General features: G+C 45.1%; 1 protein-coding gene across 1 annotated transcript; it reads right to left on the reverse strand.

Annotated features, from left to right (window-relative positions):
• Positions 1 to 31,689: 31,689 nt before the first annotated feature.
• On the reverse strand, positions 31,690 to 43,523 carry LOC123132471 (squamosa promoter-binding-like protein 9). The gene is made up of 10 exons (XM_044552266.1): positions 42,695 to 43,523; positions 40,796 to 40,968; positions 38,142 to 38,395; positions 37,927 to 38,001; positions 37,722 to 37,829; positions 36,439 to 36,556; positions 35,615 to 35,750; positions 34,727 to 34,901; positions 32,833 to 33,393; positions 31,690 to 32,199 (listed from the first exon to the last, which is right to left on the reverse strand). The coding sequence occupies exons 1-10, from the start codon at positions 43,345 to 43,347 to the stop codon at positions 31,867 to 31,869; spliced, it is 2,586 nt and encodes an 861-aa protein (XP_044408201.1). The 5' UTR covers positions 43,348 to 43,523; the 3' UTR covers positions 31,690 to 31,866.
• Between the last annotated feature and the right edge of the window lie 28,566 nt (positions 43,524 to 72,089).

The raw sequence follows: 72,089 nt of genomic DNA on the forward strand, positions 1-72,089 counted from the left end.
GTGGCGGCAGAGGGGAAACGAGATGAGGGAACGAGGGGAGATGCTCGCTAGGGTTAAGAGGGGTTAGCTGGGCCTCCAGGGGCAAATGGGCCGGTCTGGTCTAGCTTGTTAGGTAGTGGGTTGCGGCTGGTCTTCCCCTCCCTTCTTCAAATCTCTTCCAAAAACAGAAAATCAAAGAAAGAAAGGGAGAGAAAAGAAATGAGTGGACAAGAATTTGGGCATGGGGGGTAATTTTCCCGGACTCGCAAAAATGCACTTGTTCCAAGAAAAATGGTGTGGGCAAGATTGAAGAATTAAATTCAAAGTCATTTGAATTTAATTCAAATGGTTTGAACAAGGACTAGGATTTAGAAGTGTCCAAAAATGTTGAGAATTTAGGAGGAGGCTCGATAAAAAGAGATAAGAATTGTTGGCAAAGTTTGGAGGTGAAACTTGAAGCGGAAGAGGCATGGAATTAAATTGCAAGTGTGTTATCGTGATTCCAAAGAATGGAATGCTTTGTTATAGCTCCCTAATAATATTGGGAGGATATGTTATAAAGAGAAAACACCATGTGAATTCCCTCGATTTAAATAGATCAAAAGATCTATGCAATTTATTTAGTTGAGGTTTTAAAAAATTAAATGACATGCTGGCATGATGACATGATGCAATGCAAAAATAAATAGAGCAAACACAAATAAAAACACACGGAGGTCACAAAAATATGGAAGTCTTCTGGAGCGTCGGTCTCAAGGCATTACACGGCTCCGGATGGGCCAATCACTGCGATCGTCCTCTTCTTTGGCGCCATGTCGATGAAGAAACTACCGCGCTAGCTAGTAGACCAGATTCTCACAACTAAATCCCCCTACCTGGCATGCCAAAGATGTCGGGGAAAACGAACACATATGGGGTCACAAGGATCCCTTCTATGTTCGGTGGGGGATTAGCTGCATGAAGAGCAGGTCTATCATTTAGCACACAGAGGATTTTTACCCAGGTTCAAGCCGCAAAGATGCGTAATACCCTAGTCCTGCTTTTCTGGATATATGGGTTCTTGAGCTTTTGAACTAGCTATGGTGCGTTCCTTGTCCAAAAGTCTAAATCCTCTCTCTGGATGCCTTGGGCCTCCTTTTATACACAAAGGGGTTGCCACAATGGCACACAGGAGATGGCAAGCTATAGTGATCGAGCTTATCGCTCGGTCAACATATGACAAACACATTTAATGCGCTGCCTACGTGTCCTCCTACTTTATCGGGGATGGTGGCAGGAGGCATCTCATCCATTGCTGCCTCCCCTCGCTTCGACATGCTTCCATGTTGACGAGGCATGCCGTGCCATGTTGGCTAACTAGCTGTTGTGTTGGCGCGATCGTAGAGCCTCCACGAAGATCTGCATGCCACCACATGGGCATCTGCTTAGTTGGCATGCCGATCGTCACAGTGGAGTGGTGGTGAGGTGGTGAAACCTTGCCCGGCGCGGGTCTGGCTGTGGCCCAGTGATCGTCCCCGGAAAGGCTTGCCGAGGGCCTTGGAGTCGTCCCCGGCAAGGGTCTTTCCGGGGGTCTTCGTCTTCTGGTCCCACATGGATCTGTGGGCTATCAATCTTTATGAGGATCTGCATGCTACCATGCATGTGCTCTCCAGATCTTGGTCTTAACGTTGTTGATGGTGTTAGAGCTCTCAGTCCCAAGGCTGATGGGCTTGCTGGTGCTGCATAGGTCACCCTGGCAAAGGTGTTGCCAGGGGAGGCCAGGCTCGCCCTCTGCTCCTTGTGCTTTGAGTAGTAGTCTTCGGGTTTTGTCTTCCTCTATCTCGCCAAGCCTTGCTGCTGGTGTGGCTGCGACCGTCCATGCACCAGTAAGGGGGACAGAAGTACCCATACTTCTGTACACCGACATCCTCGATGATATATGGTCCTTCCCATTTAGAGAGAAGTTTTCCTACAAAGAATCTGAAACGAGAGTTGTAAAAAAGAACATATTCTCCCACTTCGAATTCCCGCTTTTGGATTCTTTTGTCATGCCATCTTTCACTTTTTCTTTAAATAATTTTGCATTTTCATAAGCTTTGATTCTCCATTCATCTAATGAGCTAATATCAAATAACCTCTTCTCACCGGCAAGTTTGAAATCATAGTTGAGTTCTTTAATTGCCGAATACGCTTTATGTTCTAACTCGAGAGGCAAATGACAAGCTTTTACATAAACCATTTTGTAGGGAGACATACCCATAGGATTTTTTATATGTTGGTCTGTAGGCCCAAAGTGCATCATCCAATTTCTTAGACCAATTCTTTCGGGACCTATTAACAGTTTTTGTAGTATTAGTTTTATTTCACTATTGCTAAGTTCAACTTGACCACTAGATTGAGGGCGATAGTGTGATGCAATTCTATGGTTAACATCATATTTAGCAAGCATTTTATGGAAAACACCATGAATAAAGTGTGAACCACCATCAATCATTAAATATCTAAGGACTCCGAACCTTGGTAATATAAATTCTTTGAGCATTTTAATGGAAGTGTTGTGATCAGCACTACTAGTTGGAATAGCTTCCACCCACTTAGTAACATAATCAACAGCAACCAAAATATGAGTATGCCCATTAGAGGAAGGTAATGGTCCCATGTAATCAAAACCCCAAACATCAAATGGTTCAACAACAAGTGAATAATTCATAGGAATTTCTTGACTCTTACCAATATTACCAATTCTTTGACATTCATCACAAGATAAAACAAACTTATGGGCATCCTTGAAGAGAGTAGGCCAATATAAACCAGATTGCAATACCTTGTGAGAAGTTCTATCTCCTGCATGATGCCCTCCATAAGCTTCGGAGTGACATTTTCGTAGGATTTGTTCTTGTTCACGCTCAGGTACACAACATCTAATAATACCATCTACTCCTTCTTTATAAAGATGTGGGTCATACCAAAAGTAATGTCTTAAATCATAGAAGAATTTTTTCTTTTGTTGGTATGTAAAACTAGGTGGTATGTATTTAGCAACAATGTAATTAGCATAGTCAGCATACCAAGGAGTATTATGAGAAACATTTATTGCAGCTAGTTGTTCATCATGAAAGCTATCATCAATAGGTAGTGGGTCATCAAGAATATTCTCTAACCTAGACAAGTTATCAGCTACAGGGTTCTCAGCTCCTTTCGTATCAGTGATATGCAAATAAAATTCTTGTAGCAAGAGAACCCACCTAATGATTCTAGGTTTAGCATCTTTATTTTCCATAAGATATTTTATAGCAGCATGATAAGTGTGAACAATTACTTTGGAATCAACAATGTAAGATCTGAATTTATCATAGGCAAACACAATAGCTGTCGGATTTTGGGTTCCACAAACCCTTGAGAGGTTCGAACTCTGGGGTGCGTGCAGAGATCTCAACCTACCCAGTCTACCGCCTCGCTAACCTCACAGCCTAACGCGCCGAGCTCGAAGGGAAAGAAAGACACAATATTTTACCCAGGTTCATGCCACCTTGCGGTGTAAAACCCTACTCCTGCTTTGTGGTGGATTTGCCTCGAGGGGCTGAGGAAGAACTAGTACAATGGAGAACAGCCTTAGGAGGCGTGTTCTTGGGCTCAAGTGAGCTGGTGAGCTGGAGAGGGTGGAATGGATCCGATCGCCCCCCTCTCCATGGTGGTGGCTAGGTCCTACTTATAGTGGCATTGGTCCTCTTCCCGAATGGAGGCGGGAAGGGATCCCACAACATCCAAATTTGAAGGAGGGCAGCTAGTACATCTAATCCTGACTAAAGTGGTCTTCGCCTGCAAAAGCTTCTCGTTGTGACGCTGCAGTGGGCTCGATGATGACCTACGTCTTGTCGTCCTGGCGATCTTAGTCTTGTTGCACAAGAATGGAAACCTTTGGTTGATTCCTCGGGACTCCGCGCCTGCTACTTGCCTCCCTTGCACCAAAGAGGAAATAGGTACACTGCGCCTGCTAGCGCCCGCCTGGCGCCCTCCTGGCCTCGTCAAGGCTCACGTCATCCGAACCTCGTGAGGTAAGCCTTGCATAGAAATCTCCGCTCCTCGAGAGCCAGCCTGAGGAGGCCGATCCCTTTGGAGGTCTTGGTGTCGTTCGCCTCACGAGGCTTCGCCCCTCGCGAGGGTCTTGAGTTGTTGATGTTGAAGCTGGGCCATACCAGGCCATCGATGGAGCCACGCCATGGGCCACAGGCAGGCAAGTCTAGGTACCCCCGTATCCAGAACGCCGACAGTAGCCCCCGGGCCCAAGGCACGCTCTGACTTGGCTTCCGGGCAAAGCCAAAGGGCAAGTGCGGAGCACCGTGTGCCCTAACCACCTGTGACCTTGGACGACGCGTGGCGATTGATGGGACGTTGGCGTCTCCGCTTCCCCATGCTGCCTTGGCAACTGCCCGACTTGACGAGTCGATGCTGCATGTAGAAGGAACATCACTGCGCAAGATCATGGAGGCCGGCGGTTGGCCTTCCTGTGGCTATAAATTAGGGGAGGGGCAGAGCCTCCTTTGCTCATCTCTATCTTCATCTTCTTGCTGCCCGTCCCTTCTTCTCTTCCACCTTGCCACAGTTGTGAGGCTCATGGCGCCGGCGAGGAGGTTCATGGTTGCTGAGAAAGGGAAGGCCCCTAAGGAGGGGCCAGCTTCGCCACCACCCAAGAGGGGTCGCGGCCGTCCCTGCAAGCATGTCGCGAACCCGGCGCCGGCCCCAGGGGGTGCAGGCATGCTTCTCCAGGAGCCGGCGTCTCCCTTGGCGTTCGCGGTGGTGCTTCTTCTCACGACGGGGGCCACCGGCCACGGGGCAGCCCCTGCGACGAGGGGACGCGTGTCATGGTCACCCGTCCTCCTCGACCGCGCTTCCCCTTGATGGATGCGCTCCCGAAGTTTGTGGTGTGGTCAGAGAGGCCCGCCGACACCTTGCTCCGGCTTCCACACTTCTTCACTGGCAAGCTGCCGACCTCGGGGCTCGGTGGCCTCTGGCTGCAGGCTAACGGCTGCTGCAGCAGGGCCTCGTGGGTTGGGATCGAGGTCACCGCTGCAGGCAGTGTGTTCCTGACCCGCGACTGGCAGGTGTTTTCCCGCGCACGAGGCCTGAGCGGGAGGTGCACTCTCCACTTCAAGTACGATGGCCTTGCGACCCTCTTCGCGAGGGTATTCAGGGAAGATGGCCGCCACGTGGGGTGCTGCCCAGAAGACGGCAGCGGCGACAATAAGCTTGGCCTTGACATCGGCCGCACCAGCAATGAGGGTGAGCTTGGCCTTGACGATGTCCACACTTCCTCCCGCAGCAGCAGCTCTTCTTCGGGCAAGAGCTCCAGCAATGGCGACTAGGACCAACCTCCGCATCGCCGAGCTCACATCGAGGAAAGCGGCGGATCATCTCGCCACGCACCCCGGTGAAGTAGGAGGAAGGCCCGACCTAAGCTTGGGCTGCCGAGCGTAGCTTCAGGACCCGTTGCGGCCTTGCGGGCCGCTTTTGTTTAACCTTTCCTTTCTCCTACGATTTGAAAAAAGTAGGGTGCCCCGCTAGGGTGTGTAATGAACTATTGCAGGTATGCCCTTTATGCTATGCTTATTATCTTAATGTTGTGCCGTGATGTTTGTATCCTAGGTAGGCACGGGTAGGGTAACTTAACTTGACATGTTTGTGGTAGCTTCCCACCTCGCGGGGGCACTACCCTTGATGCCTGGCGGAGCACCCTTTCCTGATGACTCGGGGGGCCACTGATCTCGGGAGGTGTTGTAGGCCTCGGGAGACGCCATAGAGCTGATGCAGAGCTGTTTAAAGGAAAAGAAACCTTAACGGGCACCTCATTCTTCCTTGCACGAGCCCCCTACCATAGGTTTAGATGTGGCTTAGTGCACCACGTCATGCTGCCCGAGGGGCACAGACATGAGAGGGCGCTGATGCCCACGAGCTCGATCGAGGGTGTCTCATGAGGATTACAAAGCTGAAGCACTGGGGCAATGGGGTTCGGTGAGGTGTGCTTGTGCGATGGTGGACCCGTGCGCACACACCTTCCTAGCCCCAACGCGCGGGCTGCATGAGGAAGAGAGACGAGCAACTGTCGCCCTTTACCGGCCCAGGCTAAGAAGGAGCAAAACGAGAGGAGAGAAAATCCAACTTGGTGAACCAAAACGCAAAAACTCTGAATTCCATTAAAAGATTTCGAAACAACTACAGAAAGCAAGCAAATGAACAGTCGCGTCCGGCACCTAGTCTAGTCTTCTCACCGGCGCGGAGCTAAGTGCTGCCACTAGGACATGAGAGTGAGCCCCCGTGAGGCCCCAGGGTAACACTCAGGAGACTTCGGGGCATGTACAGCCCCACTCATTATTACGTGAGAGTGTCACGAGCGTTGACCTTCATAGGCCAGAGCCTTGCTTCATGGGTAGAACTTCCGGAGGTGTTTGATATTCCAGGCGTTTTGGATGGGGATCCCGTCCTGTGTCTCTAGGCGCGCAGCACTAGGCCTGGGGACATGGGCAATCCTAAACGGGCCCTCCCACATGGGAGAGAGCTTGTGCAGCCCTTCCCTGGAGAGCACCCGCCTTAGGACAAGATCACCCACCTCGAGCATCCTGGGGCGGATGCTGCGGCAGTGGTACCGCCGCAGCGCCTGCTGGTACCTTGCCGCTCGGAGCGAGGCTTGACGGCGACATTCCTCCCCCAGCACGAGATCCATCCCCTGCGTGGCGTCCTGGCTGCCTCGTTAAACGCCAGGACCCACGTGGAGCGATGCTTTACCTCGTGTGGGAGAACTGCTTCAGCTCCGTAGATGAGGAAGAACGGTGCCTCGTCCGTCAGCTTGGTTGCGGTGGTGCGGATGGACCACAACACGGACTGGAGCTTGTCGAGCCATCCCCTACCGTAGGCCTCGAGCTTCTTCTTGAAGGTCCTTTCCTTGAGGCCTCTCAAGACCTCTGCATTGGCATGCTCGGCCTGGTCGTTGCTCCTGGGGTGTGCCACCAAGGCATAGCATATCTACGTTCCAAGGTTAGCACAATATGTTTTGAAAAGGTTGCTAGTGAACTGCGAGCCATTGTCGGTGATGATGCGGTTAGGAACCCCAAACTGGCTCATGGGGCCCTTGATGAATGATAACCCACAAGTATAGGGGATCAATTGTAGCCTCTTTCGATAAGTAAGAGTGTCGAACCCAACGAGGAGCTAAAGGTAGAACAAATATTCCCTTAAGTTCTATCGACCACCGATACAACTCTACACACACTTGACGTTCGCTTTACCTAGAACAAGTATGAAACTAGAAGGACTTTGTAGGTGTTGTTGGATAGAATTGCAAGATAATAAAGAGCAAGTAAATAAATAGTAGGGGTTGTTTAGATAAATAAGCAATAAAGTGAATATAGCGGGTGTGGAAAAGTGGTGGTAGGAGTTGTGAAATTGTCCCTAAGAAATTGACTACTTTACTAGACCGATAGCAAGTTTTATGTGGGAGAGGCATAAGCTAACATACTTTCTCTTCTTGGATCATATGCACTTATGATTGGAACTCTAGCAAGCATCCGCAACTACTAAAGATCATTAAGGTAAAACCCAACCATAGCATTAAAGTATCAAGTCTCCTTTATCCCATACGCCACAACCCCCTTACTCGGGTTTATGCTTCTGTCACTCAAGCAACCCACTATAAGCGAATCATGAACATATTGCAACACCCTACAGCGGGAATCCCTCATGCTTGCGCGACACGGAGGGCACAATAGGACAGCAACATAACCACAAGCAAATTAAACCAATCATAGCAATTCATCAATCACCGATTGGACAACGAAAATCTACTCAGACATCATAGGATGGCAACACATCATTGGATAATTATATGAAGCATAAAGCACCATGTTCAAATAGAGGGTACAGCGGGTTTCAGGAGAGTGGACCGCTGAATATAGAGGGGGGAAGGTGATGGAGATGTTGGTGAAGATGACGGAGGTGTTGGTGTAGATCACGGTGATGATGATGGCCCCCAGCGGTGTTCCGGCGCCACCAGAAGTGAGGGGGAGAGAGCCCCCCTTCTTCTTATTCTTCCTTGACCTTCTCCCTAGATGGGACAAGGGTTTCCCCTATGGTCCTTGGTCTCCATGGCATGGGAGGGGCGAGAGCCCCTTCGAGATTGGATCTGTCTCTCTGTCTCTCTCTGTTTCTGCATTCCCGATTCTGCCATTTCACCGTTTTTTTGTATTCCCGGAGATCCGTAACTCTGATTGGGTTACCCTTTGGACACGATTTCTATCCGGATATTGGCTTTCTTGTGGCGAAAGAAGGGCACCAACCGCCTTATAGGGTGGCCACGAGGGTCAGGGGTGCGCCCCCTGCCTCGTGGGCCACTCGAGCATTGTCTCGCGTTGATTCTTCTTCCCAAAATTCATAAATATTCCAATAAAAATCTCCGCCCGTTTTTATTCCGTTCGGACTCCGTTTGATATGGGTTTTCTATGAAACATAAAACATGCAATAAACAGGAACTAGCACTCGGCAGTGGATCAATATGTTAGTCCCAAAAATAGTATAAAAAGTTGCCAAAAGTATATGAAAGTTGAGTAATATTGGCATGGAACAATCAAAAATTATAGATACGATGGAGACGTATCAGCATCCCCAAGCTTAATTCCTCCTCGTCCTCAAGTAGGTAAATGATAAAAAAGATAATTTTTGATGTGGAATACTACCTAGCATAATCTTGATCATGTAATCTAATCATGGCATGAATATTAAGACACGAGTGATTCAAAGCAATAGTCTATCATTTGGCATAAAAACAATAATACTTCAAGCATGCCAACCAAGAAATTATGTCTTATCAAATAACATGGCCAAAGAAAGCTTATCCCTACAAAATCATATAGTTTGTTCATGCTTCATTTTCGTCACACAAAATGCTCCCATCATGCACAACCCCGATGACAAGCCGAGCAATTGGTTCATACTTTTTAATGCACTTCAGCCTTTTCAACCCTCACACAATACATGAGCGCAAGCCATGGATATAACACTATGGGTGGAACAGAGTATGATGGTGGAGGTGTGGAGAAGACAAAAGGGAGAAAGTCTCACATTGACGCGACTAATCAACGGGCTATGGAGATGCCCATCAATTGATGTCAATGCGAGGAGTAGGGATTGCCATGAAACGGATGCACTAGAGCTATAAGTGTATGAAAGCTCAAACTGAAAACTAAGTGGGTGTGCATCCAACTTGCTTGCTCATGAAGACCTCGGGCATTTGAGGAAGCCCATCATCAGAATATACAAGCCAAGTTCTATAATGAAAATTCCCACTAGTATATGAAAGTGATAACTCAAGAGACTCTCTATATGAAGAACATGGTGCTATTTGAAGCACAAGTGTGGGAAAAGGATAGTAACATTGCCCCTCTTTTTTCTTTTTCTTCTTGCAGGCTTCTTTGGCCCCCTTTTCTTATTTAGGCTTCTTTGGACTCTTTTTTGATGGGGCAATGCTCTATAATGATGATCATCACACTTTTAATTACTTACAACTCAATATTACAACTTGATACTAGAACAAAGATATGACTCTATATGAATGCATCCGTTGGTGTACCGGGATGCGCCGAGCTCGAAGGGAAAGAAAGACACAATATTTTACCCAGGTTCATGCCACCTTGCGGTGTAAAACCCTACTCCTGCTTTGTGGTGGATTTGCCTCGAGGGGCTGAGGAAGAACTAGTACAATGGAGAACAGCCTTAGGAGGCGTGTTCTTGGGCTCAAGTGAGCTGGTGAGCTGGAGAGGGTGGAATGGATCCGATCGCCCCCCTCTCCATGGTGGTGGCTAGGTCCTACTTATAGTGGCATTGGTCCTCTTCCCGAATGGAGGCGGGAAGGGATCCCACAACATCCAAATTTGAAGGAGGGCAGCTAGTACATCTAATCCTGACTAAAGTGGTCTTCGCCTGCAAAAGCTTCTCGTTGTGACGCTGCAGTGGGCTCGATGATGACCTACGTCTTGTCGTCCTGGCGATCTTAGTCTTGTTGCACAAGAATGGAAACCTTTGGTTGATTCCTCGGGACTCCGCGCCTGCTACTTGCCTCCCTTGCACCAAAGAGGAAATAGGTACACTGCGCCTGCTAGCGCCCGCCTGGCGCCCTCCTGGCCTCGTCAAGGCTCACGTCATCCGAACCTCGTGAGGTAAGCCTTGCATAGAAATCTCCGCTCCTCGAGAGCCAGCCTGAGGAGGCCGATCCCTTTGGAGGTCTTGGTGTCGTTCGCCTCACGAGGCTTCGCCCCTCGCGAGGGTCTTGAGTTGTTGATGTTGAAGCTGGGCCATACCAGGCCATCGATGGAGCCACGCCATGGGCCACAGGCAGGCAAGTCTAGGTACCCCCGTATCCAGAACGCCGACAGTAGCCCCCGGGCCCAAGGCACGCTCTGACTTGGCTTCCGGGCAAAGCCAAAGGGCAAGTGCGGAGCACCGTGTGCCCTAACCGCCTGTGACCTTGGACGACGCGTGGCGATTGATGGGACGTTGGCATCTCCGCTTCCCCATGCTGCCTTGGCAACTGCCCGACTTGACGAGTCGATGCTGCATGTAGAAGGAACATCACTGCGCAAGATCATGGAGGCCGGCGGTTGGCCTTCCTGTGGCTATAAATTAGGGGAGGGGCAGAGCCTCCTTTGCTCATCTCTATCTTCATCTTCTTGCTGCCCGTCCCTTCTTCTCTTCCACCTTGCCGCAGTTGTGAGGCTCATGGCGCCGGCGAGGAGGTTCATGGTTGCTGAGAAAGGGAAGGCCCCTAAGGAGGGGCCAGCTTCGCCACCACCCAAGAGGGGTCGCGGCCGTCCCTGCAAGCATGTCGCGAACCCGATGCCGGCCCCAGGGGGTGCAGGCATGCTTCTCCAGGAGCCGGTGTCTCCCTTGGCGTTCGCGGTGGTGCTTCTTCTCACGACGGGGGCCACCGGCCACGGGGCAGCCCCTGTGACGAGGGGACGCGTGTCATGGTCACCCGTCCTCCTCGACCGCGCTTCCCCTTGATGGATGCGCTCCCGAAGTTTGTGGTGTGGTCAGAGAGGCCCGCCGACACCTTGCTCCGGCTTCCACACTTCTTCACTGGCAAGCTGCCGACCTCGGGGCTCGGTGGCCTCTGGCTGCAGGCTAACGGCTGCTGCAGCAGGGCCTCGTGGGTTGGGATCGAGGTCACCGCTGCAGGCACTGTGTTCCTGACCCGCGACTGGCAGGTGTTTTCCCGCGCACGAGGCCTGAGCGGGAGGTGCACTCTCCACTTCAAGTACGATGGCCTTGCGACCCCCTTCGCGAGGGTATTCAGGGAAGATGGCCGCCACGTGGGGTGCTGCCCAGAAGACGGCAGCGGCGACAATAAGCTTGGCCTTGACATCGGCCGCACCAGCAATGAGGGTGAGCTTGGCCTTGACGATGTCCACACTTCCTCCCGCAGCAGCAGCTCTTCTTCGGGCAAGAGCTCCAGCAATGGCGACTAGGACCAACCTCCGCATCACCGAGCTCACATCGAGGAAAGCGGCGGATCATCTCGCCACGCACCCCGGTGAAGTAGGAGGAAGGCCCGACCTGAGCTTGGGCTGCCGAGCGTAGCTTCAGGACCCGTTGCGGCCTTGCGGGCCGCTTTTGTTTAACCTTTCCTTTCTCCTACGATTTGAAAAAAGTAGGGTGCCCCGCTAGGGTGTGTAATGAACTATTGCAGGTATGCCCTTTATGCTATGCTTATTATCTTAATGTTGTGCCGTGATGTTTGTATCCTAGGTAGGCACGGGTAGGGTAACTTAACTTGACATGTTTGTGGTAGCTTCCCACCTCGCGGGGGCACTGCCCTTGATGCCTGGCGGAGCACCCTTTCCTGATGACTCGGGGGGCCACTGATCTCGGGAGGTGTTGTAGGCCTCGGGAGACGCCATAGAGCTGATGCAGAGCTGTTTAAAGGAAAAGAAACCTTAACGGGCACCTCATTCTTCCTTGCACGAGCCCCCTACCATAGGTTTAGATGTGGCTTAGTGCACCACGTCATGCTGCCCGAGGGGCACAGACATGAGAGGGCGCTGATGCCCACGAGCTCGATCGAGGGTGTCTCATGAGGATTACAAAGCTGAAGCACTGGGGCAATGGGGTTCGGTGAGGTGTGCTTGTGCGATGGTGGACCCATGCGCACACACCTTCCTAGCCCCAACGCGCGGGCTGCGTGAGGAAGAGAGACGAGCAACTGTCGCCCTTTACCGGCCCAGGCTAAGAAGGAGCAAAACGAGAGGAGAGAAAATCCAACTTGGTGAACCAAAACGCAAAAACTCTGAATTCCATTAAAAGATTTCGAAACAACTACAGAAAGCAAGCAAATGAACAGTCGCGTCCGGCACCTAGTCTAGTCTTCTCACCGGCGCGGAGCTAAGTGCTGCCACTAGGACATGAGAGTGAGCCCCCGTGAGGCCCCAGGGTAACACTCAGGAGACTTCGGGGCATGTACAGCCCCACTCATTATTACGTGAGAGTGTCACGAGCGTTGACCTTCATAGGCCAGAGCCTTGCTTCATGGGTAGAACTTCCGGAGGTGTTTGATATTCCAGGCGTTTTGGATGGGGATCCCGTCCTGTGTCTCTAGGCGCGCAGCACTAGGCCTGGAGACATGGGCAATCCTAAACGGGCCCTCCCACATGGGAGAGAGCTTGTGCAGCCCTTCCCTGGAGAGCACCCGCCTTAGGACAAGATCACCCACCTCGAGCATCCTGGGGCGGATGCTGCGGCAGTGGTACCGCCGCAGCGCCTGCTGGTACCTTGCCGCTCGGAGCGAGGCTTGACGGCGACATTCCTCCCCCGGCACGAGATCCATCCCCCGCGTGGCGTCCTGGCTGCCTCGTTAAACGCCAGGACCCACGTGGAGCGATGCTTTACCTCGTGTGGGAGAACTGCTTCAGCTCCGTAGATGAGGAAGAACGGTGCCTCGTCCGTCAGCTTGGTTGCGGTGGTGCGGATGGACCACAACACGGACTGGAGCTCGTCGAGCCATCCCCTACCGTAGGCCTCGAGCTTCTTCTTGAAGGTCCTTTCCTTGAGGCCTCTCAAGACCTCTGCATTGGCATGCTCGGCCTGGTCGTTGCTCCTGGGGTGTGCCACCAAGGCATAGCATATCTACGTTCCAAGGTTAGCACAATATGTTTTGAAAAGGTTGCTAGTGAACTGCGAGCCATTGTCGGTGATGATGCGGTTAGGAACCCCAAACTGGCTCATGGGGCCCTTGATGAATGATAACCCACAAGTATAGGGGATCAATTGTAGCCTCTTTCGATAAGTAAGAGTGTCGAACCCAACGAGGAGCTAAAGGTAGAACAAATATTCCCTTAAGTTCTATCGACCACCGATACAACTCTACACACACTTGACGTTCGCTTTACCTAGAACAAGTATGAAACTAGAAGGACTTTGTAGGTGTTGTTGGATAGAATTGCAAGATAATAAAGAGCAAGTAAATAAATAGTAGGGGTTGTTTAGATAAATAAGCAATAAAGTGAATATAGCGGGTGTGGAAAAGTGGTGGTAGGAGTTGTGAAATTGTCCCTAAGAAATTGACTACTTTACTAGACCGATAGCAAGTTTTATGTGGGAGAGGCATAAGCTAACATACTTTCTCTTCTTGGATCATATGCACTTATGATTGGAACTCTAGCAAGCATCCGCAACTACTAAAGATCATTAAGGTAAAACCCAACCATAGCATTAAAGTATCAAGTCTCCTTTATCCCATACGCCACAACCCCCTTACTCGGGTTTATGCTTCTGTCACTCAAGCAACCCACTATAAGCGAATCATGAACATATTGCAACACCCTACAGCGGGAATCCCTCATGCTTGCGCGACACGGAGGGCACAATAGGACAGCAACATAACCACAAGCAAATTAAACCAATCATAGCAATTCATCAATCACCGATTGGACAACGAAAATCTACTCAGACATCATAGGATGGCAACACATCATTGGATAATTATATGAAGCATAAAGCACCATGTTCAAATAGAGGGTACAGCGGGTTTCAGGAGAGTGGACCGCTGAATATAGAGGGGGGAAGGTGATGGAGATGTTGGTGAAGATGACGGAGGTGTTGGTGTAGATCACGGTGATGATGATGGCCCCTGGCGGTGTTCCGGCGCCACCAGAAGTGAGGGGGAGAGAGCCCCCCTTCTTCTTATTCTTCCTTGACCTTCTCCCTAGATGGGACAAGGGTTTCCCCTATGGTCCTTGGTCTCCATGGCATGGGAGGGGCGAGAGCCCCTTCGAGATTGGATCTGTCTCTCTCTGTTTCTGCATTCCCGATTCTGCCATTTCACCATTTTTTTGTATTCACGGAGATCCATAACTCTGATTGGGTTGCCCTTTGGACACGATTTCTATCCGGATATTGGCTTTCTTGTGGCGAAAGAAGGGCACCAACCGCCTTATAGGGTGGCCACGAGGGTCAGGGGTGCGCCCCCTGCCTCGTGGGCCACTCGAGCATTGTCTCGCGTTGATTCTTCTTCCCAAAATTCATAAATATTCCAATAAAAATCTCCGCCCGTTTTTATTCCGTTCGGACTCCGTTTGATATTGGTTTTCTACGAAACATAAAACATGCAATAAGCAGGAACTAGCCTCGGCAGTGGATCAATATGTTAGTCCCAAAAATAGTATAAAAAGTTGCCAAAAGTATATGAAAGTTGAGTAATATTGGCATGGAACAATCAAAAATTATAGATACGATGGAGACGTATCAGCATCCCCAAGCTTAATTCCTCCTCGTCCTCAAGTAGGTAAATGATAAAAAAGATAATTTTTGATGTGGAATACTACCTAGCATAATCTTGATCATGTAATCTAATCATGGCATGAATATTAAGACACGAGTGATTCAAAGCAATAGTCTATCATTTGGCATAAAAACAATAATACTTCAAGCATGCCAACCAAGAAATTATGTCTTATCAAATAACATGGCCAAAGAAAGCTTATCCCTACAAAATCATATAGTTTGTTCATGCTTCATTTTCGTCACACAAAATGCTCCCATCATGCACAACCCCGATGACAAGCCGAGCAATTGGTTCATACTTTTTAATGCACTTCAGCCTTTTCAACCCTCACACAATACATGAGCGCAAGCCATGGATATAACACTATGGGTGGAACAGAGTATGATGGTGGAGGTGTGGAGAAGACAAAAGGGAGAAAGTCTCACATTGACTTGACTAATCAACGGGCTATGGAGATGCCCATCAATTGATGTCAATGCGAGGAGTAGGGATTGCCATGAAACGGATGCACTAGAGCTATAAGTGTATGAAAGCTCAAACTGAAAACTAAGTGGGTGTGCATCCAACTTGCTTGCTCATGAAGACCTCGGGCATTTGAGGAAGCCCATCATCAGAATATACAAGCCAAGTTCTATAATGAAAATTCCCACTAGTATATGAAAGTGATAACTCAAGAGACTCTCTATATGAAGAACATGGTGCTATTTGAAGCACAAGTGTGGGAAAAGGATAGTAACATTGCCCCTCTTTTTTTCTTTTTCTTCTTGCGGGCTTCTTTGGCCCCCTTTTCTTATTTAGGCTTCTTTGGACTCTTTTTTGATGGGGCAATGCTCTATAATGATGATCATCACACTTTTAATTACTTACAACTCAATATTACAACTTGATACTAGAACAAAGATATGACTCTATATGAATGCATCCGTTGGTGTACTGGGATGTGCAATGATCTAGCATAGCAAAGATATCAAAAAATGGACAAGCCATGAAAGCATCATGCTATCTATCTTACGATCATGCAAAGCAATATGACAATGAATGCTCAAGTCATGAATATGATGATGATGGAAGTTGCATGGAAATATATCTCGGAATGGCTATGGAAATTCCATGATAGGTAGGTATGGTGGCTGTTTTGAGGACGGTATAAGGAGGCTTATGTGTGATAGAGTGTATCATATCACGGGGTTTGGATGCACGGGCGAAGTTTGCACCAACTCTCGACGTGAGAAAGGGAAATGCACGCTACCGAAGAGGCTAGCAAATTGTGAAAAGGTAAGAGTGCGTATAATCCATGGACTCACATTAGTCATAAAGAACTCATATACTTATTGCAAAAGTTTATTAGCCCTGGAAGCAAAGTACTACTACGCATGCCCCTAGGGGGATAGATTGGTAGGAAAAGACCATCGCTCATCTCCGACCACCACTCATAAGGAAGACAATCAAAGAAACACCCCCTGCTTCAAAATTGTCACACAACGGTTACCATACGTGCATGCTACCGGACTTGCAAACCTCAACACAAGTATTTCTCAATTCCACAATTACTCAACTAGCACGACTCTAATATCACCACCTTTATATCGCAAAACTATTGCAAGGAATCAAACATATCATATTTAGTGATCTACAAGTTTTATGCAGGATTGTATGACTAACCATGTGAATGACGAATTCCTGTCATCTCTCCAAATAGATATAAGTGAAGCAAGAGATTTAATTCTTTCTACAAAAGATATGCCCATGCTCTAACAAATATAAGTGAAGCAAAAGAGCATTCTACAAATAGCGGTTTTCTATGTGAAGAGAAACAGGCAATCCAAACTTTAAATGATATAAGTGAAGCACATGAAGCATTCTATAAAGCCATACTCAAAAGATTTAAGTGAAGTGCAATGAGCATTCTATAAATCAACCAAGCACTATCTCATACCAGCATGGTGCATAAAAGAAAATGAAAACTAAATGCAAAAGACGCTCCAAGATTTGCACATATCACATGAATGAAACGAATCCGAAAACATACCGATACTTGTTGAAGAAAGAGGGGATGCCTTCCGGGGCATCCCCAAGCTTAGACGCTTGAGTCTCCTTGAATATTTACTTGGGGTGCCTTGGGCATCCCCAAGCTTGAGCTCTTTCCTCTCCTCCTTTTCCTCATATCGAGACCTCCTCGATCTTCGAACCTTCATCCACACAAAACTTCAACAGCAAACTCGGTAAGATCCGTTAGTATAATAAAGCAAATCACTACTCTAAGTACTGTTGCAAACCAATTCATATTTTATTTTTGCATTGTATATACTATAATATAACTTTTCCATGGCTTAATCCACTGATAGGAATTGATAGTTTCATCAAAACAAGCAAACTATGCATCAAAAACAGAATCTGTCAAAAACAGAACAGTATGTAGCAATCTGAACATTCACCATACTTCTGTTACCCCACAAATTCTGCCAAAATTAGGACAAATAAAAAAATAAAGACATTGCAAAAAGAATCAGAACCGTTTGACATTCCAGTAAAAAATGTAAAATCGTGTACTACAGCCAAAGTTTCTGTCCTGCACCGCACAAACCAACAAGCATTGTAAACATCCTAAAGGCAAACCTTGGCACAATATTTTTATAATACAATGGAATTTTACAAGGGGATAATTATTTTTGATGAAAAGTTTTTGTAATCAAGATTCACAAAGTTTCGTGAGCATGAACAGAGTTCAAGGAGCTCTCCCACTTCAACAATGCTTGTCTTTCTCACTTTCACTTTCCTTTTTGAAAAGTTTTGGGTTCCCCTCTTTATTTTTTTGTTTTTAAACTATATAAAAGCACTCAAAAGGAATAAATGACTCTCTAAAACTTCCGGGTTGTCTCCCTGGCAGCGCTTTCTTTAAAGCCATTAAGCTAGGCATATAGTGCTCAAGTAATAGATCCACCCGGATCCCAAGGTATATCAAAGCCAATTTTAATTAACAATGATTTGTAATTTAGTAGTGAGCACAAAGTAACATATATCATGCAACAACAAAGTCTAACTCTATTCCTATGCATCGGCATGTCATAAAAGAACAATTCATGCACACCAAGTAAAGGCCAATGCATAGTATAAACAGTTTCTTGCAATTTTTTCATATTGGAAACATAGAGAGGTGGAGATATAGCTCCTCTCTCATAATAATTGCAAGTAGGAGCAGCAAGCACATGCATATTATATCTATCAAAATCATCATGTGTAGTAAAACGCAACCCATCAATATAATCCTTAATAAGGGCAAACTTCTCCGATATAGTGTAGTAGGGAGAATTCAAAAAGATAATAGGACTATCATGCGTGGGTGCAATAGCAACAATTTCATGTTTAACATAAGGAACTATAGCAAGTTCATCTCCATAGGCATAAGTCATATTGGCATCTTGGCCACAAGCATAGCAAGCATCATCAAAAAGGGGTATTTCAAGATAATCAACGGGATCATAACAATCATCATAGCAATCATCCTTCGGTAAGCACGAAGGGGAGTTAAACAATGTTTGAGTTGAAGAGTTACTCTCATTAGAAGGTGGGCACGGGTAGCTAATCCGCTCTTCCTCCTTTTGTTCTTCGCTCTCCTCATCATCTTTTTCATCTAATGGGTTCACAGTTTCATCAATTTCTTCTTCCATAGACTCCTGCAAAATATTAGTCTCTTCTTAGACAACGAAGACTTTCTCAATAAATGCATCAATATCGGCATTGTATTCATAACTCTCATAGCAATATTTAAGTATAGCAAAATTTTCAGGCCTATAAACCGAATCATCAAAATCTTCAAACTCTTTAAACAAAGATTCAATTTCATAAGCACCCATAAAAGCAACAAATTCTTCTATTTGTTCCACATCATAGTAATCATATATACCATTAGCATAATAAGCAAAGGTTTTATCATCATTAAATTTGCATGAAAAGGGAAGGTGTGGAGCCTTCATCCTAGAGCAACAAGTATAATCATATCTCAAGCATAATTGATGAGCATACCAATGTAACATATGAATTTGATCCCATAATAGTTTCCCTTTTTGTGTCACGCGATAATCCCTAAAGTATTCACATTGATCCAACGTGTCTCCCATAACATAATTGAATGGGGTTTTCTCAGGATTATCAAAGTAGTACATAATATTTTTCACATAACCAGCATAGAGGGTTTTAGGAGGTTCCCCATCTCCATGAGTAGCAAGTACACCTAATTTTTGGGGTATTTTGTGTTCCATATCCATAACTAAAGATAGAGAACAACTAAGAATAGAAAATAAAAATTACTTGGGAAATATTGGCATGGAATGGCTCTCCTCTCCCACCTCTCCTCTCCCGCCACCCACCAAACTCCATGGCGATTTCTAAGGTAATACACCATGGAAGGCCTCTTGCATTGGGATTTTGCACCTGGCCTTGCCCTGACCGATCAGGTGAGATGAAGGTTTGGATCCACGGTCCATTTTTCTACTTCTCCAGGCTCTAAGGAATTCTTTCTGGTGGTCTCTTTCTCATCTGCTTCCTTCACTCTTTTCGTGGATTCAGTTGGTATTGCGCTCCAATGCTGCATTGGGGGTATTAGCTCTGCTTTCAACGTGCTACAAATCAATTCTCGTTCTTTCCGGTTCTCAGTGGCTAGTAACAAAGTGGGACATTTCATCCACCATCTGAGGGATCATGTCTGGCCAGATTTTGTTTGTCACTTTCATCTCTTTAATGGCCGTTTTGCAAATGCTCCAATTGATGAATCGTGTTGGCATGCTGATGAAGAGCTCAAGGATCTATCCTCTCTCCGTTCGGTGGCTGTCAAATCCTCTCTCAAGTTCTTAAACATGGATTCCAGTTTAAGCTCAAGCTCTAAGAAGGTGTTGTATAAGTTTGGCTTGATTCCGATTTCATCCATGCGATTTTCTAACTCTAATGCTCATGAAGCGTCCACTTCTCATTTGGCTCAAGTTCATCATGATCATACGCTTTCTCATGATACTGTGGTGGATCATTCTCACATGGATTATTCCCTGGCAAATTCTTCTCAAGCAGTTTGCATGGTTACCGCTCCCAAGGATCGCACAACATTAATTGCTCATTTTTTGAACCAGGCTCATTTTGAGGAAATGCAGCAGGGTAATTACATTTATTTGGGTGCTTTTAAATGTCCACTGTCTGTACCGTATCCTCCGCTGCCTCAATGTTTCCTGCAGTCGGCATTCAAATATGCGCACTACCATGTGTCCTGGCCCGCTACTCTCTCGGCCCATCATAAAGCTGACTTATCCCAAGCCCAATATTCGGAAGCTGACATTTTGGAATTATCCTCTAATTGGGCGGTTCTTTGCTCTCGTTGCCTCCAATGGCGACACCACGGGAATTTTTGCCAAGCCAGACTGATTTGTATTAATTGCTCATCTCCTGGTCATAAGGCTGTTGATTGCCCCATTTTGGTTAAGTCCCAATCGTTCCAAATTATGCAACCCGCGTTTGGTAACAAGCATCCTTTACCAGAACAAATTGCTCCTTCTGTTAACTTGCATGACCAGCATGAACGCAAGTCTACCGTCCGATGCTCTGTGTGTGATTTTTCTGGACACGTGGAATGATCTTGCCGCAGACGTCGTTTCAATGAGAAGTGCCAGTGGAGGCCCAAGATTTCTCATCCTTCCCACTTTGCCCCTCGCGGTCCGCCTTCCGCCTCGGTTTCTACCACACCGCAGCTCTGCCCAGTCATGTCACTTTGCCAGACACCACCATCACTGCCCTCTGCCGCACCATCGTCCATGGCGAACTACCCACTCAACCCGGTGCCTTTCCTCCCACCGGGGTTCGCCGTTGAGCCGGGCCCGGCAGATCGCCTCATCCGCAGTGGCATGGTCATCGGACCCATCCCACCGCTCAGCCACAAGTTCCTCGCCATCACCGAAGCTAGTGCTTATGTCCCCTTGCATCGTCGTGCTGCCATCCGAAACATGGTCCAAGGTCTGCTCCATGAATCTCAGCTTTTTACCACTGAAGCCAGTGACCACCCTCTTGGCATTGGCATTTTTGGATTCGTGGACTCTTTCATGCGCGATACTGCGGTCAATACTCCCCTTGAACTTGAAGAAGAAGATCTGTTGATTACTTTCGTGCCGCACAATGAAGCTCTCAATCGCCGCACCACTTCTTTTGGCCCAGAGGTATGGCTCATGTTCTTCGGATTCCCATACGACTATCAGACTGATTACTACATCACAAAAGCCCTGGGTGGTTATGGTTCTCTCGTTAGTTGGTACAACCCAAGGCAGGACAGGAGGTATATGTTGATCAAAGCCCGTGTTCTGCGCCTCCATCTGATCCCAAAAAGCTTTGTTGTCTGGCAATTTGGGTGGTGCTCGGGACTGCTGGACTGTTCAAATCACAATCCTCAGAAGCAACAACTGGAATGTCCTGTTACCTGAAGTGCTTCCTCCTGGCGAAGAGGACCCCCCTACTGTCGGCAATCCGCATCCGCAATTTGGTCCTGAGTTAACTGCAGAGCAGTTGTACCAGTAGTAGGTACACAACTAGTTGGTGCAAATGGAGCCCCCAATGCCGACAATGCCAACCAGGGAAATGGGCCACCTCAAGACAATGATGGCTGGGGGTCAATGGGCAGCTCCTCCGGTTCACTAGTTGCCACCACTTCCTCCTCACCTGGTGAATTACCAAGCTTGGCTGGTAGCTTAGGGGCTCACTTTTCAGCATGTAATTATTCCAGAGGATAACATCACTGATAATGCATTGGAGGCCTGGAATGATACTTTCTCCTCCACTGATGACAGCTCTGCCCCACCTAAAGATGCTCTGCTCCTGTTTCCTATTACTGAACCAACTATGCATGCAGCTCAGGATGCATTGACCATTTCTGTCAGTTTACACAACCAGGGCATTCAGTTTGGCCTCTCTGCCAATGGCTCTGATCTGCTCAACCTTCTGCTGTCAGACCCAATTCCAAGGCAGCACTTAAACAACTTCATCTTCCACGCCCTGCACCCTGCTATGGCCACCATTGGACCGTGGCGCTATGGATACGGTATGCAATCTGCTAACTTGGAAGTCTCGGTGTTGGTTTCCTCTGGCGACAATGGCATTGTTTTCTCTCAGTTGCCTCCTTCTACAGCTTCCTCTGTAGTTATCGAAGAAATTTCTGAAACATCTCTGCCGCACACACAGTTTTTGCTGCCATCCTCCTGTCGCTGCTCAGATTGAATATGTTCCGCTACCTGCTTCTCTGCCTCTGGTTGAGACAGGCACCCTGTTGTCCCAGGACGACAGCTCCAGCCCCAGGGTCAACCACAATTTGTTTGCCACTGCTGCTATCAACTCCATTGCTGAGCCGGCTAGTCTTGCTGTCATTAATTCCATCAATGAACCTGCTGGCCTTGTTGTGACTCGTGGTCGTAGGGCCCGGGCACCTGCACCCATTTCCACTTTTGAAGTTCGTCGGAGCAATCACTCCAACAAATACAATGGTTTCAAGGTCAACCAGATGATTGATGCCCACACCACCACATCTAATGTTAAACCACGGCTAGTTCCTTCGATTGGCTCCTCCTCTCCTGCTCTGGACACGCCCTCTGAGGAAGCCCCCCCCCCCACTCCTGTTCATGTTCTTCAGGCAGTTGGTATCAACAGATGTGTTGTTCCTGCTGCTGAACTGACTAAAGAACTCCTCACTGCGGTGCGGGCTTCATCAACTGCTTCGAGCGCTCACTCGGGTACTTTGGTTACTGATGATTTTCCTGATGAGGCCGGCCCCTCAAGGGCCTAGTCTACTTGCTCCTCATGCCCCTTTTGCGTAGCTGGGAAGTGCTTTGTTGGAACATCTGTGGCATCAATTCAAATGATAAACAGCTTGCTCTTAATAACGCCATTAGATCTAGTGGTTGCTCGGTAGTTTGCATTCAAGAGACAAAGAAAACCTCTTTTGAGTTATCCTTTCTTAAATCATGTTGCCCTAAGCAGTTCGATCAATTTGCTTATGTTCCATCCCAAGGAGCTTCGGGGGGATTAATTACTATATCGAAAAGCTCTATGTTTACTGGTGATGTGACGTTCTCGTCTGATTTTGCTTTGGTCATTAAATTTACAAGCACTTTGTCCTCTCATACTTGGACGCTGGTTAATGTATATGGCCCCTGCTCGGGCGACACGTGTATTTCGTTTACCAACTGGCTTTATAATCTGGATATACCTAGCTCGCAAGATTGGCTCCTAGTTGGCGATTTCAATTACATTCGTGCGCCTGATAATCGAAACAAGCCGGGGGGGTGCCCGATTGACATGTGTACTTTTAATGACATTATCCGTAAACAGAGCTTTATTGAATTGCCTATCAAAGGCCAAGCATATACTGTTGGGAACGTAGTAATTTCAAAAAAATCTTACGCACACGCAAGATCATGGTGATGCATAGCAACGAGAGGGGAGAGTGTGTCCACGTACCCTCATAGACCGAAAACGGATGCGTTAGAACAACGCGGTTGATGTAGTCGTACGTCTTCACGGCCCGATCGATCAAGCACCGAAACTACGACACCTCCAAGTTCTAGCACACGTTCAGCTCAATGATGTCCCTCGAACTCCGATCCAGCCGAGTGTCGAGGGAGAGTTTCGTCAGCATGACGGCGTGGTGACTATATTGATGTTCTACAGTCGCAGGGCTTCTCGTAAGCACCGCTACAATATTATCAAGGAGGACTATGGTGGAGGGGGGCACCGCACACGGCTAAGAGATCAAGAGATCAATTGTTGTTGTGCCTAGAGGTGCCCCCCTGCCCCCGTATATAAAGGATCAAGGGGGAGGGGGTGGCTGGCCAGGTAGAGGCGCGCCATAAGGGAGTCCTACTCCCACCGGGAGTAGGATCCCCCCTTCCAAGTTGGAGTAGGAGAAAGGGAAGGGAGAAGGAGAAGGAAGGAAGGGGGCACCCCCCCCCCCCTTCCTAGTCCAATTCGGACTAGTCCATGGGGAGGGGTGCGGCCACCCTTTGGGGCCTTTCTCTCCTTTCCCGTATGGCCCATTAAGGCCCAATACGAATTCCTGTAACTCTCGGGTACTCCGAAAAATACCCGAATCACTCGGAACCTTTCCGAAGTGTGAATATAGTCGTCCAATATATCGATCTTTAAGTCTCGACCATTTCGAGACTCCTCATCATGTCTCCGGTCTTATCCGGGACTCCGAACTCCTTCGGTACATCAAAACACATAAACTCGTAATATAACTGTCATCGAAACCTTAAGCGTGCGGACCCTACGGGTTCGAGAACAATGTAGACATGACTGAAACACGTTTCTGGTCAATAACCAATAGCGGAACCTGGATGCTCATATTGGCTCCTACATATTCTACGAAGATATTTATCGGTCAAACCGCATAACAACATACGTTGTTCCCTTTGTCATCGGTATGTTACTTGCCCGAGATTTGATCGTCGGTATCTCAATACCTAGTTCAATCTCGTTACCGGCAAGTCTCTTTACTCGTTACGTAATGCATCATCCTGTAACTAACTCATTAGTCACATTGCTTGCAAGGCTTATAATGATGTGCATTACCGAGAGGGCCCAGAGATACCTCTCCGACAATCGGAGTGACAAATCCTAATCTCGAAATACGCCAACTCAACATGTACCTTCGAAGACACCTATAGAGCACCTTTATAATCACCCAGTTACATTGTGACGTTTCGTAGCACACAAAGTGTTCCTCCGGTAAACGGGAGTTGCATAATCTCATAGTCATAGGAACATGTATAAGTCATGAAGAAAGCAATAGCAACATACTAAACGATCAAGTGCTAAGCTAACGGAATGGGTCAAGTCAATCACATCATTATCATAATGATGTGATCCCGTTAATCAAATGACAACTCATGTCTATGGTTAGGAAACTTAACCATCTTTGATTAACGAGCTAGTCAAGTAGAGGCATACTAGTGACACTATGTTTGTCTATGTATTCACACATGTATTATGTTTCTGGTTAATACAATTCTAGCATGAATAATAAACATTTATCATGAAATAAGGAAATAAATAATAACTTTATTATTGCCTCTAGGGCATATTTCCTTCAGTCTCCCACTTGCACTAGAGTCAATAATCTAGTTCACATCACCATGTGATTTAACACCAATATTCACATCTGTATGTGATTGACACCCATAGTTCACATCGTCATGTGATCAACACCCAAAAGGGTTTACTAGAGTCAATAATCTAGTTCACATCGCTATGTGATTAACACCCAAAGAGTACTAAGGTATGATCATGTTTTGCTCGTGAGAGAAGTTTAGTCAACGGGTCTGTCACATTCAGAGCCGTATGTATTTTGCAAATATTCTATGTCTACAATGCTCTGCACGGAGCTACTCTAGCTAATTTCTCCCACTTTCAATATTTATCCAGATTAAGACTTAGAGTCATCTGGATCGGTGTAAAAGCTTGCACCGATGTAACTCTTTACGACGGGCTCTTTTATCATCTCCACAATCGAGAAATATTTCCTTAGTCCTCACTAAGGATATTCTTGACCACTGTCCAATGATCTACTCTTAGATCACTATTGTACTCCCTTGCCAAACCAGGGCAGAGTATACAATAGGTCTGGTCCATAGCATGGCATACTTTTATAGAACCTATGACTGATGCATAGGGAATGACTTTCATTCTCTTTCTATTTTCTGTCGTGGTCGGGATTTGAGTCTTACTCAATTTTATACCTTTGCAACACAGGCAAGAACTCTTTCTTTGACTGTTCTATTTTGAACTACTTCAAAATTTTGTCAAGGTATGTACTCATTGAAAATCTTATCAAGCGTCGTGATCTATCTCCATAGATCTTGATGCTCAATATGTAAGTAGCTTTACTAAGGTCTTTTTTTTAAAGAACTCCTTTCAAACACTTCTTTATGCTTTCCAGAAAAAGTCTACATCATTTCTGATCAACAATATGTCACGCACATATACTTATCAGAAAGGCTGTAGTGCTCCCACTCACTTTCTTGTAAATACAGGCTTCACTGCAAGTCCGTATAAAACTATATGCTTTGATCAACTTATCAAAGCGTATATTCCATCTCCGAGATGCTTGCACTAGTCCATAGATGGATCGTTGGAGCTTGCACAATTTGTTAGCACCTTTAGGATTGACAAAACCTTCTGGTTGCATCATATACAACTCTTGTTTAATAAATCCATTAAGGAATGCAGTTTTGACATCCATTTGCCAGATTTCATAAAATGTGGCAATTGCTAACATGATTCGGACAAATTTTAAGCATCGATACGAGTGAGAAAATCTCATTGTATTCAACACCTTGAACTTGTCGAAAACCTTTCGCAGCAAGTCGAGCTTTGTAGATAGTAACACTACTATCAGTGTCTGTCTTCCTCTTGGAAGATCCATTTATTTTCTATGGCTTGCCAATCATTGGGCAAGACAACCAAAGTCCACACTTTGTTCTCATACATGGATCCCATCTCAGATTTCATGGCCTCAAGCCATTTCGCGGAATCTGGGCTCATCGTCGCTTCCTCATAGTTCGTAGGTTCATCATGGTCTAGTAACATGACTTCCAGAACAGGATTACTGTACCATTCTGGTGCGGACCGTACTCTGGAAGACCTACGAGGTTCTGTAGTAACTTGTTCTGAAGTTTCATGATCATCATCATTAGCTTCCTCACTAATTGGTGTAGGAATCACTGGAACTGATTTCAGTGATGAACTATTTTCCAATTCAGGAGAAGGTACGGATCTGTGATAGAAGGTGTACCCAATAATTTCCTTTGGGTATTCTATGAAGATGCACTTCTCCGATTTGGGCTTGAGCTTATCAGGTTGAAAAACTTTTTCGCATAAGCATTGCAGCTCCAAACTTTAAGAAACGACAACTTTGGTTTCTCGCCAAACCACAGTTCATAAGGTGTCATCTCAACGGATTTTGATGGTGCCCTATTTAAAGTGAATGCAGCTGTCTCTAATGCATAACCCCAAAACGATTGTGGTAAATCGGTAAGATACATCACAGATCGCACCATATCCTATAAAGTGCGGTTAAGACGTTCGGACACATCATTACGCTGTGGTGTTCCATGTGGCGTAAGCTGTGAAACTTTTCCACATTGTTTTTAATGAAGGCCAAACTCATAACTCAAATATTCTCCTCTATGATCAGATTGTAGAAACTTTATTTTCTTGTTACGATAATTCTTCACTTCACTTCTGAATATTTTTTTGAACTTTTCAAATGTTTCAGATTTGTGCTTCATTAAGTAGATATACTCATATCTGCTCAAATCATCTTGTGAAGGTCAGAAAATAATGATACCCGCCACGAGCATCAACACTCATTGGACCGCATACATCGGTATGTATTATTTCCAATAAATTACTAGCTTGTTCCATTGTTCCGGAGAATGAAGTTTTAGTCATCTTTCCCAAAGGCACGGTTCGCAAGAATCAAATGATTCATAACCAAGTGATTCCAAAAATCCTTCTTTATGGAGTTTCTTCATGCGCTTTACACCGATATGACCCAAACGGCATATTAACAAAACACCACATCAAATATTTAGTTTGATCTCGGTTATGTACCCAACAATATTAAATGTTGTTAAACATGGCAAGAGGTGAAACATATGAAAACTACCTATCTAGGCAAGTTTAAATGAGGCCAGAAACAACAAACAACAATTCCGGAAAATCCTCATATGCAAATTATGGATTTGGTACTGTTCTGCCCTAAACACAATATTTATTGTTGTTAAACAGGAAAATAAAGTGGACCATGTTAATCTAGGCATTTTCCACCCCATTTACATATAAAGTTTATTAAAATCCGAGCTACGGTTATTTAGTTATGAATTAAATCATTTTAGCATGGCATTTAAGCAAATTAATGCAAACATCAATTTAAACATTTTAAACATGGATGAAAATGGCATATTATTAATCTACACAATTTTCTGAGCATTTTACATATATAAATTATTTTAATCCGATGCACAGATAATTAGTAATTATATGCATGAAGTTTAGGGTCCAATCTGTAAAAATGCAGTTTTCTGGGTAATAGGCAAAAATCACAGAACGGAAAAAAACGCATGCGGGCCGAATCTGGTGGGCGCAAGCTAACATGTGGTGCGCTGGGGCGAGGGATAGGCTGGAGGCTCACCATGGGCCAAGGCCCGGTCGGAGGAGAGGCCAAGGCAGCAGGCCGGCTTGGTGGGCTGAGGGCGCGGGGCCCGCAGGGGATGGAGGCCCGGTCATCCTCCTCCTCGTGCGCCTGCGAGAGCACGCAGGAGGGAGGCGGCCATGGCAGCGCGGGAGGCGGCATGCCGCGGCGGCAGGAAGGCCAGGAGGAGGCCGAGGGGCGGCGGGAACGGGCAGATCCGGCCGAGGGCAACCGGATCCGGTGGATCCCGGCCGGATCCGATGAAGGCGGCGTCGGCGGCGAGCTCCACGGGCGGCGGCGGCAACTGCACATAGAGAGAGGGAGATGAGGAGATGAGGAAGAGAGGAAGGAGAGGGAAGGAGGAGATGGGACGCGGGGCGCTGCCTGGACGGGGACTCGGCGACCTGGCGGCGGCGACGAGGCTCGCCGGCGACGGGGCTCCGGCGACCTGGCGGCGGGGCGGCGAGGAGCGGCAGCACGGGATCGAGCGGGAGGCTCGGGCGGCGCTCGGGCGCAGGGGCGGGGCAGCTCGGGCCCAGATCGGGGCCCGGGCGGGCCTGGCATAGGCCTGGCACGCGGGGAGGGCTGGCTGGGGCGCGGAGAGGCGACGTGTCGCCTTCCGGTTGGTCCGGGGCGCTGGCTGCGGTAGCGGAGGCCAGTGGGGGCGCGCCACTTGGCGGCGGTGGGCTTGGCCGGCGCGGAAAACGAGGCCGAGGTGGGAGGTTGGCTGCGGATGGAGGTAGGTGGAGGGTCTAGGGGACTAGGGTTGCCCAAAATGGACGTGGGGGTGTCCATTTATAGGTAGGAGGGGCTAGGTTAGGGGGGATTGGGGGCTTTCAAAGCCCTCCGATCGCGATTCGACGGATCCGATCGAGGGGGAGGTTAGACAGGCCTGGGAGAGGTTGGTGGGCTGTGTTTAGAGAGGCTTGGGCTGATAGGAGAGAGAGGAGAAATGCAGCCCGGCGGCAGTTTCGGAGACCGAAACGTCCGACGAATATACCGACTATATCGCGGTTATTTATTTAACGGTTGGGCTATCAAATGGACTCCGAATGCGACGAAACTTGGCTGGCGGCCTGTCTACACTATAATAAGACCGCACGACAAGTTGCAACCCATTCCGAGAACATTTTTATGCCACTTATAAAATAATATTTCGGAGGTGCCGCGGGCGCGTGCGAGTGTGGTCGGGCTCAGAACGGACAACGGAGAGAACCGCCGGAACCAGAACGGATGCAAGTTTTATGAAAACGATGCCGATGCAATGCGCATGATGCTATGAGATAAGATGCATAACAAGAACAACATGCGAACAACAGACAAAAACCCAACCATGGAAGAAAAATAAATCACATCTCTGGAAAAGGCAAGAGTCGGAGTTACGAATATGGAAAGTTGTATCCGGGGCGTTACACACGCAATCACCTAAAGATGGAATTTGAGATGAAGGATTTGGGTAAAACCAAATTTTGCTTAGGTATTCAACTTGAGCACCTTCTCTCAGGAATCATGGTACGCCAATCTGCTTATATCCAGAAAATATTGGAGAAATTCAATATTGACAAATCCTATCCATCTAAAACTCCCATGGTGGTTCGATCTCTAGACGTAGAGAAAGATCCGTTCAAACCAAGGGATGATGGAGAAGAGGTGTTGGGACCTGAAGTTCCATACCTTAGTGCCGTTGGAGCGCTTATGTATCTTGCAAATTGCACAAGACCTGATATTGCATTTGCAGTGAATCTACTTGCTAGACATAGCGCAGCTCCCACCAAACATCATTGGTCTGGAGTGAAGAATATCTTTCGATATCTCCAAGGCACAAAGGATCTTGGTCTATTTTTCCAGTTCCAGAAAAATCAGGACTCCAATATGATTGGATGTGCATATGCCGGTTATTTGTCTGATCCCCATAATGCCAGATCACAGACCGGCTTCATGTTCCTACATGGTGGCACTGCTATATCATGGAAGTTTTCAAAACAGACTCTGGTGGCAACATCTACCGATCATTCTGAAATAATTTCATTATTTGAAGCAACATGTGAATGTGTATGGCTTCGCAGAATGATAAACCACATACAACAGTCATGTGGAATGGGTTCGATAAAATCACCTACCATTATCTATGAAGATAATGCGGCCTGTGTTGCGCAGATGCAAACAGGATACATCAAGAGTAATATCACCAAGCATATTTCTCCTAAATGGTTTTTCCCCAATAATCTTCAGGAAAGAGGGGAAATAAGCATTCTGCAAGTCAAATCATGCCACAACCTTGCTGATTTATTTACAAGTCTTTACCAAATTCTACATTCCAGAAATGTGTTCATGGAATTGGTATGCGAAGACTTAGGGACTTGCAGGTGTCAGGGGGGAGTCTCTTCTTGAGATACCCTTATTTTAATGACATCACATTATGCTATCTTTCTTTGTGAGTATATATTTCAAGATCTCATCAAAGATTTTATGAAGAACTTTTGGAGGAAAATCCTTCTAAGATGATAGAGCATCCCCGATAATCGTGAAGATGGTTCTACATGGTCAAGTGTAGATTAAGGGGAGTGTTAGAATTAATTACAATTTGTAATTAGGGGAAAATCTCCCCTTGCCCAAACCATCATGCGGTTTGTCCCGCGCAGACGCCCACTCGCTCCTGTCCTCTGGAACCGACGCCTCTTCTCGGTCGCGTCTCTCCAGATGATATAAGTAGCGCCTGTAACCATCAATCAATACAGAGATTTCACTTTCGATCTCAAACAGTTTCAGACCCAAGCTGCAATCCTGGACGGGTGAAATCTGAAATCATTTTCATTGCCTTCATGTAGAGAACTAGCAAAAGCATCATGCGCATGTCTTTTCGTGGCGAATTTTTGCAGAAAACTAAAATACTTGTTGATGTTCATCCACACAAAAAATCAGATTCTTATTTTTAAAATTTATTGTTCATGCTAGTGCGTGTCCAACCGCTTGGACTCAATCGCGTTGGACCAAGGCGCTTTTTCTCTATTCCATCCAAACAACTATTCATATAGTTCTCCTGTGTTTGCAAACCCATGTTTTGCACTATTCCCGTGTTTCTCAATTCTACTCCTTCCGTTCGGAATTACTTGTCTCGAAAATGGATGTATCTAGTTTTAGATACATCCATTTTCGAGACAAGTAATTCCGAACGGAGGGAGTACAATCTAAAGAAGACCTATGTAAGTTTGAACTAAAAACAATCTTCGCAAAAAAAAAGAACTTAAAAGACAAAGCTAGAACTTAACATACTCCCTCCATTCCAATGAATAAGGCACGCACACATCCCCAAATTCAATTTTGACCATAAAATGTACCAATACTACATATTTTTGTGACTTGAAAATTATACTATTGAAAAGTTCTTTTGTTCAATGGTATAATATTTATCACATATAACCAACATTTGATAGGTCTAAATTGTCATCAAAGCTGAATTTTGGGATGTGCCTTCATTAGAATGGAGGGAGTAATATGAAACAGAGAGGTACTCTTCAGATCATATTCACGCCCCAAATCAGATGAATCTTCTTACTCGGGATTTGGGAAAATGTTCAAGTTGGATTCCTTCAAGCTTCCCACTTGTCACGAACAAAAAGAAAATTGACCCAACCTTTTTATTTCCATTGAAGCTATCCTATCAAACCCTCTGATACACCAGGTGGTTCAGAACTTCATGCATATATGCCCATAGTTTCTGTCAAAAAGATGCAAGTTTGCATTGTCCACTGGAAAAGGTATTTTATCCTTGATACACACAATCTATGAGTCAACACAACGGTATACACATGGCACAGGGGAAAACAACAACAAGTCAAGAAAGTCAACGAGTCAAGAAAGCTAATCTAATCTAACATCCACTATGATGCCATGGTGGGCAGTCGCTAAACAAGTACCTCTTTACTGGAGCTGCAAGCACCCCTACTCTACCTGGGTGGAACAAGGCAACACAGGCCGTGAAACACAATATAGCAGCCACTGCCACAGTCGCGACGAGTCGCGTTCTCATCATACCACTTGGAAAAGGAGCAACCAAGGCGGGATTAAGCCATCTAGCATTCATCTCAGGAGCGCGGCACTGCCTGTGTGACACAGCTTCATTAGTCACAAGCGGTACACTTTCTTCCGCTTCACACTCGGCATTGGTTGAGGGCAAACAGAAATCATCACTGGCAGCAACATTCTGCAAAAAGATTACAACATCGTTGTAATTCAGTTAACCATATGCAAAATGACTGAATGATGATGCCACTCCAAAAGGTTACAGGTAAGCGTGATACTGATGCTCCTAAGCTGTTTACATTTTCATAAAGACAAACATCCTCTGCCATGACAACCCTAGGACCAACTCAATGTTGACACATAATTTGTAAAGCTAATTCTGCATGAGAACAGAATGGTTCCAGATTTAAGTGCTTTCAAACTAAAAATGATTATCTTCTTAAACAATCAACATAGACAGATGGAAGCTAAAATAACCAAAATAGGACTATATATAGATGTTTATCTAAGAACCGTGGTCAGTATCATGATTTCCCCTGATTTTCTGTACTACTGACCATGAATTGCATACTTGTAGCGCGCAATGGTAATGAGCTGATGATTACTTTTTCAGAAGAAAAGAAGAAATTCTCAATAAAACACACAACTGAAAATTCAAAATAATGTTATCTATTGAACTTGCTCTGCTTATCAAAAACTTGCAACTGATTTGATGTAAAAAAAAGCATAAACATGCAGAGATTCTTGCATTAGCAGAGTTCGAGAAGAATATTTAGCGTGGAATTAATAGGGCTTGCACCACAATAGCACTTACTTCTTTACCAAGTGGCACAGAAGTGCCCAAGCTTGGCTGGTCTGAAACGCTATCACCACACCACCTTGTTTGAAGCTGTGTTTCTTCATTGTGTTTAGCTCTCTGATCAACAATGGTTCGAGCATGTCTTACATATCCAAGAAATGCTGTGACATGATCTTCCAACCGCCCACTTTCCAGGTTAGAAAGAATCTCAGAGCCTATGATGTTGTCCGATGACTTCACAATCATTTCAAGAACATTGATAAAATTGTTTTGTATCAAGAACTCCAACAAACATATCCATCTCTTAATATTTGTTTTACTCAGTAAATTTTTAAATTCATCTGGAGAAGGCTTCTTTATTAACCACCCAATCTCTATCAGGAATCCTGACATTGCAGTTTGTTGAAGCTTCCAATGCTCGCAACGATCAGAAGTAATACCAGGGAACTCTCCATTTGTACTCTTGTACTTGGAAGAACCACAAAGAACATCTTGTATCCTCTCTAGTTCAAAACACAACTGTTTGCTACCGAAAAGGATAGGGACAAAATTTGATAGCCCAAACACATTTTCCACCTGTAGAAGGAAGAAAAACTGTAAATATAGAACTGCAATCGACGATCATCATATATAACTACAGAAAGTGTCGAAGAATGACAACATAAGCTGAACTATCATGCAGTTAGAATAAATGGTAATTGCTATTCTTGCAACACTGAACCATTTTGGAACCCCTTAAATATTACAAATATGGCATAAATAATGGGTTTTTTGTCGTCTTTTGCTATGTTATTTCAAGGTGTAAATTTTGGCTCTTCTTTTAAGGCAGCGTTTCAGCTCCTGTGAAGCATATGCTCCTAAATGAACAGTAAAATTGTTTAAAATGCTATAAAAATTCAAACAACACTGATTTTATTTACAATATACCTGCCCATGTCTTTTATCTGCTTGCAAAGTTTCATGGACATATTTTGTGCCCTGGACAAAAAAACAAAAACTGGTGCTCTACGAAAGCGAAAATTGTTTTTTTCGCACAGGCCACAAAACTCATCTTTTTTCCATGAAAATTAATATGCACACATAGGACACAGCAGGACATGTATATACTTTTTCAGATTTGTTTGACATTAAGGGCATCATCATTTGTTTCACCCCAGGAGCATATGCTCTTGGGTGCTGATGTGAATATCCGGTTTTATACACCTATACTTTTAGCGCCAGTAACAATAGTAGCTCACTAGCCAGTTTTGTTATGCCAAACAAGAATACATTATCTTTGCTGAAATTGTTCCAAATACAAATGCCGTATGGATGCTGTGTATCTTTATCACAGGAGAAATTAAGCATGAACCATAAATCCCCACTATGCACTTGCTTCCTATAGTTTTCAATCGTCAAGTACTTTGTGATGCAAGTCTGTTTTGCCCGTGTTTTCTGCAAAGGGCACATATGATCTTACTATTGTACAGAAACTTGCAATTATTGTCCAGCTTCTATGACATTAGTTTTCACTTCTTGAAGTGCACAAACCAAAGTTGGTGAATATGAACCAAAGTGCCCCAAAGCCCTGTGTGCGATGTAGAGCAGCTAATGTCTCTTTGAGTATTGATGCCTTATTTGAGGAATCAGTTCAACATCACACTGTTTGGAAGGGATGGCTTAAGCTTAACCCTAAGCAGGGTTTTCTATTAATTGGTACAACTGTCAGGCTGGTCATGGCTAAGAATTTAAAAGTATAGCGTAAGTTCGTACACACTAATAACTATCTACACAGGACTGACAAATCATAACCGAACTAATGTCAAACACATGCATCCTAGATGGATGCCACTAGAAGAAATGTAGTTAATATGCACCAGACTCTAAAGTACGGAGGAATTCGATTGGTTTTGTAGCAAACTTCACTTACTTCCACAAAACCAGGTCCATGAGTATCCGGCTTTGTTTGAGTGATGTTTATCCGGAAAACTTCGTGGTGAGAATCAAATGTAGGAGCACCATTTTTCACGCAACCAAAGATTTCACGAGACGTTAGACGGCAACAATCATGCTTCAAGTACTCTCCATCAAACGATAGAAGTGATCTGCCATGAGAAACATAAATTGAATGGTGATTCAAGCACCCATAGAGCATTGTGAACCCCACGCAAATTCATAAGTGTTCATCTATGAAGCTTATAAGGAACTGTCTCATGTGGATTCACTTCATGCACAAATTTAATGTTGGAACCAGGAAAACTAAATCCACAAATGAGCACTTAAGATGCATAAAGTACAATGATAGAAGGGCATCGATCATAAACCAGAGTGTTCTCCCGATGATCAACAATTATCAAAAGAGATAAATGACAATTTTTTTACTTGGACGCTAAAGCTATTTCATGCAGAAATTGTGCGTGCCGAGACAGTTTGTGCCTGAAACTAACAAAACAAAACAAAAATGCATACTGAAGCCACATTGCACTTACATTCACTTAGTTATTCCTCCAAGTGACAGGAATAGGCTAAAATCCAGGAATGGTTCATTTAATAACTTCACCAACTAAACAAGATCACTTAATAAAAATATAAAACACGAGGTTATGGGGAAACAGTGCATATTTACTTTAGTAGAAGCTAAGATCAAACTTTACCGCGGAGACTCTGGAAAGCCCACATCACAAATTTGTGACAATAGACAGTAAGGTTAGAAAATAATGCATACAGCAGAAGTTTCAAACAAGAAATGTTGTAGCGCATATACATTGTAGAAAAACAGCCAGCAGAAATCACCACAACGTCCAAGGGCATATTATACCTGAATTTAGGCTGATCAAGAGAACTTCCACAAAGGAGTAGTTCAATAGGCTTTCCTGCTTCAAACCATGTTGGATGAACACAATGGATCCTGGGGGCTTGTACCTCTAATCTGGTACTCATCAATGTTGCTCCATCTTTAGTACAGATATTAAAAATCCTCAGTTAATAATCAGATACTTTTGTCATGAAAAGTTTAAAACAAAAGATGCAATAATATATAAGTTTAAATGGCAATAGTTCCCGCATTAACTGGGAAATGCTCAAATCTTTGAACAGTTCATGATTATAGATTAAAACTGCGCACGTAAGCGGAATGGGAGTATGTGACAAGGATCCTTGCATCAAACAATTGAAAACAAAGGGGTTATCTTCTCATGAGAAAATTCTTCTGGACAGATACATAATTCAAAGGCTCTACAGCATATAGTAGACTAGTAGCACATGCAAATAGTGCTACTCCCACCGTTCCTGAACACATGTCATTCCAAAGTCAAATTTTGTTCCTGGATACATGTTATTTTAATATTTCAAGATAACCTTACATCAATTTTCCATTGCATATCCATCTTTGGCTATTTCCAATCATTTATTAATATGGATTAGAGTAACACACATCTTTCATATGTGATAAGTTGTCCAATAAAGGGGGTCATGCAATCTTTTTCTGCATACATCTTTGTTGCAGAGTAAATTCCTAAAACAGTATGCATTCAGCAAAGGAGGGACTACATAGTTGTGTACGAACAATATAGTTCAAGAATGATATACAAATATTACTATACTTGAAATATGTCATGGAATTGGAAAGTACATGGCACACACCTTTCAATACTTGAAATATTGTGTTATTGACATGAACAAAAAAGGCCCCTTTACCCAATAGAAGACTGCTCGGAGCATTTACCAAGTTTCTGACAAGATTTGCTGTATCTTCTGATAACTGCCAAGAGAAATGCAGATATGAATTGAGGGCACTCAATGATATGTTGAAGAAAGCTAAAAAGGTTATGATATAATTTCACGGCAAATCCAACAATTTCCTTTTGAAGTGGACTCCCATAAGTGGTAAAAATTGACTTGCACAAGCCATAGAGACATCAATTCTGGACTGGTGGTAGTACTACAGTTATCAGTTCGCATAAGTTACACAGTACAAAATGATATTTTAAAACCCAGGCTGTGTTTGATAGCGAAGTACTCCCTCTGTAAAGAAATATAAGAGCGTTTAGATCACTACTTTAGTGATCTAAACGCTCTTATATTTCTTTTCGCAAAAAAAAACGCTCTTATATTTCTTTACGGAGGGAGTATTTTTTAAGTATTTGAGGAATACTATAATTTTTCTAATTACTACAGTTTTAATTACTGTGACCTGTTTGGCTACAAATAAAAGCTATAGTGTTAATACTAGAGTATTCTCAAAATCAGAGTATTTTCTCTGTAATACAAAGAACCTCTCTTTTTTTTAAAAGAAGCAGGCGAGTAAACAACTCGCCTCGCCATTGGCCATAACTCACATGTAGTTATCCCTTTTTGAATCTGCTTCCATGCGGCCGTGCCGTTACCCCTCTTTCTGGTCGATCCGCTCAGCTCCGCTCGTGGAGGGATTGACGACTCGTTCGACGCAGCTAGCCTAGGCCCAGCTCTCCATGGCTCGATCCCAAGGGAGCATCCTTATTGGTAATATACAAGCCTTGTGCTTGGGCGTTCAGTCTATGCATAGCCATTTAGTTAGTTTATGCTTGGCCGTTCTTCATGGATGTGTACGGTAAATAAGCGTGGCCCACATGCAATGTCTAGCTAGCTTAAAATGTCCGTGTTTGCAACAGCTAACGGCTAGCCATAATTTTTACATCGCTGCTCACAGCTCTAGCCAGACAAGTCCTATGTATTATCGATACTCCAAAATACTTCAATATGTAAAAACCGTGGTATCTCATATCATCATGCTAAAATACTGTAGTTTTCCAATACTCTGTTTTTTACAACACTTTGCTGCCAAACAACAGCCTAAGTCTTGATAGTTTGTCTTTATTGGATGTGTGCAAAAGTCTTCATTCAGTTTGAAGTAATTGATGATTTTGTTTTAGCATAAACATCCATACCTTGTCCCACATATGTTGTGGCATTGCAATAAATACAGTTAAAATTGTACAACCAGGACGAATGTAGCCCTCCAATTCAACAGGCATGCTAGACAACCACTCAAATATCTGCATATTTCAAATGTACCACTGACTTAGAACAATTTCTTTGACATGAAAATATCATCCAGTGTTAGAAACTTAAAGGCCATAGCCAGTTACATACTTGGTTACGTAGACGCCGAGGAAACTCTGCGGGATTCCAGTCGTACAACTTGAACGAAATGCGTCCTGTGGGGCACTAGAATGGTGATACAACATTATCACGACAATTACAGAGGGAGAGAGGGAGGGAGGGGGAAAGTTTCACCAAACTAAAAATAATAATGCATAATGATCACATTAAGGTAAACGAACAAATTTGTATGGGAAAAAACTCACTGAGGATGAATAAGCACTCCTGCTATCATGCACCGGAGAAGTCGTAAGTTTAGCATTTTCCTGTTTTGCACCAAGGCAGGCTTCAGCAGAAGCTGCAAAAGTCACTATGCTTTTACTTCGGTCATTTTGCAAGCTGAGTTGTGTACAAGTTGGAGAACTAAGGGCATCTTCAGATCCCACCGGTGTTTCTCTGTCTAAAACTTTGTTGCTAAGAACAGTCTCAAGCATGTCACAGCTAGCGCCATCTATATTCTCTGTATATCAAAAGATATTAACAAAGATGTTCCAGATTAGACAGCACATATTTACAGAGTACACAAAAAGGAACATTAGAAGAAAGGGAGCTAGACATTAACAGATGCATTTTAAAAGTACCCACCAAACAAGCATATAAAGATAATGCTCATACTGGAGCTCAATTTGGGTCAAACTTAGAATTCCAACAAATATGTAGATGCTCTAAACAAATGGCTAGAGGGTGTTTAACTTGTTTTATTTCACTTCGAAGTGTTCTTGTTTTATTGCTACAAACTAAACCTTGTCTACGTTGAAGTGAGGCTATTGATTTGTTGAGAAACGACTTCAAATTTATGAAATGGTTTATTTATTTATGCTGATATGAGGGTAAACACCACCAGAAAATGATGTCATGGTGAGGGAGGAGACTTAGGTAGAAGAACTGAAGAAGGGCTGCTTGATGGTAATATGAAGTGCCTGTCTCATTATAGATGGGTCTCCCCCTAAAGTATCTCATCTCAATACCTAAGTAATATAACTATTCTCAGATTCGCTAACAATAGGATAATAGGATACATATCCACACTTAGTTGAAGCTGATTAAGGCCAGCTGCCGACACTTTCTTCATGCTGCCGGCTGCCACCTAGGTTAGGCCTAACCCTCCGCTCCTCCTAGATAAGCAGCTCATTCTCGGGTGCAAAATGATAGCTAGGTCTCAAGTTAAGACTGTACAAGTAGAATTCCTCTGGTTTACCGAGTTTGCTGAGCTTGCTGCAATGTTCTTAGTTCCTATGGACTTGATGCCATGTTGACAAAATTCAATGCAGCATGATAAAGGTTTGAACCAGTATTTGTTCATCCTTAGCTGAAATCCCTGCTACCCCCCACATTCATGGGATGCAGAGATTCTGACTAGATGAGTAAGCTGATGTTTCAAAGACCATTGCCTCCATGTGTGGGTGTGGTAACAGTGCCAAGCTATTGCCTAATTTTGAGCTTGTTACTGAGGGCCAGGCCAAGGCCCACTGCGGAGGGCTTGGCTTGAGCACTAAATGAAGGACCATCTGGCCTGGTTTTGGACTGAGCCACTGAGGCACAAGCACATCTGGAGGTTTGAGTTTGGAGGAAGTTGTGTGCATGGGAAACGACTAGACACGCAGTATCCCATGGTGGATCACCACGATTGCTGGAAGCCTGGAACATGAGTAGCCACCGCCTTTTGATGAGCAGATACCGCTGCTGCTGGTTACAGGCTCAGTGCTGCAGTTCTATCTGATGACGTTGAATAGGAAATAGCTGTCGAATACGGTGCTATGGTTGGTGCAGCCAGCACAGAAGCAATGGCTCAAGTCCATGTATTTTCTCCACATGCAAGCTGTCCCCACTGTTGCTCTTGTCTGTAACGCCACGCTGTTGGCACCGAACTGATACCATCTTGACTAGCGCACTGAGGAGGAAGGGCTCAGGAAAAGGACTGGATCTGGACTGCAATGAAGAACCTAGAGAGAGACTAGATTATTTCCTTCATGTTCCTTCACATTGCATAACGATAATATAACATATGGCTGGCAGCTTCCTTGTATAGAAACCCATCACTCGCTTCCTAGCAATAGGATTATCCTTATTTGGTTGGCTAGGTCCAGTTGTACCCCTTAGCCCACATCCCTAATATGCACCCGAGGAAGTGTTGAATGTAATCCATCCACGTCTGCATATCAAGACTGCAAACTCCGCATAAGCGCTTAAAGGTAAGGTGTCCCTTTAAGTTAGATAACAACTAAATTCTTGCTTTTTGTTGGTTGTGGTGTTATGAATTTGTTTGAAGTGGTAAAAGATGTTGGCCTTGAGTTTCTGGTGGTGAAACTTTGTGAAGAACCCAGTTTCCTGCCTATAAGATGCTCTTGTCGCAAAAGTTCACAAAAATTGCGATGTTTCCTTGTTCTCGTCTTCTGCTAGAAGGTTTCAAGTTGCACAAAGAATAATGATGTTCACATCCGTGGAAGGAACTGATTTACTCAGATGCCAATTGCAACAATAAAGGAATGTAACCTATGAATAACATGTATCCAAAACAAATACAGAGCCACAATGGATTTAGTAATAAACTTTTCCCTGGTATTACATAATTCTGGTCAACAGTCATATCTAAAGGAAAACCCCGCACCTTCTACTTGAAATATAAAATTTTCTACCAGAGCAAATAGATAAAATAAGTTTGGGAAACTTGATTGTTCTTTGTAGGTTATCTAAGAGACAACTTACGCTTTATGCACATAAATAATCGCTTTAGCATGTTATGGAAAGCTTGTAACAGAGCAACTACAACAAGATTTAAAGTTAATATGGTAAGATGGCTAAATATGCAAAAGAAATGGATTTTGCCTGACAAAGCTGGAAAAGTTATTTTTGGTCCTACCTTCTCTTATTTCACCGCTGCCGCTACCATCAGCTGACAAATCCAATTGTTCATCTATCTCTTTCTCCAATGTGCCTTTTGAATCAGGTTTCCTTCGTCTTCTTTTGTTGTGCCTCTCCAGCTTTCTTCTACAACTCCTTTTGTCTTCATCAAAATCTAATAATATATGGAATCTGCAACAGAAGTATGTTCAGAGAGAGAGAGAGAGAGAGAGAGGGAGAGAGAGAAAGAAAGAAAGACAGATTATAGCACACCAAAGTAAACTATTACTACAAATCAGCAAGAACAGCATAAACAGCCAGCACAATTGTTAGACTGGACATAAGAATAATCAATAATAGATTGTCCGGAAAAGTAATCATCTTAAGTATTAAAGACTAATATTTTTTAAACAGTTGCTAAAAATAAAACTCGAAAGGGGTGTGCAAACATAAGCAAGGACGTACGCATTTGCACTATTTGTACGCATTTGCACTATTTTGATAAAAGTGGCCAACAATATCATGCTAAAACCACATACAGTACTCATAAAATAAGCTGTATTACAATTATAACTAAATGTTATTTGCTTGCAAAGTTTAATGTCATTTTACAAAAATGAAGAGATTCACAACCATGTGTGCCTACCAGTGAACCCCGGGAAAGTTCTCGACCATTTATAACATACTAACTCCAGAACCACCTCCTGGTGGAGTTGTGGGCGTATGACTCCACCCACCAGTGCTTAAATCCTAGCACCCGCATTTTCGCTCACGCCGATATGCTTTAGTGGGAACTTCATGGGATAGCGGATGTATTCCTGGCCTCCACTAATTCTAGGCATGTGCTTGGAAACGCACACACATGTGGCGTGCGCATGCGTGTGTGCATGGTGTAAGTGTGTGTTTGTGTGTCTACCATGTCATAGGAAAAAAAATATGTTACCCCCTCTGATTCATCAATTACTAGAAATATCACATCGGATCGGAGGGAGTATTAACTCTACTTGAAAATAGAATTCATCAATTCACTAGAAATATCACATGAGTCCCGACAAATCCTAGATAAGTTTCGCCAAAAAAAATATGTTACTCCCTCTGATTCATCAATTACTAGAACTATCACATTGGATCGGAGGGAGTATTAACTCTACTTGAAAATAGAATTCATCAATTCACTAGAAATATCACATGAGTCCCGACAAATCCTAGATAAGTTTCGCCAAAAAAAATATGTTACTCCCTCTGATTCATCAATTACTAGAAATATCACATCGGATCAGAGGGAGTATTAACTCTACTTGAAAATAGAATTCATCAATTCACTAGAAATATCACAGGAGTCCCGACAAATCCTAGATAAGTTTCGCCACGATGACGGAACCCTGGGTCCAAACAAAAAATCTATAAGTGGCATATCTGAAACAGTGGCATTGCTTTCAAATGAACCTGCATTTCAATGCAGGGGGCTCATACGTCAAATATTGCATATCACCGCACTAATACAGCCTACTAGAAGGGGAAAATTCCTCTAGCATGGTAGGCTGATCGGTTTTCACACAATTACTCCATTACACCTACAAAATTGTGCTGCAAAATGTTTTGTTGAGATAAATTTAAGGCAAATAAAATACAATTACTGTACAAATCTTGAAGAACCTTCCAACAAATCAACCGTGACAGCATGCCTGAGGAACTCTACTCCAAAAATAAAAAATGCAGAGTTTGTACCGGTCCTTAACATACAATGACAGCTTGAATGAAGGAAATTGGAAATAACGATCCAACATCCAGTCTTATCGAAGAACTATAACTTAGTGAGGCAATCATTTCACGTATTTAATTTAGTATCCTATACTTATCACAATGGAACTTGTACACACTTATATTCAGCAACTAACAAGGGGCAAATGTGGCTTACTTGCCGCACTGCTGGCAGTAGCGCTTCTGGGCGCCGTCGATCATGACGGCAGAAGCGTGCGCGCAACGCAGACACACCCGGTGCCGCTTGTGGTACCCTTTCAGCTCCCGTATATCCGCCTCACAACCCGGCACTTGGCACCTCATTTCTGCTGCTCCCCCACGGCCAGCCACTCCACTGCCACCACCAGCACCACCAATTTTGACTACAGCCCCGCTGCTACCCCGGCTGCCAGCCCTGGGCTTCTTCCTCGGGCCGGCAAGCACCTCCGCGGCAACCTCCTCGACCTCCGCGGCGGCCGCCATCTCATCCAACTCGGGGCACGCGCAGGGCACAATCCCCGCGAGGTAGTTCGGGCACACCAGCCGCGGGTCGCGTTTTCTGACGCCGCGTCTGCTTCCCCCGGCCTCAACAGGCGGAGACGGTGGCGGTGGCGGTGGCGCCGGCTCCGCCTCCACTGGCTGCGGCGGAGGCGGGGCGGGGAGCAGGGCCCCCTCGGTGGTGGGATCGCCCTCGATCCCGAGGGGGTCATCCCACGGGAGGAGCAGGGAATCGTCTTCCGGGATGGTGAAGTCGAGGAGGTTGTCCCAGTCCCAGACGGGCTCCCCCGCATCGGCCGCCGCGCCGCCCCCGCCGGAGTCGGAGGCGTCCATTTCCTGGAAAACCTCGCCCACGAGCGCCAAGCCCTAACCCGATAAACAACGCGCGGGCGCCACCCGATCGGCCCCCGCGACGCGGGGTATCGTTCGGGGTTCCGCGGAGGCGTCGAACGTGGGGAGGGGGGGAGGGGGAGGCGGCCTGCGAGGCGACGAGGGCGAGCGAATTGGTCGTCTCGTCGCGGGAGGAGGGAGTAAAAGCTAATGGTTGGTGAGCGGCGTAGGACGGCCGGGGCCAGGCGCGCTACTGCTGGCGCGTGGGCCCTCGCGTTCGGCGTGCGGTTGGTGACGGCGTGACGCCGTGACGGAGACCGAGCGCAGTGCGGGGTTTGGCGAGGGGGCGAATCTTGAAGCCACAGCGACGCCGGCGTGGGTCCAACCGTGTCAGCGACCGGGTGTTCGACACGCACGCGCCGACGCGCTGACCCCCGTCCTGTTGCTGCCGTCGCGACGTCGTATACAGACAGCGACCGCCGTAGCGGGAGGCGAGCGCCAGCCATCGGATCGGTATCTGGGCGGTGGAGATCGGATTGTGACGCGGGCGGACGGGAGGGGATGGGCCGATATGGTCTCATCGTGTCGACACGGTCCGCCTTTTTTTTTTCTTGAAACTGGTCCGCCTTTTGTTGGATGGACGCGGCTAGGCCTTCCGTTTGGAGTGTGTGTTTTCTTCCGATAGTTGACATTGGGGCTTTCGGTTATAGTGTTGACCACATTCACGGACAACACACATGGTTCAGCATTTTTCTAGTCCGAGCGCTGACAATTAGTGCGCACGAGGGAAATGGTAGCGTGCTAGGGCACTCCCCGGCACACGTGTCAAATACTACCTCTGTCTGGTTTATTGCCCCTTTCATATTTTGTGTCAAAATTTGACCATAGATTTAACTAATAAAATACTAATGCATGTCATCAAAAATTATATCATTTGATTTGTATTTGAACATAGTTTTTAATGATGTTATTTTTGGTATGTATAACTTATATTTTACTCTATTAGTTAAAATCATGGTCAAAGTATGACACCAAATATGAGGGGACTAATAAATCAGACGGAGGTAGTACGTATTAAGTAATGCTCAAAAAATGTAAAATATTAAGTGGTGATATATCACTAAATAATGTTGATGGGTCCACTAAAGAAATGTTGGTGGCTTGAACAAGAGAGGGTGCCATCTTCAGTTAGTTAAATGAAATCTCTGCGTGCCTAAGGAAAAATATCTTTCTTCATAATATCTGGTATCATTTTCTTAGTCATACATTGTTTGATTAATTTTTCAATGTCAAATAATTTTGGAGGCATATGTGAGTTAACTGATAGAGATATCTTTAAGAGATAATTTGTAGTAGAAACATGTTTCATGTTCATCTCTAGACGTTGTATGGAGATAAGAGATCTATCAGTTAACCCACAGATGCCTCCATGTCATCTTCGACGTTGATCCTAGTGAAATGCATAAAACTACCACAATCATGTCTTTTTTATGGCACACAAATTGTGTGGGTTGTTGTAGTGTCTTAGGGTCTTATTGGCTTTGAGGCTACTGGACTTTTTCTTGAACATGAGTGGGATTTTGTAGGCTACTGAACTTAATCGATCCCTTGGCAACAGGTTTTGCTTATTCCGTTCACCACGCATCGACCCCATTCACTTGCAAACCTACTTTGGTGGTACCACCGTTTTCGATTCCCTAACCTCTGTTCGCTCGACCATTTTCGCTGGCATCTTGCATTCATGCCTTTGTGTGACCGACGCTTGCCTTAACTTTATAGAAGGCAGAGAGTAAGATACAAGAACGATGGACAGCTCTCACCACAACCCGGTGAGTAGCAAATCCAACATTGCTACTCCTGTAGGAGTTGTTAGATTCCCTGAAGAGGAAGGGCCATGTAGTACAGAAGCAAGAGTATTTCCCCAATTAAGAACCAATAGGAGTCAACAAGCTAACAAGATAAGCGGCACATTGATACGTCTCCAATGTATCTATAACTTTTTATTGTTCTATGTTATTATAGTATCAATGTTGGATGTTTTATATGCACTTACAAGCAATTATATATCATTTTTGGGGACTAAGCTATTAACTTAGTGCCTAGTGCCAGTTGCTATTTTTTTTGCCTGTTTTTGGTTTTTAGAATATCAGTATCAAACGAGGCCCAAATGCCACAAAACTTTTAGAAGTTTTTTTCTAGACATAAGAGACCCTGGAAGCTTCGGGAGGGGACGAGAATATGAAGCAGTGGCCCACGAGGCACCAGGACGCGCCCATGGGGATAGGGCGCGCCCTGGTGGCTTGTGGAGCCCACGTGGCTCCATTTGACCTAACTCTGCCTCTATAAATTATCTAAAATCGTGAAACGAACAGAGCAGTCCATGAAATACTTTTTTCGCCACCGCAAGTTCCTGTTCTTGATAGATCCTGTCTGGAGGCCTTTTACGACACTCTACATCATCCTTGTTGCCCTCCGATGATGCGTGAGTAGTTTACCACAAACTTGCGGGTCCATAGTTAGTAGCTAGATGGCTTCTTCTCTCTATTTGATCTTCAATACAATGTTCACCTCGATGTTCTTGGAGTTCTATCCGATGGAATCAATTTTTACGGTGTGTTTGTTGGGATCCGATGAATTATGAGTTTATGATCAGATCTATCAGTTTTCTCTGAACTCTTTTATGCATGATTGTTATAGCATCGTATTTCTCTCTGATCTATTGATTTGGTTTGGCCAAATAGAATGATTTTTCTTGCAATGGGAGAGGTGCTTTGTAATGGGTTCGATCTTGCGGTGCTCAATCCCAGTGACAAAAGGGGACATGACATGCATTGTATCGTTGCTATTAAGGTAAAAAAGATGGGGTTCATTCATACGTGAGTTTATCCTGTCTACATCATGTCATCTTAAGGCGTTACTCTGTTTTTTATGAACTTAATACTCTAGATGCATGCTGGATAGCGGTCGATGTGTGGAGTAATAGTACTAGATGCATAACCATTCGGTCTACTTGTCTCGGACGTGATGCCTATATACATGATCATTTCCTTGGATATTGTCATAATTATTTGCTTTTCTATCAATTGCCTAACAGTAATTTGTCCACCCACCGTATGCTATTTTCAAGAGAGAAGTCTCTAGTCAAAATTATGGCCCCGGATCTATCTTTTATCATATATTAAAACCAAAAATACCTTACTGCATTTTTACTTTATTTATTTTATTTTGTATTTTTGTCCGATCTATCTATCAAATACCACACAATTTAATCTTGCTCATAATCGTCGAGGGATTGACAACCCCTTGTTCGCGTTGGGTTGCAAGGATTCATTGTTTGAGTGCAGGTGCTGTTAACGAGGTGTTGCTTGGTTCTCCTACTGGATTGATAACTTTGGTTCTTAACTGAGGAAAATACTTACCTCTACTGTATTTCATCATCCTCTCCTCTCCGGGAAAATCCCAACGCGGTTCACAAGTAACACACATGTACACAAACAAAAGAAATACTTGCATCCAACTTGACAGGGGGGTTGTCAATCCCCTCGTCTTGTTAATTACAAGGTTAAACGCAAACAGTGGATAGATAATGGTATAATGAAGCGGCAAAATAATGAAAGCAAATAGAAGAGCAATTTTGTAGAAGCAAGTATTGATAGAGAATAGACCCATTGGCATAGGTTCACTAGTGGCATCTCTCTCGAAAGCAGGCAATGGCATGGTAGAAAAATTATGGCTGGGCAACTGATAGAAAATCAACATTCATAATTATGATCATTCATGGCATAATCTTGTATAGGCATTATGTTTGTGATAAGTAGATTGTTATCCAATTGATCTACTAATGTTACTCCACCCCGAAACCGCTATCCAACATGCATCACGAGGTATTAAATTTAAAAAAATAGAGCAACGCGATAAGCAAGATGATATAATATAGACAAAGAAATCTAGCAATAAAAGTAAAACTGGTCGTTTTATCCTTAGTAGCAATGCTACGTCTTGAGCTAGCGTTGGTTTTCCCCGAAGAGGAGAGGGTGATGCAGCAAAGTGTAGCGTAAGTATTTCCCTCAGTTTTGAGAACCAAGGTATCAATCCAGTAGGAGGCTCCTCAAAAGTCCCACGCACCTACATAAACAAACTGAGAACTCGCAACCAACGCAATAAAGGGGTTATCAATCCCTTCACGGTCACTTACAAAAGTGAGATCTGATAGAGATAGTATGATAAGATAAATATATTTTTGGTATTTTATAATATAGATGCAGAAAATAAAGATGCAAATAAAAGTAAATTGAAAGCAAATATAATAAGAGATAGACCCGGGGACCATAGGTTTCACTAGAGGCTTCTCTCGAGATAGCATAAGTATTACGGTGGGTGAACAAATTACTGTCGAGCAATTGATAGAAAAGCGAATAATTATGACGTTATCTAGGCATGATCATGTATATAGGCATCACGTCCATAACAAGTAGACCGACTCCTGCCTGCATCTACTACTATTACTCCACACATCAACCGACTCCTGCCTGCATCTAGAGTATTAAGTTCATAAGAACAGAGTAACGCCTTAAGCAAGATGACATGATGTAGAGGGATAAACACATGCAATATGATATAAACCCCATCTTGTTATCCTCGATGGCAACAATACAATACGTGTCTTGCAACCCTTTCTGTCACTGGGTAAGATCACTGCAAGATTGAACCCAAAGCTAAACACTTCTCCCATGGCAAGAAAGATCAATCTAGTAGGCCAAATCAAACTGATAATTCGAAGAGACTTGCAAAGATAACTCAATCATACATAAAAGAATTAAGAGAAGATTCCAATATTATTCATAGATAAACTTGATCATAAACCCACAATTCATCGGATCTCGACAAACACACCGCAAAAAGAGATTACATCGAATAGATCTACACAAGAGAGGGGGAGAACATTGTATTGAGATCCAAAAAGAGAGAAGAAGCCATCTAGCTAATAACTATGGACCCGTAGGTCTGTGGTAAACTACTCACAACTCATCGGAGAGGCTATGGTGTTGATGTAGAAGCCCTCCGTGAACGATTCCCCCTTCGGCAGAGTGCCGGCGAAGGCTCCAAGATGGGATCTCACGGATACAGAAGGTTACTATGGTGGAAATTGTGTTTCATGGTGCTCCTGGATGTTTTCGGGGTCCGTGGATATATATAGGAGGAAGAAGTACGTCGGTGGACGCCCGAGGGGCCCACGAGACAGGGGGTGTGCCCTACAGGGGGGCGCTCCCTCCTATCTCGTGGGGCCCTCGGAGATTTCTTGACTTGCACTCCAGGCTCTCCGGGTCAGATTTGTTCCAAAAATAACGCTCTCGAAGGTTTCATTCCGTTTGGACTCCGTTTGATATTCCTTTTCTTCGAAATACTAAAATAGGCAAAAAAACAGCAATATGGGTTGGGCCTCCGGTTAGTAGGTTAGTCCCAAAAATGATATAAATGTGTAGAATAAAGCCCATAAATATCCAAAAGGGGTAATATAATAGCATGGAACAATCAAAAATTATAGATACGTTGGAGACGTATCAAGCATCCCCAAGCTTAATTCCTGCTCGTCCTCGAGTAGGTAAATGATAAAAAGAGAATTTCTGATGTGGAATGCTACCTAGCATAATTCATAATGTAATTTTCTTTCATTGTGGCATGAATGTTCAGATCCAAATGAATACGAAAATAAAAGTTCATAAAGACATAAGAAATAATAATACTTCAAGCATATTAATCAAGGTAATCATGTCTTCTCAAAATAACATGGCTAAAGAAAGTTATCCCTACAAAATCATATAGTCTGGCTATTGCTCTATCTTCATCACACGAAGTATTTAATCATGCACAACCCCGATGACGAGCCAAGCAATTGTTTCATACTTTAATAATCTCAAACTCTTTCAACTTTCACGCAATACATGAGCGTGAGCCATGGACATAGCAATATATGTGGAATAGAATGGTGGTTGTGGAGAAGACAAAAAGGAGAAGATAGTCGCACATCAACTAGGTGTATCAACGGACTATGGAGATGCCCATTAATAGATATCAATGTGAGTGAGTAGGGATTGCCATGCAACGGATGCACTAGAGCTATAAATATATGAAAGCTCAACAAAAGAAACTAAGTGGGTGTGCATCCAACTCGCTTGCTCATGAAGACCTAGGGCACTTTTGAGGAAGACCATCATTGGAATATACAAGCCAAGTTCTATAATGAAAAATTCCCACTAGTATATGAAAGTGACAACATATGAGACTTCTCTATCATGAAGATCATGGTGCTATTTTGAAGCACAAGTGTGGAAAAAGAGATAGTAGCATTGTCCCTTCTCTCTTTTTCTCTCATTTTTTATTTCTTTTTCTTTTCTTTTTTTTTCTTTGGCCTTTTTCTTTTTTTTCTTTTTGGCCTTTCTCTTTTTTTTCTCTTTTTTTTTCCTTTTTGTAAAGTCCGAAGTCTCATCCCGACTTGTGGGGGAATCATAGCCTTCATCATCCTTTCCTCACGAGGACAATGCTCTAATAATGAAGATCATCACACTTTTATGGATTTACCACTCAAAGCTAGAACAAAATATGAGTGTATATGAATGGCTCCGGCGGTGTACCGGGATATGCAATGACTCAAGAGCGACATGTATGAAAATTATGAAGGTGGCCTTGCCACAAATACGATTTCAACTACATGATCATGCAAAGAGCAATATGACAAAAGTAATGTGTGTTATATGAACAGAACAACGGAAAGTTGCATGGCAATATATCTTGGAATGGCTATGGAAATGCCATAATAGGTAGGTATGGTGGCTGTTTTGAGGAAGGAGTATGGTGGTTGTATGGTACCGGCGAAAATTGCGCGGCACAAGAGAGGCTAGCAATAGTGGAAGGGTGAAAGGGTGCGTATAATCCATGGACTCAACATTAATCAAAAGAACTCATATACTTGTTGCAAAAATTTAGAAGTCATCAAAAACCAAAGCACTACGTGCATGCTCCTAGGGGGATAGATTGGTAGGAAAAGACCATCGCTCGTCCCCGACTGCCACTCATAAGGAAGACATTCAATAAATAAAATTGTGCTCCAACTTCATCACAAAGCGGTTCACCATACGTGCATGCTACGGGAATCACAAACTTCAACACAAGCATTCTTCATAATCACCCAACTAGCATAACTTTAATATTACTACCTCCATATCTCAAAACAATTATCAAGTATCAAGTTGATCATAGCATCCAATTCACTTCCTATGATAGTTTTTATTATACCCAACTTGGATGCTCATCATTCTAGGACCAACTTTGTAACAATAGCAAATACCATGCTGTTCTAAAAGACTCTCTAAATGATATAAGTGAAGCATGAGAGACTAGCAATTTCTTCAAAATTAAGACACCACCATCGTGCTCTAAAAGATATAAGTGAAGTACTTGTAGCGACCAGACCTCGAATAGTCTAATCTCTGTGAAGGAAATATGCCCTAGAGGCAATAATAAAGTTATTATTTATTTCCTTATTTTATGATAAATGTTTATTATTCATGCTAGAATTGTATTAACCGGAAACATAATACATGTGTGAATACATAGACAAACATAGTGTCACTAGTATGCCTCTACTTGACTAGCTCGTTTATCAAAGATGGTTATGTTTCCTAGCCATGGACAAAAGAGTTGTCATTTGATTAATGGGATCACATCATTAGGAGAATTATGTGATTGACATGACCCATTCCGCTAGCCTAGCACTTGATCGTTTAGTATGTTGCTATTGCTTTCTTCATGACTTATACATGTTCCTGTAACTATGAGAATTATGCAACTCCCGTTTACCGGAGGAACACTTTGGGTACTACCAAACGTCACAACGTAACTGGGTGATTATAAAGGAGTACTACAGGTGTCTCCGAAGGTACATGTTGAGTTGGCGTATTTCGAGATTAGGTTTTGTCACTCCGATTGTCGGAGAGGTATCTCTGGGCCCTCTCGGTAATGCACATCATTATAAGCCTTGCAAGCAATGTGACCAAATGAGTTGGTTGTGGGATGATGCATTACGGAACGAGTAAAGAGACTTGCCGGTAACAAGATTGAACTAGGTATTGGATACCGACGATCAAATCTCGGGCAAGTAACATACCGATGACAAAGGGAAAAACGTATGTTGTTATGCGGTTTGACCGATAAAGATCTTCGTAGAATATGTAGGAACCAATATGGGCATCCAGGTCCCGCTATTGGTTATTGACCGAGAATGGTTCTAGGTCATGTCTACATAGTTCTCGAACCCGTAGGGTCCGCACGCTTAACGTTACGATGACAGTTTTATTATGAGTTTATAAGTTTTGATGTACCGAAGTTTGTTCGGAGTCCCGGATGTGATCACGGACATGACGAGCAGTCTCAAAATGGTCGAGACATAAAGATTGATATATTGGAAGCCTATGTTTGGACATCGGAAAGGTTCCGGGTGAAATCGGGATTTTAGCGGAACACCGGGGGGTTACCGGAACCCTCCCGGGGGTTAATGGGCCTTAGTGGGCCATGAGGGAGAAGAGGAGGGCCGGCCAGGGCAGGCCGCGTGCCCCCTCCCCCCCTAGTTCGAATAGGACAAGGGAGGGGGGGGGCGGCACCCCCCTTTCCTCTTTCCCCTCCCCCCTTTCCTTCTCCACCAAGGCAAGAGGGGGGAGTCCTACTCCCGGTGGGAGTAGGACTCCTCCAGGCGCACCCCAAGGGGGCCGGCCGCACCTCCCCCTCCCTCCTTTATATACGGGGGCAGGGGGGCACCCCATAACACACAAGTTGATCTATGGATCGTTCCTTAGACGTGTGCGGTGCCCCCCTCCACCATATTCCACCTCGGTCATATCGTCGCGGAGTTTAGGCGAAGCCCTGCGCCGGTAGAGCATCATCATCGTCACCACACCGTCGTGCTGACGGAACTCATCCCCGAAGCTTTGCTGGATCGGAGCCCGGGGATCATCATCGAGCTGAACGTGTGCTGAACTCAGAGGTGCCGTACGTTCGGTGCTTGGATCGGTCGGATCGTGAAGACGTACGACTACATCAACCACGTTGTCATAACGCTTCCGCTTACGGTCTACGAGGGTACGTGGACGGACACTCTCCCCTCTCGTTGCTATGTCATCACCATGATCTTGCGTGTACGTAGGAAATTTTTGAAATTAGTTCCCCTACAGTGGCATCCGAGCCTAGGTTTTATGCGTTGATGTTATATGCACGAGTAGAACACAAGTGAGTTGTGGGTGATATAAGTCATACTGCTTACCAGCATGTCATACTTTGGTTCAGCGGCATTGTGAGATGAAGCGGCCCGGACCGACATTACGCGTACGCTTACGCGAGACTAGTTTCACCGCTACGAGCACTCGTTGCTGAAAGGTGACCGGCGGGTGTCTGTCTCTCTCACTTTAGTTGAACCGAGTGTGGCTACGCCCGGTCCTTGCGAAGGTTAAAACAGCACCAACTTGACAAACTATCATTGTGGTTTTGATGCGTAGGTAAGAACGGTTCTTGCTAAGCCCGTAGCAGCCACGTAAAAATTGCAACAACAAAGTAGAGGACGTCTAACTTGTTTTTGCAGGGCATGTTGTGATGTGATATGGTCAAGACGTGATGCTATATTTTATTGTATGAGATGATCATGTTTTGTAACCGTAGTTATCGGCAACTGGCAGGAGCCATATGGTTGTCGCTTTATTGTATGAAATGCAAACGCCCTGTAATTGCTTTACTTTATCACTAAGCGGTAGCGATAGTCGTAGAAGCAATAGATGGCGTAACGACAACGATGCTACGATGGAGATCAAGGTGTCGCACCGGTGACGATGGTGATCACGACGGTGCTTCGAAGATGGAGATCACAAGCACAAGATGATGATGGCCATATCATATCACTTATATTGATTGCATGTGATCTTTATCCTTTATGCATCTTATCTTGCTTTGATTGACGGTAGCATTTTAAGATGATCTCTCACTAATTATCAAGAAGTGTTCTCCCTGAGTATGCACCGTTGCGAAAGTTCTTCGTGCTGAGACACCACGTGATGATCGGGTGTGATAGGCTCTACGTTCAAATACAACGGGTGCAAAACAGTTGCACACACGGAATACTTGGGTTAAACTTGACGGGCCTAGCATATACAGATATGGCCTCGAAACACGGAGACCGAAAGGTCGAGCGTGAATCATATAGTAGATATGATCAACATAATGATGTTCACCATTGAAACTACTCCATCTCACGTGATGATCGGACATGGTTTAGTTGATTTGGATCACGTGATCACTTAGATGACTAGAGAGATGTCTGTCTAAGTGGGAGTTCTTAAGTAATATGATTAATTGAACTTTAATTTATCATGAACTTAGTCCTGGTAGTATTTTGCAAATTATGTTGTAGATCAATAGCTTGCGTTGTTGCTTTCATATGTTTATTTTGATATGTTCCTAGAGAAGATTGTGTTGAAAGATGTTAGTAGCAATGATGCAGATTGGATCCGTGATCTGAGGCTTATCCTCATTGCTGCACAGAAGAATTATGTCCTTAATGCACCGCTAGGTGACAGACCTATTGCAGGAGCAGATGCAGACGTTATGAACGTTTGGCTAGCTCAATATGATGACTACTTGATAGTTTAGTGCACCATGCTTAACGGCTTAGAATCGGGACTTCAAAGATGTTTTGAACGTCATGGACCATATGAGATGTTCCAGGAATTGAAGTTAATATTTCAAGCAAATACCCGAGTTGAGAGATATGAAGTCTCCAACAAGTTCTATTGCTAAAAGATGGAGGAGAATCGCTCAACTAGTGAGCATGTGCTCAGATTGTCTGAGTACTTCAATCGCTTGAATCAAGTGGAAGTTAATCTTCCAGATAAGATAGTGATTGACAGAATTCTCTAGTCACCATCACCAAGTTAGTAGAACTTTGTGATGAACTATAGTATGCAAGGGATGACGAAAACGATTCCGAGTTCTTCGTGATGTTGAAATCAACGAAGGTAGAAATCAAGAAAGAGCATCAAGTGTTGATGATTGACAAGACCACTAGTTTCAAGAAAAAGGCAAAGGGAAAGAAAAGGGAACTTCAAGTGGAAAGACAAGCAAGTTGTCACTCCCGCGAAGAAGCCCAAAGCTGGACCAAAGCCTGAAACTGAGTGATTATACTGCAAAGGAAATGGTCACTAGAAGCAGGAAATGCCCTGAATATTTGGTGGATAAGAAGGATGGCAAAGTGAACAAGGGTATATTTGATATACAGGTTATTGATGTGTACCTTACTAGTGTTTATAGTAACCCCTGAGTATTTGATACTTGTTTGGTTGCTAAGATTAGTAACTCGAAACAGGAGTTACAGAATAAACAGAAACTAGTTGAGGGTGAAGTGACGATGTGTGTTGGAAGTGGCTCCAAGATTGATATGATCATCATCGTACACTCCCTATACTTTTGATTAGTGTTAAACCTAAATAAATGTTATTTGGCATTTGCATTGAGCATGAATATGATTTGATCATGTTTATTGCAATACGGTTATTCATTTAAAGTCAGAGAATAATTGTTGTTCTGTTTACATGAATAAAACCTTCAATGGTCATACACCCAATGAAAATAGTTTGTTGGATCTCGATCGTAGTGATACACATATTCATAATATTGATGCCAAAAGATGCAAAGTTAATAATGATAGTGCAACTTATTTGTGGCACTGCCGTTTGGGTCATATCGGTGTAAAGCGCATGAAGAAACTCCATAAAGATGGATTTTCGGAATCACTTGGTTATGAATCATTTGATGCTTGCGAACCGTGCCTATTGGGCAAGATGACTAAAAATCTGTTCTTCGGAACAATGGAACGAGCTACTGACTTATTGGAAATAATACATACCGATGTATGCGATCCAATGAGTGTTGATGCTCATGGCAAGTATCGTTATTTTCTGACCTTCACAGATGATTTGAGCAGATATGGGTATATCTACTTGATGAAACATAAGTCTGAAATAGTTGAAAGGTTCAAAGAATTTCAGAGTGAAGTGGAAAAATCATCGTAACAAGAAAATAAAGTTTCTGCGATCTGATCGCGGAGACGAATATTTGAGTTACAAGTTTGGTCTTCAATTAAAACAATGTGGAATAGTTTCACAGCTCACGCCAGCTGGAACACCACAACGTTATGGTGTGTCCGAACGTCGTAACCGCACTTTATTGGATATGGTGCGATCTATGATGTCTCTTACTGATTTACCATTATCGTTTTGGAGTTATGCATTAGAGACAGCTGCATTCACGTTAAAACGGCACCATCTAAATCCGTTGAGACGACATCGTATGAACTATGGTTTAGAAGTTAAACTAAGCTGTCGTTTCTTAAAGTTTGGAGTTGCGATGCTTATATGAAAAAGGTTTTCAACCTGATAAGCTCGAACCCAAATCGGAGAAGTGCGTCTTCATAGAATACCCAAAGGAAACTGTTGGGTACTCCTTCTATCACAAATCCAAAGGCAAAACATTCGTTGCTAAGGATGGATCCTTTCTAGAGAAGGAGTTTCTCTCAAAAGAAGTGAGTGGGAGGAAATTAGAACTTGATGAGGTAACTGTACCGGCTCCCTCATTTTAAAGTAGTTCATCACAGAAATCTGTTCCTGTGACTACTACACCAATTGGTGAGGAAGTTAATGATGATGATCATGAAACTTCAGATTAAGTTACTACAGAACCTCATAGGTCTTACAGAGTAAGATCCGCACCAGAGTGGTACGGTAATACTGTTCTGGAAGTTATGTTACTAGACCATGACGAACCTACGAACTATGAAGAAGCAATGGTGAGCACAGATTCTGCAAAATGGCTTGAGGCCATGAGATCTGAGATAAGATCCATGTATGAAAACAAAGTATGGACTTTGATTGACTTGCCCAATGATCGGCGAGACATTGAGATTAAATGGATCTTCAAGAGGAAGATGGATGCTGATAGTGTTACTATCTACAAAGCTAGAATTGTCGCAAAAGGTTTTTGACAAGTTCAAGGTGTTGACTACGATGAGAGTTTTTCACTCGTATCTATGCTTAAGTCTGTCTGAATCATGTTAGCAATTGCCGCATTTTATGAAATCTGGCAAATGGATAAACAAAACTGCATTCCTTAATGGTTTTCTTAAAGAACAGTTGTATATGATGCAACCAGAAGGTTTTGTCAATCCTAAAGGTGCTAACAAATTGTGCAAGCTCCAGCGATCCATCTATGGACTGGTGCAAGCATCTCGGAGTTGGAATATATGCTTTGATAAGTTGATCAAAGCATATGGTTTTATACAGACTTTTGAAGAAGCCTGTATTTACAAGAAAGTGAGTGGGAGCTGTGTAGCATTTCTAATATTATATGTGGATGACATATTGTTAATTGGAAATGATATGGAAATTCTGGATAGCATGAAAGGATACTTGAATAAGAGTTTTTCAAAGCAAGACCTCGGTGAAGCTGCTTACACATTGAGCATCAAGATCTATATAGATAGATCAAGACGCTTGATAAGATTTTTCAATGAATACATACCTTGAGAAATTTTTGAAATAGTTCAAAATGGAACAGTCAAAGAAAGAGTTCTTGCCTGTGTTACAAGGTGTGAAGTTGAGTAAGACTCAAGACCCGACCATTGCAGAAAATAGAAAGAGAATGAAAAGTCATTCCCTATGCCTCAGTCATAGGTTCTATAAAGTATGCTATGCTGTGAACCAGACCTATTGTATACCTTGCTCTGTGTTTGGCAAAGGAATACAATTTTGATCTAATAAGTAGATCACTGGACATGGGTCAAGAATATCCTTAGTGAGGACTAAGGAGACGTTTCTCGATTATGGAGGTGATAAAAGAGCCCGTCGTAAAAGTTACAACAATGCAAGCTTTTACACCAATCCAGATGACTCTAAGTCTCAATCTGGATACATATTGAAATTGGGAGCAATTAGCTAGAGTAGCTCCGTGTAGAGCATTGTGGACATAGAATATTTGCGAAATACATACGGCTCTGAATATGACAGACTCGTTGACTAAGCTTCTCTCACGAGCAAAACATGATCATACCTTAGTACTCTTTTGGGTGTTAATCACATAGCGATGTGAACTAGATTATTGACTCTAGTAAACCCTTTGGGTGTTGATCACATGATGATGTGAACTATGGGTATTAATCACATGCAGATGTGAATATTGGTGTTAAATCACATGGCGATGTGAACTAGATTATTGACTCTAGTGCAAGTGGGAGACTGAAGGAAATATGCCCTAGAGGCAATAATAAAGTTATTATTTATTTCCTTATTTCATGATAAATGTTTATTATTCATGCTAGAATTGTATTAACCGGAAACATAATACATGTGTGAATACATAGACAAACATAGTGTCACTAGTATGCCTCTACTTGACTAGCTCGTTTATCAAAGATGGTTATGTTTCCTAGCCATGGACAAAAGAGTTGTCATTTGATTAATGGGATCACATCATTAGGAGAATGATGTGATTGACATGACCCATTCCGTTAGCCTAGCACTTGATCGTTTAGTATGTTGCTATTGCTTTCTTCATGACTTATACATGTTCCTGTAACTATGAGAATTATGCAACTCCCGTTTACCGGAGGAACACTTTGGGTACTACCAAACGTCACAACGTAACTGGGTGATTATAAAGGAGTACTACAGGTGTCTCCGAAGGTACATGTTGAGTTGGCGTATTTCGAGATTAGGTTTTGTCACTCCGATTGTCGGAGAGGTATCTCTGGGCCCTCTCGGTAATGCACATCATTATAAGCCTTGCAAGCAATGTGACCAAATGAGTTGGTTGCGGGATGATGCATTACGGAACGAGTAAAGAGACTTGCCGGTAACGAGATTGAACTAGGTATTGGATACCGACGATCAAATCTCGGGCAAGTAACATACCGATGACAAAGGGAAAAACGTATGTTGTTATGCGGTTTGACCGATAAAGATCTTCGTAGAATATGTAGGAACCAATATGGGCATCCAGGTCCCGCTATTGGTTATTGACCGAGAATGGTTCTAGGTCATGTCTACATAGTTCTCGAACCCGTAGGGTCCGCACGCTTAACATTACAATGACAGTTTTATTATGAGTTTATAAGTTTTGATGTACCGAAGTTTGTTTGGAGTCCCGGATGTGATCACGGACATGACGAGCAGTCTCAAAATGGTCGAGACATAAAGATTGATATATTGGAAGCCTATGTTTGGACATCGGAAAGGTTCCGGGTGAAATCGGGATTTTACCGGAACACCGGGGGGTTACCGGAACCCTCCCGGGGGTTAATGGGCCTTAGTGGGCCATGAGGGAGAAGAGGAGGGCCGGCCAGGGCAGGCCGCGCGCCCCCTCCCCCCTAGTCCGAATAGGACAAGGAAGGGGGGGCGCCCCCCTTTCCTCTTTCCCCTCCCCCCTTTCCTTCTCCACCAAGGCAAGAGGGGGGAGTCCTACTCCCGGTGGGAGTAGGACTCCTCCAGGCGCACCCCAAGGGGGCCGGCCGCACCTCCCCCTCCCTCCTTTATATATGGGGGCAGGGGGGCACCCCATAACACACAAGTTGATCTACGGATCGTTCCTTAGCCGTGTGCGGTGCCCCCCTCCACCATATTCCACCTCGGTTATATCATCGCGGAGTTTAGGCGAAGCCCTGCGCCGGTAGAGCATCATCATCGTCACCACGCCGTCGTGCTGACGGAACTCATCCCCGAAGCTTTGCTGGATCGGAGACCGGGGATCGTCATCGAGCTGAACGTGTGCTGAACTCGGAGGTGCCGTATCTTCGGTGCTTGGATCGGTCGGATCGTGAAGACGTACGACTACATCAACCGCGTTGTCATAACGCTTCCGCTTACGGTCTACGAGGGTACGGACGGACACTCTCCCCTCTCGTTGCTATGTCATCACCATGATCTTGCGTGTACATAGGAAATTTTTGAAATTACTATGTTCCCCTACACTCTGTACATCAGTGTCATCCCTGGATCAGTAATGCTGACACACACAGTACTCGAAGGATTTATAACAGAGTGGCAATCACACACTTATTACATCAAATGTCTCAAAAGAGAGCTTATTACAATAAATATGGCTTAAGGCCATCTAATAACGATAATAGCGGAAGGCTTGGAAGATAAGTGAGTCCATCAACTCAAACGGCATCACTGAGTATAGGACCACGATCCTAAGGCGTCTTACTCGTCGTCTGAAAAGTCTGCAACATGAAATGTTGCAGCCCGAAAACGGGTCAGCACATGGAATATGCTGGCAATGTAACACATAGAGAATTAACAATGGAGAATAGGCTATACTACATGCATATTTGGCTGGTGGTAAAGCTCTATGGTTACAGTTTTGCATAAAGCCAATTTTTCCCTACTTCAAAGGAATAAATTTCATTTAACTATCATGGTGGTTGTTAAACATTGAGAATGGTTGACAGCATTCTCAATCCCAATTAAAAAGTACTCATTAAAACCAACAATATTAAATTAAAGTAACATGATGAGATTCACATGATATCCAAGTACTAGATACTCAAGATGTCCATAACCGGGGACACGGCTAACCATGATTAGTTTATACACTCTGCAGAGGTTTGCGCACTTTTCCCCACATGACTCGATCGCCTTCGCTTGGATTCTCGCACTACATGATGTTTGAGAAATGGATGACCGAGACATAGTCTTTCAGAAGCACTAGCACCTTACATGAGGGTAGATCGTACCAACCTACATCCCCTACATCTGCTAGTCCACCCTGTAAGAGTTCGCACAACTTAGTCAACTATGCTAGAGCCCATAATAGCATGTGGCTGCACACGGAAGTTTCTAGTTTGAATAATCTCATGATCCCTTTGAGCCTGGGTGGCGGTCCGAAGAAATACAAGCAAGTCCTGCTAGAAAACAGGTGCCTCAATCCACCCAGATGTGTGTTTAAGTTGCCACCTTAAATAAACCATTAATTAACAATCTCACATCTGTCATGGATATTCACTCACCCAATCCACGTCTACTAGCATAGCATGGCATAATAAGCAAACGTAGAAGTAACTCCCAAAGGTTTGAAAATAAAACAGGTAATAGGTACTACCTCAATCTACTTCCCATCCCACAATTTAATTAGATCCTAGTCAATGCAATGTTCGAGGATTGATCTAATGCATAAAACTGGGTATGAGAAAAGGTATGATCAAAGTGTTACTTGCCTTGCTGATGATCCACGAAACCTAGAGACTCGAAGTAACAGGTGGCGCACTCCGGGTATTCTATCGCAGACAAACAAACAAGCATTCAATAAGTACTCATCTAATGCACAAGTAAAACTCGAGTAAAAGATCTAACCAGGATGTTCAACTTAAGAACTCCGGTTTGCAAAAAGAATCAAATCAAATAAAGCAACAAAAGTCAAACGGCGAAAGAAAACAGCTTCATTTTACTAATCTGGATCTAAGTCAAATTTTACAGAAGCAAAAACTTGTTTAAGTAGATTATTTGGAAAGAGGGTTTCAAGACGAAACTCCAGGCGCTTGAATCGCCTGATTCCGATAAACAAGCGAAAAGTTAAACTAAAACAAAAATCGGATCACGAATAGCGATCAGAAAAATCGCGGATTAAATCCGAGAAAAAGAAAAACGACGAACGGGTTAACGAACGAACGTTCGTTAACTAAACGAATCTGACGAAAAGCGTTCTTTAAAACGAACTAACGGACGAACGTCCGCTAATTAACCTAATCGGAAAAAAAACCGAAAAACTAAAATAAAAAAACGAATCTAAAAAAACCGAAATAAAACCGTCCGGTTTTTCAGAAAACCGGCGGCACGCGATTCGAGGCGGCGGCGAACCTCGACGGCAGCGCGGCGAAGTCGGCGGCGGCGGCTCCGACGAAGTCGGCGGCGGCGGCTCCGACGAAGTCGGCGGCTCCGGCGGCGGCGGCTGGCGGCGGCGCGGCGGCGGCTGGCGGCGGCGCGACGCGGCTAGGGTTAGGGTTTGGGGCGCGGGTGGGCCGGCGGCGGCTGCGGGCTGGCGGGGCGGCGGCTGGGCCTGGGGGGCTCGGGGAGGTGCTATTTAAAGGCGCCCCCGGGCGGAGTCCTGCTCGGGCACTCGGTTGCGTTTTTTTTAAATAATTCCGCGCAGAAGAAAAATAAAAGAAATACTAAACAGACTCCAAAAATCCCGAAATAAATTTTCCCCGGCTTCTAAAATCAAGCCGGACAAGATGAACATTTATTTGGGGGCCTAAATGCAATTTTGAAAAACACGCATTTTTCCTAAATTCAAATAAAATACGAATAAAATCCAAAATAAATCTTATTTGATTTTTTTATTAAATCCTCAATATTTCTTTATTTTGGGAAAGTCATTTTATTCCCTCTCTCATATTTTTGTAATTAGAAATCATTGAAGATAAAATAAATAAAATCAAATGATCCTATTTCCAAATTTGAGAAAACTCAAATATGAAAATATCGAAATCCCCAACTCTCTCCGTGGGTCCTTGAGTTGCATAGAATTTCTAGGATCAAGCCAAAATGCAATAAAATATGATATGCAATGATGATCTATTGTATAACATTCCAAATTGAAAATTTGGGATGTTACAAACCTACCCCCCTTAAGATGAATCTCGCCCTCGAGATTCGGGTTGGCTAGCAAATAGGTGAGGGTGGTCCTTGAGCAGATCTTCCTCTCGCTCCCAGGTGGCTTCATCCTCAGTGTGGTGGCTCCACTGAACTTTGCAAAATCTGATAACCTTGCTACGGATAACTCTACTGGCATAATCCAAAATCTTAACAGGTTTCTCTTCATAAGTCAAATCTTCTTTCAACTGAATCGTTTCCAATGGCACCGTATCTCTCAATGGCATATCAGCCATCTCCGTGTGGCACCTCTTCAACTGTGAAACATGGAACACATCATGAACTCCTGACAATCCCTCAGGTAATTCCAACTTGTATGCTACTTCTCCCATGCGTTCCAAAACCTTGTATGGCCCCACAAAACGTGGCGCTAACTTTCCTTTAACTCCAAAGCGTTTAACTCCTCGAAGTGGAGATACTCGAAGATAAACTCTGTCTCCGACTTCATATTCTGTCTCTTTGCGTTTCGAATCTGCATTGCTCTTCTGCCTTGACTGAGCTACCTTGAGCCTGTCACGAATCAACTTTACTTTCTGTTCAGACTCCTTAATCAAATCGGGTCCAAACAACTGGCGGTCTCCAACCTCATCCCACAACAATGGGGTTCTGCACCTCCTTCCGTACAAGGCTTCGAAAGGGGCCATCTTCAAACTGGATTGGTAACTGTTGTTGTAAGAAAACTCCGCGTATGGCAAGTTGTCATCCCAACTGGATCCATAATCCAAAACACAAGCTCTAAGCATATCTTCCAAAACCTGATTGACTCTCTCGGTCTGTCCATCTGTCTATGGGTGGAAAGCTGTGCTAAACTCCAGTCTGGTTCCCAATGTTTCGTGCAACTGCTTCCAGAACTTCGAGGTGAATTGGGTTCCTCTATCTGATACGATACTCCTCGGAACTCCATGCAAACATACAATCCTCGTCATGTATATCTTAGCCAATTTGGCACTACTGTAGGTAGTCTTTACTGGGATGAAATGAGCTACCTTCGTCAGACGATCAACTACAACCCAAATCGAGTCATAGCCTGAACGAGTCCTGGGCAATCCCGTGATGAAATCCATGCCTAGTTTGTCCCACTTCCGTTCGGGTATAGGCAATGGCTGCAACAATCCGGCTGGCTTTTGATGTTCTGCCTTCACCCTCTGACATACATCACAAACTGCTACATACTCTGCAATATCCTTCTTCATTCCGGTCCACCAGAATGTTTCCTTCAAATCCAAATACATCTTTGTATTTCGGGTGAATCGAGTATGGTGAATCGTGTGCCTCTTGCAGAATCAACTTCCTGATCTCCAGGTCATTGGGCACATAAACACGGTCCTCAAATCGTAAGGTATCGTACTCATCCTCACGAAATCCTTTAGCCTTCCCCTTGCTTATCTGTTCCTTAATAGCAGCAACTTCTGTATCTGCCTTTTGAGCTTCCCTGATTTTATCCATCAATGTAAACTGAATCTCCATTGCTGCTACATAGCCTCTCGGGACTATTTCCAAACATAGCTCTCGAAGGTCCTCGGCTAACTCCTTGGGTATTTCTCCCGTCATTAGAGTATTGACATGGCTCTTGCGACTCAATGCGTCGGCTACAACGTTAGCCTTCCCGGGGTGGTACTACAATCTCATGTCATAATCCTTGATGAGCTCCAACCATCTCCTTTGTCTGAGGTTCAACTCCTTCTGCGTGAAAATGTACTTCAAGCTCTTGTGATCCGTGTACACCTCACAATGATTTCCAATAAGAAAATGTATCCATGTCTTCAATGCATGTACTACGACTGCTAACTCCAAATCATGAGTGGCATAATTCAACTCATGGGGTTTAAGCTGTCGTGAAGCATACGAAACAACTTTCCCCTCCTGCATAAGCACTGCTCCAAGTCCTCGACATGAAGCATCGCAATACACCTCGTAATCCTTGGTCTGATTTGGCAGAATCAACACTGGTGAGGTAACCAAATGTTCCTTCAACTCCTGGAAACTTGCCTCACACTCCTTAGTCCAATTGAACTTGGTATCCTTCTTCAGCAATTCCGTCATAGGCTTTGCAATCTTCGAGAAGTTCTCAATAAATCTCTGGTAATATCCTGCGAGTCCAAGGAAAGTCCTGATCTCTCCAACTGTTGTTGGTGCTTCCTAGTTTGTCACAGTGACAACTTTAGTGGGGACTACTGCGATACCTTCTCCGGATATAACATGTCCGAGAAATCCAACTTCCTTCAACCAAAACTCACACTTGCTGAACTTGGCATATAGCTGATGTTCTCTGAGCTTCTCGAGTACTAATCACAAGTGTTCCTTGTGTTCCTCTTCATTCTTCGAGTAAACCAAAATATCATCAATGAACACCATGACGAACTTATCCAAAAACTCCATAAACACCTTGTTCATCATGTTCATAAAATAGGCTGGGGCGTTAGTCAGACCAAATGACATAACGGTATACTCATACAGCCCGTATCTGGTGGTAAAAGCCGTCTTTGGTATATCTTGCTCCCGAATCTTTAACTGATGGTACCCCGATCGCAAATCGATCTTGGAAAACACCTTAGCTCCTTGCAACCGATCAAACAGATCATTGATCATTGGCAGTGGGTACTTATTCTTGATTGTTCTGCATCAAACCTCGATATCAACACCACCCAATGACCATCCTCTTAAGTCTGTGATCCCAGCGAAGCTAATAAACCTTTATCTAGTAATCCTTAATCTGCATCTCCTCCAATCTTTGCTGGCCTGTATGGTCTCTGATATTGGCGTGCCTGCAAAGTCATTAAACCGATGTCTTATCCGTGGCATCCTGGTGTCGGTGTCAAAACCGGCGGATCTCGGGTAGGGGGTCCCGAACTGTGCGTCTAGGCGGATGGTAACAGGAGACAAGGGACACGATGTTTTACCCAGGTTCGGGCCCTCTTGATGGAGGTAAAACCCTACGTCCTGCTTGATTGATATTGATATTGTGGATGTTTACAAGAGTGGATCTACCACGAGATCAAGGAGGCTAAACCCTAGAAGCTAGCCTATGGTATGATTGTAATGGTTGTTGTTGTGTCCTACGGACTAGAGCCATCCGGTTTATATAGACACCGGAGAGGGCTAGGGTTACATAGAGTCGGTTACAATGGTAGGAGATCTACGTATCCGTATCGCCAAGCTTGCCTTCCACGCCAAGGAAAGTCCCATCCGGACACGGGACGAAGTCTTCAATCTTGTATCTTCATAGTCTTGGAGTCCGGTCGATGATGATAGTTTGGCCGATGATAGTTCGGCTGATGATGGTAGTCCGGCTATCCGGACACCCCCTAATCCAGGACTCCCTCAGTAGCCCCTGAACCAGGCTTCAATGACGATAAGTCCGGCGCGTATATTGCTTGGCATTGCAAGGCGGGTTCCTCCTCCGAATGATAGAAGATTGTGAACACCAGGATAGTGTCCAGCTCTGCAAAATAAATTCCACATTCCACCGTAGAGAGAATAATATATACACAAGTTCAATCTGCTGACGTTTTTTGCGACATGACGTCACGCCACTACCAAGCCATTACTTGAATCGTTTTTTACTCTACTACCTCAGCGCATTTAGTGAAGCGGTTTCCTTGGCACGTCTTGTCGAAGCAGAGATCGTGTTCCCCCTTAATCCGGGATTCTCATCAGTACGGACGTGGGTAACCCAACCGCGCCCGTCGCCATGCCCCCTCTATCGAAGGCGAGTCCCAAACGGTCACGGAGACGGCTCTCGGTATTCTCCCTCTTTATAATGGGACCAAGGCTCGTTTCTTTTCTTCAATCCTCCATCGAATCCTCTCCCCGCTCCAAGTTCCAGCACCTAGAGCTCCAGATTCGAGCGCTTCGGACCTTCAACGATGTCCGGTTCCGACCTCCAGGGCCGGTGGACGTGCTAAAGCTGCGGGAGGCCAAGTACCTGGCTTATGGGATTTTGCACAGGTTGCCTGCCGAAGGGCAGGCCATCCCCACCCCGAGCCCGGCGAGTATGTCGTTTTTGTATCCCACCTCCATCGGGGTTTAGGCTTCCTGGTGGATCCTTTTGTGAGAGGGCTCATGTTTTACTATGGGTTGGAATTCCACGATTTGGCTCCGGAGTCCATCCTCCATATTTTCGCATTTATTGTTGTCTGCGAAGCCTTCCTCCATGTCACCCCTCACTTCGGCCTGTGGCTGAAGACCTTCAATGTGGCGCCGAAGATGATCGGGGGGCGTCAAGCGGAGTGCGGCGGGGCGGCCATAAGTAGGAGGGCCGATGCCCCGTGGCCCGCTGGCTCCTTCCAAGAGGAGCTCGGCCCGTGGCAGCAAGAGTGGTTCTATATTACCGTTCCGAGGGGCCGCAGACAAAAGCCGCCGCCCTTAGTCTGCCCGGGACCTCCATGACGGTTGATGTCGTGGATCAACCAAAGGCTTAACTGGGGGCCGTCAAAGGACATGCCCCTACTGCAGGGCCAGATTCGAGATCTCCAAACGAGGGAGGTTGATATGGTGGTGGTAATGCAGGTTATGCTGATTAGGCGTCTCCCACCCTGCAAACGCCGCCCTCTCCGGCTGTGGGAGTTCAATCCGGAGGGCCCACGGATTCTTCAACACTTCATGGGTATGACACGCTTGGAGATGTACAAATTATTCTTCGGATCACAAGAGGCGCGTCCAGAATTGACCGAGGATGCTGGCCTAAGCTGCAATCGCCTGGATACTCAAGTAAGTAGTTCCAAGTCCGGACATACCGTTTGTTTGCCTTTCGATAATTCGCCTTATGACCAACTTCCTTCTAAATAGGAGTGGATAGCGGAAGCAAAATTGATATGGTGTCCGGCCCCCCTCCTCGAGACCGCACCGGATTCCGTGCTGGTCCGGATGCTTGAGGTTGCGCCTCCAGAGGAAGGCGAAGGGGAAAGCAGGAAAGCTACTGCCTCACCTAAGGAGGCTCTTGAAAGAGGGGGGATCGAGAATCCCTCCCTCCAAGGGGAGAAGAGGACTGCCTTCGAGGACCCGGGGGCAAAAGCCCCTAAACGGGGGAAGAAATCTTCGCCAGAGGGTCCTGCGTCCGGGGAGGCCCCGGCCGCACAATCTCCCTTAAAGAATCAGCCCTCCAACGAGCCGTAAGTAGAAAGAAAGGAGTTTTATAATAAGGGACATCCCTATTTGTGCTTCTGAGGATAACTAAAGTTTTTACCTTGTAGTTCGGATCTCCGTCCTTCGCAAATGAGCTCGTCTTCGGGGGACCTTCGTCCGGAGATGATGGAGAGCGAGACGCCTCCGTCCGGGGCGCCGTCGGATAGGGCGGACGAGCCTGAAGTGTCGTCACGGAGGGAGCCCCCTGGTTTGGCAAAGCCGGATAGTTCGGCGCCAACTGGTGTACGGCTGAAGGATCTGCTTGAGAAGGCGTCTATCTCAGAAGATCACCACGCATTGATGAGCATGGTGATTGAAAGGATTTCGTCCGCCGAAGGCGGGTTGCATAATGCCGTCAGGAGTTTGCTGGCGGGGTTTGAGGTACGTAAAAATGACACACCTTTTAACAGTTTTGCATATAGAATGCGCCCTGTATAGATAGTAGCCCCTGAGACTCGGTAGGTTGTCGAAATCGACAGCGTGCCGAGGATCAAAATCGCAGGTTTAAATTTCCGCCGTGCCGATGCAGGTGGCGGGTCGTCCGGGGGCCAGCCGGACTGATGGAGTTGCTGAACTAAAGCGGCAACTCGCTGTTGCGGATGCGGACATCACGCTGGTCAACAGGCGACTTGATGAGTCGCAAGGTAAGTGTTTCTGTGCGGTCACTTGGTAAGGGAGCCGAAGCCAGCTCCTTACAACATGTGTGTGAAATGCAGATAGTGCCGCTGCTGTGGAGAGCCTTCGGACCGAACTTGCTCAAGCCAAGGAGCAGGCCAGAAGGAGTAATGCGGCGGCCTCGAGGGCGGCCGAGGAGTTAGCGGCCGAAAGGGTCGCACACTGCCGGAGCAGGGAAGAGATGGCCGAAATGGCCGTGAAGTTAAAAGATGCTACCGACCGCAATGAGGCTCTTGGGAAGGAGCGCCTAGTGGGGCAAGAAGACCTGGGGAAGGCCACCGCCGAAGCCAAGGATGCCCGCTCTGCAATGCGGGCTATAAAGGAAGAGCTGCGCCAGGCCGGAGATATTGTAGCTGGCAAGCCTTTTCTGCTGCGCCGAAGGTTTACGGATCCAAAGTATGCTCAGCTGGGCCAACTGTGGGGTCCAGAGGACCCTTATATGGACTTAGCAGCGAGTGCAGCGGATGCCGTTGTGCATTTTCGAAGCCAGAAGGATCACAAGACGGAAGAGCTGTTTTGGTCTCAATTCCATAGTCCGGAGTGTTCACTTCCGTTGACCGACCGTTTGGCCGAGTGGGCTGAGCTAAATAGGTTGTCCGGGCTTGCTATGACGGATATAGTGACCCATGTCTGGCCGGATAGGCCCGAGCCGAAGAGTTACTTTGGCTTATTGCAGCAATTTCTTAGGGCGGTGCCGCATATCAAGGCGATGAAGCGGTCGGCCTGCATAGAGGGTGCGCGGATGGCACTCGCCCGTGTGAAGACACATTGGACAGAGATGGATGCCACCGCTGTTGCGACCCCGGGTTCGGACGATAACCGGTTACCCGCCGAGCACTATTTTGGCGAAGTGCTGCGTGGTGCTTGTGTAATAGAGTCGCAGCGCTCAAAAAATGTTACGTTCGAATGAACGTTTTTATGATGTAAAACAATATTTATGATGTAAGCGCCTTTTATACTTGTGCGTTCAAGTAATAGAATATCTCCTATGCGGCCGTTCATGTATACGTGTGTATAACCTGAAAGATGGCAGTCGTCGGCTTCAGCCCCCACGCACAAGGTGCGGGGGTGTTCGCAAAAAATAGCGCGTTTTCACACTTAATCCGACGTCTCGGTCCTGTAAAGGAGGTGGTAGCGTAGCAAACGAGGCAACCGGACTATAATGCTTTATCACTTTCACTTAGCCATGGAGTTCGAGGGTGGGGCTACGACATAGCCCCTGGGGGCACCGCGCTCTCCGAATTTGGGGCGCGTATGTGCCTGACCGGGAAACGGCCCTTCGTCAAAGCGGAGGAATTCTAAACATTCCCATGGTCGATCGAGTGGTTGACCAGTCTCTCGCTGTATCATGACAGTCAGTTTTCGGCTTTCTCTACTGAGGTGCTCGCCCAGCCGAACTGGGGCACAATCGCAGTAGTTCTCCTGGTGCCGCGTTAGCCGGTGATACGGAACGTAAGGCAGCAAAACACAGGAGCCGGGCAAACCCAACATTTGACCAAAGACATGATTCGGAGCTGATGCATATAAGGCCTAACTCGAGACGCCGAACACTCCCGAAGGTGTTCGGTCTTTACAATAGCGGGCAAAACAATGCCCTAAGCCCCTTGTGTCCAGGTACGGGCAAGTTCTTCTGGCGCGGCCGATGCCAAAACGCCAGTCTCCACTCTGGTTATAATGAGAAACCAGGGGATTATAGCAACAAGAGACAGTAAGAAAGGTTTACGTAGGGTCTTAGTCTGAAAAGAGTCCTTGCAACGGGTCCCTACTGCACGTCTGCGCCTGTGTCTCCGTTGTGCCGTATCCTGGACGGGTGTGCACGCTGTTCATCTGTAAAAAGAGAGGAACTTAGTTTGAAAAGAAATCGTGCGAGAAAGTGCATAAAAAATTGAAATATAGATTAATAAAGTTGAGCCTATGCTAGCTCATTATGGCTTATATGTACAAACCCTTGTGAAGGGGTGTGCGGCTAGGTAGCCCCTAGCTTATTTATTCCGGACTCGTCCAGCCGTGTCCGGGGTCTCAGGCGACCTTTTAATGAAATGATGCCACGTGGACCGGGCATTTTAAGCGTAAGAGACGCGTAATGTGGTATTGCATTGAAGCGGACGAAAGCTTCCCGTCCCAGTGATGCTTGATAGCTACTTTTAAATGGGGCGACATGAAAGGTTAGCTTTTCTCGTCGGAAGTTGTCAGGTGACCCGAACACAACTTCTAGTAATAATGAACCTGTGCACCTGGCGTAAGGGCCTGGCGCCACTCCTTTGAAGGAAGTGCGGCTATGCCGAATTGTAGTAGGGTCTATCCCAACTTGCGGATTGTGTCCGGATATAGCAGGTTTGAGTCACTGCCACCGTCCATCAAAACCTGCGTGAATTGCAGTCCGTCTATTATGGGATCCAATATCAGGGCAGTCTATCCTGCGTTCCGGATACTTCTGGACTAATCCAGATGGTCGAAAGTGATTGGTTTTGACATCCAATCTCGGTGTTCCGCTGGGGTGGACCATGCGACACTTGTCTTAGCGAGTGCCGTGTTGGTTTTCCGTACTATCACATGAAGCGAGTTTACTGTTTTGACTTCTTGTGGGAAAGTCTTTTGACTTCCGGTGCTCTGCTGGTGGGGTTCGTCATCGTCCTCGCTTAGCGCATCGAGCCCCTTGTGTCCGGCGTTGAGTCTGCCGGACTGTTTAAAAACCCAACAATTTCGGTTGGTATGGTTTGCAGGCCTTCCGGAGGTACTGTGGATTTGACATATCCGATTTAAAATTTTGTTTAAATTTGATAGCTCGTCGTTGTTATCCTTAAGAGGTAGTATTTTATTGTTTGGCCATGAGCTTTTGAATCCGGCGTTGACCGCCGTGCCCTTTGGGCTTTTTTCTTTATTCCGGCACCGATCTTTCCTGCGCTGTGATTTTCCGTTTCCATCTCTGATCTCGGATGTACTCGGGTCGCTGGTGCTGCATCTTGCTAGCCAGCTGTCTTCTCCTGCGCAAAAGCGCGTCATGAGGCTTGTTAGCGCGGCCATTGTTCTTGGCTTCTCTTGGCCGAGGTGTCTGGCGAGCCATTCGTCTCGGACGTTTTGTTTAAAAGCTGCTAAGGCTTCCGCGTCCGGATAGTCGACTATTTGGTTCTTTTTGGTAAGGAACCTGTTCCAGAATTTGCGCGCTGACTCTCCGGGCTGTTGGGTTATATGACTCAGATCGTCTGCATCCGGAGGGCGGACATAAGTCCCTTGAAAATTTGCTCTAAACGCGTCCTCAAGCTCTTCCCAACTTCCAACAGTGTTTTCTGGGAGGCTTTTGAGCCAATGCCGAGCTGGCCCTTTGAGCTTGAGGGGTAGGTATTTTATGGCGTGGAGATCATCTCCTCTAGCCATGTGTATGTGTAGTATGTAATCTTCTATCCAGACTCCGGGGTCTGTTGTGCCGTCGTATGCCTCTATGTTTATGGGTTTGAACCCTGCTGGAAATTCATGATCCAGCACCTCATCGGTAAAACATAGCGGGTGTGCGGCGCCCCTGTATTTGGGTGTGCCGCTGTCTTCGAACACTTGTCGTGTTGTGTTACTTCCTGGGGCCCTCTTTTTTGGCCCGTAGATGGACCTAGTTGGGCCGTCCGTTTTCCCAGGATCATAAGTCGGCTTGTGTGCGGCGCCGCTTGTCGCTTTTGGCCTGTCATCTGGCCGTCTATCCGGCCAGGCGGCCTCTTTATTTTTTGACTGTGAGGGCTCTATGGCTTCCTCGTCAAATTCTGGCAGCAACTTGCGCTTCGGGTAGCTCTTTGTTTGATGGCCATTGCCATATTTGTCTGCGGTCTTGAGTACTTTGCTCCACTTCATTCTGAGTATGTCTTCCGCTGTTTTGAGCTTCCGTTTTTCCTTCTTCAAACTTCTTGCAGTGGCGACGAGTCTTTTGTGAAGGTTCTTATGCTCCGGTGTTGTGTCCGGACTGTTGATTGCTCCGTGAAGGGGTTGATTATCCGGTTCGTCCTGTTCGGATGGTTGCTTGGTTGTATGTTCGTCGTCCGCTGGTTTGCCCTGCTCTATCGCTGGGTCGTTAGGAATGCTGCTTTGATCGAGGCGGGACTTAGGGCGGCGTCTACGTCGCCATTTTGGTTGTTTATCGGCGGGATTATCCTCTGCCGCGTCCCGTTGTTCCTCGTTATCGCTTCCCTTTGGGGTGTCCACCATATGTATGTCATGTGACGAGGT

The sequence above is a fragment of the Triticum aestivum genome, chromosome 1B (assembly GCF_018294505.1).
Source record: "Triticum aestivum cultivar Chinese Spring chromosome 1B, IWGSC CS RefSeq v2.1, whole genome shotgun sequence".
NCBI classification, from domain to species: domain Eukaryota; kingdom Viridiplantae; phylum Streptophyta; class Magnoliopsida; order Poales; family Poaceae; genus Triticum; species Triticum aestivum.

Bases quoted from the DNA above. Each gene is read 5' to 3' on its own strand.
- LOC123132471 (XM_044552266.1), bottom strand. From the start codon at position 43,347: ATGGACGCCTCCGACTCCGGCGGGGGCGGCGCGGCGGCCGATGCGGGG. The intron at 34,902-35,614 runs GTATAATATGCC...TTCTCATGGCAG, and splicing joins CTTGATCAGCCTAAATTCAG to ATCACTTCTATCGTTTGATG. The intron at 33,394-34,726 runs GTAAGTGAAGTT...TTCCTTCTACAG, and splicing joins ATGGACCTGGTTTTGTGGAA to GTGGAAAATGTGTTTGGGCT.